The sequence below is a fragment of the Lissotriton vulgaris genome, chromosome 8 (assembly GCF_964263255.1).
Source record: "Lissotriton vulgaris chromosome 8, aLisVul1.2, whole genome shotgun sequence".
Classification (NCBI taxonomy): domain Eukaryota; kingdom Metazoa; phylum Chordata; class Amphibia; order Caudata; family Salamandridae; genus Lissotriton; species Lissotriton vulgaris.
Window position 1 is genome coordinate 164121429 of NC_141696.1, and position 72089 is coordinate 164193517.

Consider the following 72089-nt stretch of genomic DNA (forward strand, 5'->3'; position numbering starts at 1 on the left):
TAAAAAGAATTATGATTTGAGACCGGATTTTGGTTGCAAAACATTAATACATTAGCTGAAAAAAACTGTATTTGGAATGGACACCCTTTACACTCCTCTTCCAAATACAGAATATGAGGCCGATTCACAGAACTAACTTACGACAAAATCCTAAACTTACTTACTTTTGGTATTTACAGACGGCATTTAGTAGTCTTAAATTAGGATTTTGTCTTAAATTAGGATTTTGTCTTAATTTAGTATTTTGTCCTAGATTAGGATTTTGTTTTAAATTAGGATTTTGTCCTAAATTAGGATTTTGTCCTAAATTAGGATTTTGTCTTAAATTAGGATGTTGTCTTAAATTAGGAAAAATCCTAATTTAAGACAAAATCCTAATTTAAGACTACGAAATTACTTCTGTGAATACCTAAAGTAGTAAGTTTAGGATTTTGTTGTAAGTTAGTTCTGTGAATCGGGCCCTATGTATTTATACTAAAACTCAAATTGCGACTCGATAATGTTACCAAATCACAATATGGGTTTGGTATATTTTAAAAAGCCTTTTTGTGGGTTTGCTATTGATGGAGCAAGGTTTCAAGCATACAGAAACTTGCTTGGACTCAACCCTCTCGAAATAACCTGTAATTATTTAATCAACCTGTTTTGTCCACTAATATTTGCATTTCACAACATATTTAGTATCTAGGGGAAGCTTACCTATGTGCTTTTACTAACAGTAACCCGAGTGTCCTAAGATGGCAGCCGAAAGCGCTGGAACTTTTCTGCGCATGCGTCCGCCACATCTACGTGGTGTGATGTATCTGTGCTTTGGTGGGAAATTCTTGCTTCTGCGCACTAGTGCCAAGATGGCCGCTTCATGTCTCACACATTTAAGCATATGCTGCTGCTTGTACTAAACCTTGTTCGTTCTGCTTAACTATAAATGCTATAGTATAAATAAAGTAATGTGGTTAGAGTAGAGATAAGTGGTATACAGTGCATTCATTTATTTTTGTATTTTAATATGTTTCTGCGCAGACGACCTCTGAAATTTCCGAAGTCACTGTCATTGAACGGCTACTAACACCCATCTTACCCACGATGTTTCTGGGAACCTGCACATTTCACCTCAGGAGAGGAAGCAAACAAACTGTATCAAATACAATGTATTCAAATTGTATACCAATATTGCTGGGTGGAATAAAGTTGTGAGAAAAATAAATTATGGGCGGGAACTTGATCAATATAATTCAATTGAAATTACCTCATCTTAGTATGGTGTGATGACTTCTCCTTGTCTTTCCAACCAATCACTGAAGGGGAACACATAGATTTGCAACATTCAGGGGTGGTACATTGCCCTAGAAAAATGGTATTACTAAGGTAGGTTTAGTTAGAGAAATTGTCCGACTTGTCTGAGTAGCTGACCTGTCACTGACCCAACGCATGCTATAGGAGATCGAGAGCAGAGGTGCTGGCGGAGCACTCTGTCAGAAGAATTGAGGTGTCTGCAGGAAATTATCGATTACTCAGTCGGGGTACGACATTTTGCTAGAGAGGGGTATGACGCTGGCGTCGCACTTAGCGGAGGCGCCCTGTCCTGATTTGCACCTGTCCTATCCTGTGGGCACCTGATAAGTCTGGAGTCCTGTCTTTGCCCAGCCCATGGCCAGGATTGGTCCTTGCACCATCCTTGGTAAATAAAATCCATGTGGTATGTCCTTGTGCTATTTCCCTTTCTCACCCTTCCCAGGTACCAAAGTCTAAAGGTGTTACTGTGATTTCTTGCAAAGTTTATATCTTCTTAATCATTTTCTTACTTATGAAATTTATGGTCTCTGTAATTTGGATGAAGACTCACTTAAACTTGCATAGATAAAGCATTTAAGACTTCCCCCGAGTATGTGGTTATTACAGGAAAGGTCAAATTGTTTAATAGTACTTATTTATTCTAACTCCTTTTTCGATCCCTAGGACTTATAGCTAAGGTGAAAAGGATTGGTAACTCATGGTTTACAGATATAAGTCCTAAAAGGACTCAAAGTACTGATAGGCTGATAAAATAGTAAAAAACAGGACTACAAAGTGTGAATGTTTATGGGTCCAGGTGAGTATGGTAAATTGAGCTAGTGGTCCCGCGCTCCATAACTATATTTAAAAAAGCCATGCTGTGGATGCAAAGACTCAAATTTGACTGTTGCAACCGTAAACTTGCTTGATACAACAGACACTGGTTCCCTTTTAGGAAAGTCCTTAATGAGTCCTACAGCTGAATTCTTAGATCTTCGGACTTTCGGGATTTGGCTGCAGCCCTTTCAAAGCACAGGGATGCGTCATATCTACAAGGATATGAAGATATATGATGTTACAACGAAAACAATTACAATGCATGCCTTTACAACATGGTTTTTACATCGCAACTACCATTACAATGCATGATTTTACAATACATGCCATTTCAATGCATTTTTAGAAACTACCATTACAATGCAGACGATTACAACGCATACCATTACAACGCTTACCATTACAACGTATAATACTTTTGGGGCAACAGTGGGGTAAGTTAGAACGCAGCTGGAGACTCTTCTATGATCCAGAAGCAAAAAGTATCGATAAATCTGCTCTAAAAAAATTTATCAAACTAAAAAAGTCCACAATGAGAGAATTCTTTGCCTTACAAATTAAAAATGCAGAGAATTCTGCAAAAACTCTTTTTAATATTGTAAAAGACTTCGTCAAGCCTCCCGCTATGACTCCCCAGAACCTCTCTATCCAGACCCTATGCAATGGTCTGTCTGATTATTTCCAAGATAAAATTGAGAGTATCACTTCCTCTTTTCCATCTGCCTTAACTCCTGTACTATCCCCTCCTACTGCTAAGAACAAGAATTATACCTCACCATCATTGGTAGCTTTTAAGGACCTCACCACTGAGTCTGCACTTAAACTGCTCACTCAGTGTAAATCTGGTTCCCCTTTAGACCCGGTCCCCCCCAAGGTCATGGGCAGCTTAGCTCCCCTCCTGATCGAACCACTTATTTCAATCTGGAACTCCTCACTACATCTGGGCCAATTCCCAACGGCTTGGAAAGAGGCTATGCTAGTCCCCATCCTGAAGAAGGCGGATGCGGACCCGGCACAATTTTGTAACTACCGCCCCATCTCCCTCCTCCCTAAACCAGCGTAGGTCTTGGAAAAGGCCGTACAGTTACAACTTGCGGACTATTTGGAGACCAATTTTCTGCTACATGATTCCCAGTCGGGTTTCAGAACTGATTTCAGTACTGAGACGGAGCTCCTGGAGGTCTCTTAGACCATTCGAGAGTGTGTGGATAGGGGCGAGGAGGCCATGTTGGTCCTCTTCGACCTATCCGCTGCTTTCGATACGGTGTTCCATAAGATACTATTGGATTGTTTAAAGCAGATTGGATTGGATGGTCCCGCTCTGTCGTGGATCAGCTCCTTTCTTAAAGGACGAATGCAGAGGGTTCTCCTTAAACCATTTCAATCTGAGAGTAAGCCCCTTGTCTGTGGAGTTCCCCAGGGCTCTGCGCTGAGCCCATTGTTTTTTAATGTTTACTTGGCCCCGTTGGCTAAGGTGGTGGAGTCGTGGGGGGTCAGAGTGATCTCTTATGCTGATGACACACAGCTAGCGTTTTCATTTAGAGATCACTCTGACTCCAGCTTCGCCAACTTCCGCCACTGCCCTGGCGAAATATGCTCCTGGATGACTGCTAACCATCTTAGGCTCAACACCGATAAGACGGAGGTCTTGTTTTTTAATCAAAAAATCACAATACCGCCTACTTTGTGGTGGCCTACTGTGCTCAATCCCCCCCCATTCCTGTTCAAATGGTTCGCCATTTGGGCTTTCAGTTTGACGAGGCCCTTTCGTGTAAAACCCAAATAAACAAGGTTACAGCAGCCTGTTTTTGGAAACTACGCATGATGCGTAAGATTTTTCCATATCTGCCCATGGATGCCCGCAGAACGGTTACTCACGCCCTAATAACATCTCACTTGGATTATGCCAACAGTCTCTACGTGGGGGCCCCACTGTATCAGATCGAACGCCTACAGATCGTTCATAACGCGGCGGCGAGGCTGATTGGCAATATCCCCTACCGTCAGTCGGTTGCATCTTACCGTAAAGAGCTACACTGGCTCCCCATTTCCAGTCGCATCCAGTTTAAGATGCTGACTCTTGCCTTTCGGGCCCTGAATGGGTCAGGACCAGGATACTTATGAAAGAGACTTGTCCTCTCCCAATCGGTCAGATCCCTACGATCTAACAACCTACGGCTCATGATAGTCCCTAGATTCCGTCGCTCCAGAATGGGTGGTAGAGCCTTTACAGTTATGACGGCCAAACTCTGGAACAACCTCCCGCTAGACCTCAGATTCATTCCGTCTGAATCACTTTTTCGTAGCCGACTGAAGACCTGGCTATTCTCTTCTGCATAAGTATTCCTTCCTCTCTAGCCTGTAGTCTATAGCGCCGGGACACCCCCGCTGGGGGGGTAGCCGCGCGCTTTAAAAGCCTCTTAAATAAAATAAATAATAAATAAGTGTTGGATAGTGTAGGGGTGAAAATTACTATTCCCACTCCAGTGAGTGCAACAGTAGGGTAAGTGATAGATATTGTACGGAAAAAAATACTATCCCCATGTACCCCAAAACCCATACCCACCCTAAAACTAAACAATCCCCATTACTTACCTTATAATGCGTTGTAATGGCAGGCATTGTAATGATATGCGTTGTAATGGCATGTGCTGTCGTGACATGCGTTGTAATGGCATGCGTTGTAATGGCATGCTATGTAAAGGCAGTTATGTTGTAACAGCTGCGTTGTAACGGTAGTGCACTGTAATGACTGCTTTGTAATGGTTGTTTCCCAGATATGATGGATCCCTTTGCTGTCTCCTGCGCTGGCGCACAATTAGCTGCCATGCACCAAGGCAGTCACTCTTGCGCCATGATGCAAGGATGCTTGCATCAAGGGATGATTGTTTATGTGTAGTAAGGTGTCCCTTCCTGCACATAAACAACCTGAAATGGCATTTTTCAACATATATATGTGCTGCATTAGCACACATAGAACTTGCAAAACATCATTTTTTAAAATATTTGTGTATGTGCATGAAGGGAGTCACCTTCCTGCACATAAACAATCATAACAGGTGATTTCCTCGTTCTATGTGTGCTGCAGAATGCAGCACGCATAGAAATAGGGAAAAAACAAGAAATTCATAAATTTCTCCTTGTTGTGCCTTCCTATGCCTCCCCTGGGGAGCCATAGAATTCAGACGTATTTCCAGGTTTACGATTTTCCGTAAATGTGGAAACGTGTCAGGTTCCATCGGTGTTGTGTGGCAACACCCACAGCAACATCCATGGAACACCCCTTTCACGCAAAGTGCAGTGTGTAAAGGGGCCGTATTTACAAGGACAGGTAAAGCCACGCAGGGCGGCTATTTGTGTTCTTGTAAATATGGGGCAGCAAAATGTGCTGCCAGTTCATCACAAAAAGTGACGCACCAGCAGCGCAAGGAGCTTTTAAATAAGTCCCTGAGAGTCCTGCATACAAAAACTTGCAACAACCCTGGAAGGACTTTATGTTAGTGTCAACCACCAATTCATTGTGCTCCACAGAGAGTCACTGCATGAAATGTCTAGGTTTGAATAGAAGATGGATGGATAAGAAAGCTCTGGGCATTCATGGAGGCTTCTTCGCTTAAGAGAAAGCCAAATATGTTTTTTTAACTTTGTTATAAGTCAGAAAGTTGTGTTATATTCTATGGTTCGTTTAATGTAGAAGGTTTATCCTCTTTTGCTTCTCTTAGATACTTAGAATGTTTGGGGAAATTCTGTTAAGGGGATTCGAAGTTTGGCAGTTGTTGCTGAGCTTCTGGTCTAGGCTGGTGTGTGGATTTGATGCTGTGAAGAATATATAATAAAGAAGATTCCTTTTCATAATCTGTCTAAGCTGATTTATCGAAGAACCCCTATAACATTTGGCGACGATCGGGATCTTTCTTCACTTTTCTCATCTTTTCTACCCCTGGGAGATTTTAATCCTCGAAGTTGGAACTTGGATGGATTCTGCTAAAGCATTTGAGACTTCGATTTTGGTTAAAGGGAGTGCGGAAACGGAACGGTGTTGATTTCCAAAAAGGTCGTATATTTTCTTCATTATTCTGACCTTCGTCTCTAACTGCCACCTGCCGCGAGCGCTCATCCTTACCTTCACGCGCAGCAGAGAATCCTACTTTTGCAAAGTTCGACGGCCATCCTCCTCTCGTACACAGCCTCTGCCCACGTCATACGTCCTATTCACGTGATCCACATATTACGCATCACGTATTTCGGCGCAACGTGCCTCCATCTTTAAATCAGGCACTAAGTCCATGACGCTCTGCTTGGGCATTCACTGTATTTGGTATCGATGATACGCACATCTTTATTTATCATCGCGCACACGATCTCTTGAATTCATTTGCTCACGTTTATTATTTACATTACCGATGATGTGCACATCGTTATTCTTCACTGCATACAAAGTCATTGCAACTTAATCTCATCTGAACATTTTATTCGACCATTCTATGGAACTCAACTTAATTTGCTAAGTCAAGTTTATGATGTATTCATCTTTAATTGGTCTACGTGCACATGGTTTGTGTAAACTCAATGACATTTAAATGTTTTCTTACATTTTTTCATTATTTATACTTCGGTGATGTGCACACCCTAACTACTATTTCTTCTAAAGGCTTTTGTGTTTACTTAATGATTCCATTTCAATTGAAAGCTTTTGTGTACTATTCTTTAAGGAACATACTTTATGTAATTTTTGATTGTTTTTTCATATGATTAGTGTTTTTGATACTATTATTAATTTATTGCTTGTACTATTAGTCAATCTAAATTATGTTTCACAGTAAGCAATTATTTTACCATGACGCAAAATATTGCTACTCCCCCACATTTTTTACCAGATCCAGGCATTTCAAAAACTAAATGGAAACAATGGTTCACAGCTTTCGCTAGTTATATTATAGCGTTAGATGGTACAAAATGTGATCCTGTGAGGAAATTAGCGCTTCTTTACAATAGTTTGGGCGCTCAGGGTCAACGTATTTTTGATCACTTACCTTCAGCCACTCAAACTAATGAAACTGAATGGAAAGTTTATAAAGAAGCCGTATCTAGACTTGCTAATTACTTCATTGATGAGACTAGTGTTGTTGTTGAAAGACACAAATTTTACACTAGACGTCAATACGAATTTGAAACTATAGATACATTTTTGACTGAATTAAGAGTTTTAATTGCCACTTGTGAGTTTGATGGTAATATAGACTCTTATCTTAGGGATCAATTAATTGTCAATTGTTATAACAAAAAAGTTCAGGAAAGACTTCTTTGTTGTAGAGACTCTTCTTTAAAAGAAACTCTTGAACTAGTAAGAGGTATTGAAAGATCAGCAGTGTCTCAAAAAGTGTTAAATAAAAATAAATCTGACAATGCTTGCGAAACAATTAATGCTTTGAGCACTAAACCCAAAACTAATTTCAACAAAAATATTTTAAGGATTCAAAAAAACAAAACGCTTGTTTCAGATGTGGTTCTCCATCACACTTAGCTAATGCCAAGAATTGTCCTGCCCTTGGTAAGCTTTGTCTTAATTGCAAAATGTATGGTCATTTTACACGCATGTGCAATAGGAACACTATCAAAGTTAATTCCATTGAAAATGTGGAGGATTCCGTTGAAAACAATGTTTGCACAGTTAAAAGTTCAGAGAAAATTGTACTTTCCATTGATTCAGATTTAGATGATGGCGGTCCTTTATGTGATGTCACCATTGGAAATGTGAATATTCAGGAAACTGTTGATTCTGGTTCTCCAGTCACTTTTATAACTGACACGTTGTTTGACAAACATTGGGACTCTGTTCAACTTTTTCCTCCTGATATTCATACTATTTCTTTTAAAGGTCACAACATTGACATGTTAGGATTCTTTCAAGACAATATTAAATTCAAAGACAGAACTATATCCACTAAAATATATGTAGCTCAGAAAGGATATAATTTTCTAGGATGGAAAGATCAAGGGAAATTTGGCATGGTTTTGAGACCTGGTACTTCATGCCCTATTCCATTAGTAGACATTCCAGTCCCCAATCCCTCTTTGCAACAACTTTTTCAAAAGCATAATTCCTTGTTTAATGACAAATTAGGGTTGGTACACAATTTTGAACACAAAATCATGTTAAAAAGATATGCTGTTCCCATCATCCATAAAGTAAGAAATGTACCACTTTGCATTAGGGATCAACCTAAACAACATTTAGAGAAACTTTGTTTGGATAAAGTTACAGAACCTATTGATTCATCTGAATGGGTCGCTCCAATTTTTGTCACGAAGATAAAGGGTTCTAATGACATAAGGCTATTTGTTGATTTAAGATCCTTAAATACAAATATTCCTATTGACTGTTTTCCCTTACCCAAAATTCAAGATATGTTAGCCCAATTAGGAGATGCCAAGATATTCTCATGTCTTGATTTAAAGTCCACCTATCATCAGGTGGAACTCACTGAAGATTCTTGTTCATTAACCTCATTCAACACTCCATTTGGTGCTTACAGGTTTTTAAGGATGCCTTTTGGGCTTGCATCAGCCGCTACTGTTTTTCAGAAATTAATGTTTAAATTATTTGGTAACTGCACAAATGTTCTTGCGTATGAAGATGACATCCTGATATACTCAAAGAACTCTGATGAACATATCACAAAATTATCTGAGGTTTTAGAAATTCTTGAGTCAAATGGTTTCACTGTCAGAAAGGAAAAATGCAAGTTTATGGTGAATAATATTGATTATCTTGGTCATCACATTTCTGAGGCTGGTATTTCCTCAAACAAGACCTTGTTAAAGCCATTGTAGATAGTCCATGTCCTTCGAATAAAGACCAATGAAGTTATTTTCTGGGGATATGTGAGTATTACTCGAGATTTATTGACTGTTTCGCTCTTCAGACTGAACCTTTGAGAAAATTGCTCAGGAAAGGTGAACAATTTATTTGGGAGAGGTCTGAAAACAAAGCTTTCAACAATTGAAAAAAATGATTGTGAATGCACTTGCTTTACATTCCTTCAGAGATGATATTCAGTCTATTGTTACAGTTGATGCTAGTGGTGTTGGACTGGGTGCGGTACTTACACAATTAGCAGGTGGTGTTGAGCATACCGTCGGTTTTGCATCAAGATCACTATCCTTAACAGAACAAAGATACAGCAGCACTGAAATAGAGGCATTAGCCTGTCTGTGGGCCACCGGACATTTTGAAACCTTTCTATGGGGCAGAAAATGTATTTTAGTAACGGATCACAAACCATTAGTCTTTTTGTTATCAAATAAAGATCATGATAAAGTGAGTCCAAGATTCGTAAGATTACTTTTGAGGATTTTTGAGTTTAACTTCAGTATTAAACATATTCCTGGTGGGAAAAACACACAGGCAGATTTTCTGTCTAGATCAGGGGTCTCCAAACCGGTCCTGGAGGGCCGGATCCAGGCCAGATTTTTAAAATAACTACATGTATCTCAATGGGGATAACCAACAAATCTGGCGTGGATCCGGCCCTCCAGGACCGGTTTGGAGACCCCTGGTCTAGATGTCCCTTACTCGTTGAAGATAATTCTACTTTTTACAACGATGGCACTGAATGTGTTGTTGGTTTAGTTGATGGCTTAGTTGTTTCTGAAGGTACTATCAACTCTTCAGAGTGGCTAGACTGTGTTAAACATTGACAGTGTCCAGAACTTAGTTAAATCACACATCATTAATGGTTGGCCTGATGAAAGAAATTTAGATGTGGGTTTAAGCCAATTTTACAAAGTTAAGGATGAACTCACTGTTGAAAATGATTTTGTAATGAGAGGAAGTTTTTTAATCCCTCTGAGTAAACTCAAATTGCTTTTACTGAATCTGGCACATCAAGGCCATCTTGGCATGACTGGCACCAAGAAGAAGTTGAGATTGTATTATTGGTGGCCAGGGATGGATGCTGATGTAGAGAATTTTGTTGAGCGTTGCATAAGTTGTTCTGAAGCTGATAAATCTTTGAAACCTTGTAATACTCCTCTTCATCCAGTTGATTTTCCGGAAAGACCTTGGGAGAAATTAGACATAGACGTCATTGGACCTATCTATAATTTAAAGCCTAATATGAAATTTGCCTTAGTCTTTGTGGACTATTTCTCAAAATGGGTGGAGTGTAAATTTCTTTCTGAACCTTCCACTGATTCTGTAATTGATTTGTTGAATGAATTGTTTTATAGAGAAGGTTTTCCTAAGTTTATTGCTTCAGACAATGGTGTCCAATTCAAATCTCATGCCATGCGTTAATTTTTAACCAATCTTGACATTAAACACATGGCAGTGGCTTTATACAGCCCTCAAGGAAATAGAATGGTGGAGAGAGTGAATAAAATGCCAAAAGACACTATCCAATTAGCTTCCTTTCAGGGTTATTCTATTCAAAAAGCGGTTCAAGAGAGACTATGGAGTTATCATAACACTCCACACTCCACAACTGGTGTCATACCTTTTGTCTTACCTTAAAAACGTTTTGGATCGTCTAAACTTAGCTCTAATTGTGTGTTAGACCAAACAAAATGTGATGAAAAATTACCTGATATCAAACAGATTCGCAACAATGTTGTAAAGAATCAAAGTAAAATGAAAGCAATGTATGATGTTAAAATGAAAATAAAAGATCTTCAATTTAGAATTGGAGTTTTTGTAAAAGTCAAAAGACCTTTTAAGGACAAAAGTCATAAATCAAAATTTTATTCGATTACAAGGATTGTAAAATTTGCCAAACATGCTGTTTTAGTTGAAAATGGTAAATGGTGGAGTAAAAGGAATGTTGTTTTAGTAAAGAAAACTTTACAAGACAATTTTCAACCTTATTTGAATTACAAATGCTCAGATGTTTTCCTTCCAGATTGTCAAGACTCCAATTTATCTTTATGAAGTAACTCTTCTCAATGTTCTGGTGGTGGTGATGCTCAAGAGAGTTCTACATCTTCAAATTCTACATCTTCAATTCCAATGGAGAACAGTGTTGGTTCTAATGACAATATTGTTTCCAATGATGTATCAAGTTTTTCTAGGAAGAGCAAACATGTAACTCATGCTCCCTATTATCTTAAAGACTATGTACAATGAAGATGTGTTGTTTACTTTCCAGTGTGAAAAGGGGAAGATGTGTTCTATTCTATGGTTCGTTTATTATAGAAGGTTTATCTTCTTTTGCTTCTCTTTGATACTTAGAATGTTTGGAGAAATTCTGTTAAGGGGATTCGAAGTTTGGCAGTTGTTGCCCAGCTTCTGATCTAGGCTGGTGTGTGGATGTGATGCTGTGAAGAATATATAATAAAGAAGATTACCTTTCATAATCTGGCTAAGCTGATTTATCGAAGAACCCCTGTAACATCTAGTTATGCCTTTTGTTCAAAAGATTATCAGCTCAGCCTTCGAGCTGTACGGAGCCAGATTACTTTCAACCATCCATTCACTTCTCATTTTATATTTGTGTCCTTACCAAGTGTCACCTAGCTTCTGCCGTACTCTTGTCACACTTTTTCCTTGACTTCCTTGTCTCCTTTTGTCCACATCTTGATTTCTGTCTACTAATCCCATTTTGTCACTTTCACTTATCAATTTACTGCAGCAGTGTAAATGCCACCTGAACACAGCACCATGGCAACTAACATGCCCCAGTGTCACCATTGCCATCACACATTGGGTGGCTGACAACATGTGGTCAAGCAACATATGATGGCCACATTCTTACTTAATGGTTAAATATAAAAATGGTTCTGTCGGGTAGCAACACAAATGATTTGCAAATGCTATTCCATGCAATTTACCAACAGGAAAAGAAGAACCTCCCTCTGACAAAAGCAAAACGAAAAACAGGTTCTTACAATGAATGAAAAGAAGACCTGTATATGACTTGTTGTATTTTTTATACGTTTATCTAAATTCAATTCATTCAAAACAGTTTATACAATCAATACAATGACTGTCAATATATTAATAAAGGTGCAAACGAGTGACAATAGTGAATAGTGATCACGTGACAGAAGCAATATATACAATAATGATGAATTCTAATATAGACAATCTATACAATCTATACAAAGAATCCTATTTGTTTCTTTCAGTTCGCAATAACAAATAGGATTCTGGAAACTCACACTAGCGGATATTACTTTCAATAAATGTCACTCAATTCAAGGGACATTATTGTATGTACTTGGGACTGACAATATATTGCTTTTTATTATAAAGTCTTTATCATATATTTTCATGTTCCCTGATTTACACCTTTTGTTCGCTCATCTTGTGCTATGGCTTTTGGAGCCAAACCAGAACCCGGATTTGCTCTCCTCCACCCCCAAGGCTGCCCATGTACCCCCTCCCCAAATTAAAATTTAGTATTTCCAATGCCCTTGAGTTAAAAACAATATATATTTTTTTCTGGGACTCCACTCACCAGGCCATAGGGTCCCGTGGCAAACCACACTTTTGCTGGTAAAGTCGGTGTTCAGAACACCACTCTGTAGGGAGAGACTTTGGAGCTGAGAAGGCTTGTTTATTAAGGTGGGAATAATGCCCTATTGATGTGTACCGGCCAGCCCGCTAGCTACTGTTTGCAATGTGATTGTGTGCATGAGGGCACGGGAGCGTAGTTCCCCCGCCCGGTGCGAGCCACGCAGAAAAAATAAAATGGAAATGAAAAGATTTGATTGCCATTTTATTTTTTACCATTGTGCGAGCTGCGGCAGCCATCCTGCCCTGAGCCCAGTGACAGAGGGGTGTGTCCTCTGCTGCCAACAGTGGCTGACTGGATGCTCCAAAGTGTGCATGTCACTTGGCAGACTGTCTTGTGCCTGCCAAAGAGACATGCGCACTTTGAAGCTCTCCACCCAGCTGTCTTAGACAGGTGGGTGGAGACCTAGCACAGGCCTCCAAGGCCTGAAGGAGCATCCAGCCAGCCCACTCCATCCAGTCCTGGCACTGCTCTCATGCTGGTTACCAGCATGAGAGCAGGGCCAGGATTGGTTAAGGGAATTGATGAGAAGGAGCAGGACACGGAGCAAAGAGGAAGTCAGAGTCATGCAGCAATGAAAGTAAGTGGCTATTTGGCTTTTTATTTACACTCACCTTGCTTGCATGCACCCCCTTGCTTGCATGCACCCACCCACCACCCTTTTACCCGCCCCCACTCTTCCTAAATGCCAGCCACTGCTGCTTGAGTGCATTGTTGTGCACACAAGTAGAACATTTTGATCCTGTTGTTCAAGTCGCTAGGTAGAGTCTGGTGCACGTTTGTGCCACCAGGGATTCAAAAGTGAAACAAAGAAGGGGTGTTGGTACAGACATCAATTCAGAAGAATTTCAGAGGCAGTGGAAGAAACATCACAGGCTATTCGATTCTTAATGACATCAGAGGGCTGAAAGCTTGTCCTACCTTAGCCTCTTTAAGACTATATGATTCACTGCAGTAGGGGAAGGATGTGGTGTGGACAAATGAAGAACGTATTTATGGCTCAGACAGCCGCCTTTGTCTATCCTCCAAATCGATACCCTCCAGCAATTCAAGAAGAAACTGAAGATTCCCCTCTACAAAGAACACATTCTAGGAGCCCCACTATTTGTCTCTCTGTGACAACCTTGACCTTGAGTCAGAGGTGCTCCCTTGCTTTCAAGCTGGTTTGCTTCATATATATTTAAAACTGTAGTTTGTTGAAACATTCATGATTCCTAAGGCTATGGTAGCAAAGCCAGTGTAAGGGCAGCCAAAGAGTAAGGCACAGGAAACAGACGCTAGCCTTGGCTACCACAGTTCACTTCTCTAAGTGCAGTTTAAATTAACAAAATACCGGTTACAGCAAGCGCTACAATCAATCCTTCATCTTCAAAAAAGTGGGTGAGGGGCATTGAAAAAAACTGCACAGACAGAGTCCCAGGGCAAGTCAATAGTACGTTATAACTAGGCCCAGGTGACATTTTAATTACAATAGTGTAATTCATGCACTTTCGGGAATTTTATGTCACGCAAAATTCCTGAAATTACGCCTTTACATCATGTTGTGCAATTACATGGCGATTGAACCAGAATATTACAGCCAGTGCTCAGAAATGACAAAAAGAGCCAGAATGCGGGCAGAAGTTGCTCACCTTTGTTTTTGTGCTTTTTTTTATTCTTTACCAAAAATGGGTCCTAATGTCAAAAATGTACACGAGGGCACATCTAACACTAAAATATAGTGCTAAACGATTGGCTTTAATTTTTTCTAGTTACACATAATTTTGTGTAATTTTCTCCAAATTTCTTATAATTAAACGAAAACAAATTACGCGAATTTTGCACACCCTAGTAAAAAGAACCAAGGACGGTGCAGACCTCTGTTTTAACTTAATACCTGTAATAAATGTGCCATGGTTTGTAATCCATACAATGAAATGCCTGCTTCACACTATGTTTTCAATCTTTTGTTCTCCATTCTAGAGTCTGTTGTATCCGCCTGTTTACCATCTTCCCTGAGATGGGTTTGTCCTAATGGTTATCAGAAGGGCTCTTAGACCCATGTGATATAGGAAGCAGGGATGAATGTATAGAAGTAGACTGCTCAGGCCATCCATCATCGGGCGCCCTTTTGTTCTCTTTGTTTGACCAAGTCAAAGAAAACATTCCAATGCAAGGACAGAGTGACTACGGAAAGCGGGTGATGCCACATTTGTTATTGCAGGCAAGCGGGTGATGCCACATTGTTATTGCAGGCTGATAACGAGCTTTCTTCCCGTCTATGCTAATCCCACTGAGACCTCTCCTAATCACTCCGGCTCTCGAGCTGGGGTGAAGCTGCTTATCCGACTCGCCACTATCGACGTCTTGGAGTCAGCTGTTGTTTGCCCAAGCGAAGGTCAATACTGGCCAAACCCAGGCTTCCTTGTGACTGACGTACATTGGAGCCCACTGCCCAAGGGTACAATTCGTTGGCTGTTAAGCCAAGCTGCATCCAGGGATAACGTTCTAATCAAGCTCTCGCGATGTTTTGACAAGACAAATGCAAAGGATGTGCCTAAAATGAGACCTTGGAAACTTAGACACAATTCCTCTGTTAAATGACCCATTGTGTTGGAGGATTATAAATGTTCAATCTAAGCTGCATGGAGTTGCAATGCGCAACCTTTGACCTCAAATGAACCCAGAGAAGCAGACAACTGATGCTGTCACTCCTGGGGCCTCCTCCACGCTGCCTTAAGTCACAGGTAGATGTAGCATGTCACAACCTGCAGGGGAACAGATGGAAATCTGAAGTTTAAGACACATTCATATCATTGCCAGCCGTTTTTAGACACATAAGTTAGTTCTGGGGTTATGTCCTAAAATGCAAGTTGGCCTTTTGCATTCAGTATGTCACAGAGTGCTGAATCTTTGAATCCCCTTAGAATATGTAGTAAAACCTATAGATGTTTGTGTAGAGTACATTTTGTGTGGCTGATTAAAGAGTGTTTTGATTAGAGAAGCCATCTTGCAGCCGTATTGAGAAAGAACACTTTCCAAGACTACTCTGACACTTAAGTAAGGATGTGAAAGGTTCATTGACCATATTCTGGCCAAGTTCGCGATTATTTGCCTGAGGACTTTCTCACTTGTCTTACCCCAACACACTTGCATAATATTCTTACTCTTAGTTCGCTCCAGTGAGTTACATGAATTTTGTATCCAAGTACTTGGATGTTTCTTGCAAGAACTCTGAACCCCTGTTACTCTAGTAATACAAGCATTTTCCTGCAAGTGGCTTCCTTAGCTTTTTCTCGTGGGTGCTCCACACCTTGCATCACTGGCAACTAGCAACCATTTTGTATGCAAGTGCATCCTTGCTTAGCTTTCTCTCATGAATGCTATAAACTTAGTTGTGTCGGAAACTCGCAAACATTTTGTATGCAAGTGTGCACCTTGCTTAGCCGTTTGTTCTTACTTTTCTAAATCTTGTTGTGTTGGTAACTCATAAGTATTTTGTATGCGAGTGCATTCCTTGCTTAGCTTTTCCTTATTAGAGCTCTAAACTTTGCCATATCTGTTACTTGCAAGCATTTTGTACGTGAGTACCTCATAGCTTAGCTTTTTCTCATGAGCACTCTAAATCTACCCGCACCAGCAACTTGCATGCATTTTGTACCAGGGTCGGATTGGGATCACAATTTGGCCCGGGCGCTGACGAAAAAAGTGGTCCACATTCGCGGGGCATGGCCCACATTCGCGGGCGTGCCTTTCATGAAACACACAAGGAATGTAAGTGGGAGGATATTGGTCTTGGGAAGGACACAGGGCCAAGGTGACAATGTCCTACAAACTGAGCACCTGAAAAACACCCAGGCCCCTTTCTATTACCAAATTCTTCCCAGCCCTCCAGCGCAGGAGCATTTGAAAACAGCAAGGCCCACTTCTATTAAAAAATTATTCCCCAATCCTCCAGCGCAGGAGCACCTGAAAACAGCGAGGCCCATTTCTATTAAGAAATTATTCCCCAGCCCTCCAGCGCAGGAGCACCTGAAAACAGCGGGGCCTGTTTCTCTTAAAAAATATTCCCCAGCCCTCCAGCGCAGGAGCACCTGAAAACAGCGAGGCCCATTTCTATTAAGAAATGATTCCCCAGCCCTCCTGCACAGGAGAACCTGAAACACAGCGAGGGCAATTTCTATAAAAAAATTATTCCCCAGCCCTCCTATGCAGGAGCACCTGAAAAACAGCGAGGCCCCAGCTATTTGTAAATTACTTAGCCCTCCACAGCCCTTCACTGCCTCAGGCAATGGGCTGGCAGGAGAGGGGCTAAAGCAAAAACACAGCTTCTAGGCCATCCATTGGGGTGGTGGGAAGGCTAAGGTGAAGACGGTGCGAGTTACCCACATCACCTGGCCCCCATATGAGACCCATTCTTCCTCGACCACTATGCCCTGAATGAGAAGGGCTGTGAGCGAGGACTAATGCAAGCACTGTTTCTGGGCTGCATGGGCCCCAGGGGGCCCGAGGTGAAAATGGCTCATAGGCCTGAGCAACACCTGGCCCCCTGGGAGGCCGATTCTTGCACACAATCACCCCTCCCAAGCCCACCATCAGCATGATTGCTTGGCAAGGCAGGGGGTCAAGGAGAGGTCACAGCTCTCTGTGGACTGGTAAAGGGGAAAAAAAACGGCCCACAGAGTGCACTGAGACACCGGCCCTTCGGCCCATGCCTGAGTGCCCGCAGTGCCAATCCACCCCTGCCTGTGGGTACCACTCTGAGTCTCATGACAGGAAGTGACGCTGACAGCATCCGGTGGGGGCGCCAACGGTTCACACACAGGTTCCCCCCTGCAGGGAAGGGAGAAGTGTTAGGACCCAAGCAGGCTCATAGTTATAGCAGCCACAAACAACAGCTATGATGATGGTGACTTCTGTAAGAGCAGGCATGACGTCACTTCCTGTCCTGGAACAAGTGTGTTTCATCGATAGTACTGATGTTACACTATGGAACAAACTATTGCTCAAGGGACCCAGGACCTGTAACAACCCCTGGCCAATCGAACTGTTGGCGCCTTTTGAACTTAGTTCTTCTGCCTACTCCTGCAGGGTCACCACACCCTGGGGCCGTGAGCCTTGTGTGGTCATTTCACGCTGGGGCCGTGAGCCTTAAGCGGTCACCTCACGCTGGGGCCGTAAGGCCTGCGCGGTTACCTCACGCGGGGACCGTGAGTCCTGCGTGATCACCTCACGTTTGGGCCGTGAGTCATGCGCGGTCACCTCACGCTGGGGCCGTGAATCCTGCACAGTCACTTCACGCTGGGGCCGTGAGTCCTGCGCTGTCACTTCACGCTTGGGCCCTAAGAATTGCACGTCACCTCACGCTGGGGCCGTGAGCCCTGTGCGGTCATTTCATGCTGGGGCCGATAGCCTTGAAAAGTCACCTCACGCTGGGGCCGTAAGGCCTGCGCGGTTATCTCATGCTGGGGCTGTGAGACCTGCACGGTCACCTCACGCTGGGGCCGTGAGTCCTGCGCAGTCACCTCACGCTGGGGCCGTGAGCCCTGCACAGTCACCTCACGCTGGGGCCTTGAACCCTGCACAGTCACCCTCATGCTGGGGCCGTGAGTCTAGAGTGGTCACCTCACGCTGGGGCCTTGAGCCTTGAGTGGTCACCTCACGCTGGGTCTGTAACCCTTGAGCAGTCAGCTCACGCTGGGGCCGTGAGTCCCGCACTGTCACCTCATGCTGGGGCTGGTGCACAGACAAAATATCGACTCCAAAATATCGACTGGACATAATATCAAGTTTTAAATATAGACTGGACAAAATATCGACTGGACATAATATCGACTACAAAAATATCGTTTTTCAGGTAAGTGAAGTAATATCGACTGTGTAAAATATAGATAGCAAAAATATCGAATTTTTTATAATATATAATATTTTATAGTGTATTTTAATGTAATAATATGTGTGAAAAGTGTGTATTAATGTTATAAAATATTTTATTAAATGAATTTTGTTTTTTTAATAATTGCGTAATGTAATTCTGTAGCGGGTTGTAGGTTTATAGGGGAATAGGGTGGGAAGTAATTTAATAATAATTAATTAATTAATATATGTTTGTAAATATGTATAATTAATAATTAATTGATAATTAATTAATAATAATTAGTTAATTAATTTATATAATTTTGTACATATTTTGTATTAGTAATTAATTGGTAATTAATTAATTATAATTAGTTAATTACATTAATTAGAGTACATTTTAATATATATTATTTTTTGTTATTGTTAAGTAATTAATTGGGAAAAAATAATATTAATTATTAAAATAATTACAGCTAATGTGCTAATATATTTACTTTATTATTATTGTTAATTAATAATTATTTGGTAATTAAATAATATTGATACATTTTGGGTAAAGGAGTATTTTTAGGGTTCAGGGTCAGTTTTCAGTTTTTGGGTAAAGGGGCACTTTTAGGGTTCAGGGTCAGTTTTCAGTTTTTGGGTAAAGGGACATTTTAGGGTTCAGGGTCAGTTTTCAGTTTTTGGGTAAAGGGGCATTTTTAGGGTTCAGGGTCAGTTTTCAGTTTTTGGGTAAAGGGGCATTTTTAGGGTTCAGGGTCAGTTTTCAGTTTTTGGGTAAAGGGACATTTTTAGGGTTCATGGTCAGTTTTCAGTTTTTGGGTAAAGGGGCATTTTTAGGGTTCAGGGTCAGTTTTCAGTTTTTGGGTAAAGGGACATTTTTAGGGTTCAGGGTCAGTTTTCAGTTTTTGGGTAAAGGGGCATTTTTAGGGTTCAGGGTCAGTTTTCAGTTTTTGGGTAAAGGGGCATTTTTAGGGTTCAGTGTCAGTTTTTAGTTTTTGGGTAAAGGGGCATTTTTAGGGTTCAGGGTCAGTTTTCAGTTTTTGGGTAAAGGGGCATTTTTAGGGTTCAGGGTCAGTTTTTAGTTTTTGGCTAAAGGGGTATTTTTAGGGTTCAGGGTCAGTTTGGGGTTTTTGGGTAAAGGGGTATATTTTAGGGTTCAGGGTCAACAAATAAGATTGTAAAAAATTATTTTTATTATTTTCATTTATTATTTAATTATTATAATTTAATTTAAGTATTTTTAAGTATATTTTAGTAATTAAAATTTAATATTAATTTAATTTAACACTGTTTTTAATAAAGTCGATATTTTTTACATCTATATTATTGTTAACGATATTTTGTACTCGATATTTTTGTACTTACCTGTTTGTAGATACAAACTCGATATTTTGACTGTCGATATTTTGTCCACGATATTTTGGCAAGTCGATATTTTGTCCCTCGATATTATTTCAGTGATCCGCTGGGGCTGTGAGGCCTGCGTGGTCACCTCACGCTGGGGCCGTGAGCCCTGCGTGGTCACCTCACGCTAGGGTTATGAGGCCTGTGTGGTCACCTCACGCTGGGGCCGTGAGCCCTGTGCGGTCATTTCACACTGGGGCCGTGAGCCTTGAGTGGTCACCACACGCTGGGGCTGTAAGGCCTGCGCGGTCACCTCACGCTGGGGCTGTGAGACCTGCGCGGTCACCTCACGCTGGGGCCGTGAGTCCTGCGCGGTCAACTCACGCTGGAGCTGTGAGTCCTGCACAGTCACCTTACGCTGGGGGCTTGAGCCCTGCACGGTCACCTCATGCTGGGGCCATGAGCCTTGAGCGGTCACCTCACGCTGGGACCTTGAGCCTTGAGCGGTCACCTCACGCTGGGGCTGTAAGCCTTGAGCGGTCACCTCACGCTGGGGCCGTGAGTCCCGTGCGGTCACTTCATGCTGGGGCCTTGAGCCGTCATGTCACGCTGGGGCTGTGAGCCTTGAGCCGTCACCTCATGCTGGGTCCATGAGTCCTGCACGGTCACCTCATGCTGGGGCGGTGAGGCCTGCGTGGTCACCTCACGCTGGGCCCGTGAGAAGTGCATGGTCACCTCACTCTGGGGCCATGAGGCATGTGTGGTCACCTCACACTGGGGCCGTGAGTACTGCATGGTCACCTCACACTGGGGCCTTGAGTCATGCGCGGCCACTCACGCTGGGGCTGTGAGTCATGCGCGGTTACCTCATGCTAGGGCCATGAATCCTGCGCAGTCACCTCACGCTGGGGCCGTGAGTTCTGCGAGGTCACTTCGACTTGGGCTCTAAGCACTGCCGGTCAACTCATGCTGGGGCCGTGAGCCCTGTGCGGTCATTTCACGCTGGGGCCATGAGCCTTGAGTTGTCACCTCACGCTGGGGCTGTGAGTCATGCGCGGTCACCTCACGCTGGTGCTGTGAATCCTGCGCGGTCACCTCATGCTGAGGCCAGGGACCCTGCGCGGTCACCTCACGCTGGGGCTGTGAGGCCTGCGTGGTCACCTCACGCTGGGGCCGTGAGTCCTGCGTGGTCACCTCACGCTGGGGCTGTGAGTGATGCACGGTCATCTCACGCTGGGGCCGTGAGTCATGCACGGTCACCTCACGCTGGTGCTGTGAATCCTGCGCGGTCATCACATGCTGGGGCCGTGAGTCGTGAGCAGTCACCTCACGCTGGGGCTGTGAGCCCTGCACAGTCCCCTCACGCGTGAACCGTGAGCCCTACACCGTCACTTCACATTGGGGCCGTGCGTCCTGCGAGGTCACCTCACGCTGGGGCAGTGAGCCCTACATGGTCACCTCATGCTGGGGCATGAGCCCTGCGCGCTCACCTCACGCTGGGGCCGTGAGCCCTGCACGGTCACCTCACGCTGGGGCCGTAAGTCCTGTGCGGTCACCTCACCCTGGGGCCGTGAGTCCTGTGCGGTCACTTCACGCTGGGGCCCTAAGCACTGCACAGTCACCTCACCCTGTGGCCGTGAGCCCAGCGCGGTCACCTCACGCTGGGGTCGGGAGTCCAGCACAGTCACCTCACACTGGGGTCGTGAGTCCAGCACGGTCACCTCACGCTTGGGCCCTAAGCACTGCACGGTCCCCTCATGCTGGGGCCGAGAGTCTTGCGCGGTCACCTTGCGATGGTACCGTGAGCCCTGCATGGTCACCTCACACTGGGGCCGCGAGCATCCCCTCATGCTGGGGCCCTGAGCCCTGCGCTTTCACCTCACGCTGTGGCCATGAGCATCACCTCACCTTGGGGCCGTAGGCCCTCCATTAACCTCATGCTGGGGCTGTGAGACAGTGCCGTCTCTCCCGGGTTGGTCCAAGTGGAACATCTTTCTAGGGAGAGACAAAATAAGAAATGCAGTCATACAGCCTGCAGGCCTAGTGTGGAATCTGGGCAGCCATTACATGGCACACACTTGTGGAGTCCAGTGGACCATACCATTTACACACCAGACATACTGCCTCACGCTCACCCGCATACGTGTGCACACATGTATAGGCACCCTACTTATATGTCCCAGCAGTGCCTAATTTGTAAACAAATAAGTGCCAGGGAACTCATCAGGAGCAGGCCTGGGAGTAGCTCATGGAGTTTTGCTACGCGTAACTCTGCGAAGTTACAAAAAAACTCAGCGAAGTTCTGCGAGTGGCGGAGTGCAGTGCGAACTGCAGTTTGTGCTGGTATTCCTGCCGCTCGGGTAGAAATTCTACCCGAGCAGCAGCTCGCACTTGCGAACTTACCATTTGCGTTCGCAAAGTTACCATTCACGATCGTGAGTAGCTGCACATTACAAAAGGAGTTTTCTGCACTCTGCGAGCTCCACAGAGTGTGGAGAGCAGAAAACTCTGCAAACTCCGCGAACGGAGAGAAGTTCACTGCCCAGGCCTAATCAGGAGGCCACTGCAGCTTGCACCATCCATTGCCCCTGCCAGCGCTACCAGTGACAGTACCAACACAACTACTATCAAACTCCTACAAGTGTGACAATTCAGACGGTTCCAGGCTCCCAAAGCTATAGGAATGGCTTTGGTAGCAGGTATTTGTCATTTTTAACGTACATTGAATTAACAACTGATTTTGCGCTTAATTTCTTAATTAGACAGACAGCTCTGCTATGTGGCAGAGTGTCGTAAGCGCCAGTGTTGACAATTAACTGCAGCTGCTGAGCACCGAAACCACCGGCTCAAATTAAGCACTGTTCCCAATAGGGTGAGCAACTATCCGTAAATTTCACGGACCGTCCATTAATTGGATGTCACGTCCGTCCGTTGTCAGTGACGATCCCTTTTATGAGCGCCTTTTGTTCGTAATTTTGGGGGTTACAGCGTCCTGCACTGCTCACCTTTGAAATGCTTCCATTTTCTGAGAGCTCCCTGCTGGGGCCGCCTCACACTTCTCTGTGCTCAAGGGCAGCCCCTCCCCATCCTCACAGACTGTGATGGACCCACTGTCCTTCCTTCTGCTGGCTGATTGTGGCACATAGAATTCCAGTGGGACAGTCTGGGCATTAAGGCATGTGGTGGGCCTGAAGGCAAGGGGAAAAAATGTAACAAATTAGATGGAAGTAACATTGTCCAGTTCCTTTAAAGAATAAGCATATACAATCGGCCACACATTTGTACAAGTTCAAACTTTTATTTACCTAATACCTAATATAAACTTATTTTGACTTGCAATTATGTTGGTTGTCTATTTACTTATATATCATTGCACAATCTTCTGCTTTGCTTTAATCACCAAGCCACTAAGCTCTCGGCCACTTGTTTCGGCATAATGAGAATGTTAAGAAAGATCCTTCCCCTGCTCCCTTTCCAAGTGAGGAGGATTATGGTGCAAGCCCTCATACTATCCCGCTTGGACTACGGGAACGCGTTGTATCTGGGCGCCCCTCAGTCCACAATCCAGAGATTACAAGTTATGCAGAATTGTGCGGCTCACCAACTGCTCCAGATTCCTCGAAGACAATCAGCAAAACCTGCCCTGAGGAATCTTCACTGGCTACCAATTCCGTCCAGAATACACTTCAAGGCCATGTGACTGGCCCATAGAGCTATGTGGAAATCAGGCCCAGCCATAATTCCGTCCTTGGTCACCCCCGATCTACCACGCAGGAGTCTTCGTTCCAGCTCCGCTTTTCTTGCCACCCCAAGAAAAGTACGAAGATCCAGGTAGGGTGGACGCTCTTTCTCCCTGAATGCTTCCAATCTTTGAAATTCCCTTCCCCCTACTCTTCGAGGGGAACCAAACATACTGGCCTTCCGAAAACTTCTCAAAACCCATCTTTTCAGCACTTCACATTAGTATGATATAACTGTCTGTTCGCTCCACAAGCGCTAGGAGGCCTCAGGGTAGCTATGCGCTATAGAAATTCAATTTAATTCATTCATTCATTCTCCTCTGATGTGTCTTTAAAACTTGCCTTTTGTCCCAAAGTTTTGTCCTGAATTTTGACGTTTTGCCCTGAATTTTTACACTCACCGTCTTGAATTTGCACCCATGCCTGTTGGTCACCTTAGTTCCCAGACAGATGGAGGTAAAGGTCCCGGGTAATGGAGACTGGACAGTATGTTTACACCAGGAGGACAGTAGACAGGTTCCCACAAGGAAGGCCTAGCTCCTCACTACAATGGCACTAGCAGTAGCCAGGAAGGCGCTTTCTGAAATAAGGGTGCACTTTGTGTGCCTTACAGGCATGGGTGGGCACTTAAGGAGGCCGGCCTCAGAAAAGGAGTGTGTCGCTGTGAGTGACCCTCACTTTAGTGAGGTAAGGGCTCTGTCACTAGGGGGCAATAACCACAAGATACCCCCATGAAGGACGAGACAGTGTTCACCTGCCCCTGCCTCTTGCAGGCTTGCATCTGAGCTTGGGTAGGGTCCAGCGAGCTCTTAGACCCCCACAGGCCCCTGCATAAACCTCAATCTGAGCTTGGGTGCGGTCCAGCTGGCTCCCCCTCCCCCCACATACCTCTTCTCAGCTTGGGTGGGGTCCGGCGAGCTCCCCCACATACCTGTCTCTCAGCTTGGTTAAGGTCCAGAGAGCGCCCCTCCCCCCACCCACATACCTTCCCAGCTTGGGTGGGGTCATGCGAGTTCTTGGTCATCCACAGACCTCTGCATAAACCTCCATCAGAGCTTGGGTGGGGCCAGCGAGCTCCCCCCGGCCCCCACACCTCCACACAGACCTTCTCAGCTTGTGTGGGGTCCAGCGGGCTCCCCCCACATACCTCCTTCTCAGCTTGGGTGGGGCTAGCGATCTCTCTGCCCTCCACATACCCCCTCCTGCTGGAGGGTGAAGCCTTTCAAGAACAGCATCGCCGGAATTTGTACTCAAGTGCATACCTTGCTTTGCTTTCTCTCATGGGGGCTTTAAACCTTGCTGTGCTGGTAACTTGTAAGCATTTTGTATGTGAGTGCATGCCTCATGAGTGACTGAACACAGTTACAATTATATAGAAAATACTTGCAAAAAGTCAGTAATTTATCATCGTTTTTGCAAGATATACTAGACGTTTGCAAGCAATAAACTTCAAAACTTCACATAACCCTTAATTCCATGCAGGTAACTCTGTTATAATAATTGAAATGTGCCACAGTTGATTTGTGTGGAGCAGAACAAGCACTAATCTACAAATTGCAGTACTTAAAGGAATATACAGCCTTGAAGAAAAGTCATCACCAGTGATGTGTCCAGGGTGCCAGGATTCCCAATGCAAGCCAGAACAAGCATTGGCTAAACCAATAGGTCTGGCCTTGACATGCTGGTGCAGTGGTTGCTCTTTACCCAAGCATATGTCAGAGAAATAGAAAGAAAAGGAAACAGACTACCACTAAAATATGGCCACCATACGGGTGCAATAAAAATATTAAATTTAAGAAGCATTCACTAATGTGGTAGCTTCACTAGAGATGGGGTTTTTAAGAAACACTCCTTACAGCTATGGCAGGCATTTTACCATTATTTTTTATGTGACAAGAAGGATTCATCACTCAACTAAGCACTCAACCTGCAGACAGATACAACATAGCTTATACCCTTGATAAAAGCAACATTACAATAGAGTCACGAAGTAGATCACAGTCTAACCAGGCGCCATCAGTGCAGGTAAAAATAGCCACTTATAGGTCTGGGCTTTGAGACTGCTTTAGCTGTTTCACCAAATTATTGTATTTTCGAAAAACTATATATATTTATATTTTATTTCATTTTAAAGTTTTACAATCCTCACAGAGCATGATGACACACATTCAATTGGCATGGCACCGATCAGTTACGGCCATCGCTTGCATCACTTGTGTCATGCAATAAAGAAAACCAGACTTTCAGATGCTGTCAATGGGTTTACAAGGTGCAGACTGGTATACTTATATCATACAGAATAATAGCTTCAGCAACCGGTTTGGCACTTTTCCCTTGGGCTGCAGTCTTTCGGTGCCACACTCAACTAGTAGCAGTCGCCCCCCCCCCCCCTTCTCGGTGCCATATGCTTGCATAAAAATATCGCACAGCATCCAAAAATACAATTGTAGAAGTACGCAGAGTCACTGCAGAGAAAGGACCTATTTTTAAGCAGATGCAAACAATGTGCACAAGCTTTGTACTGTCACTTAAAGTGAAGGGAGTCAGTGGGTATAGTGGGGTGCTCCACTGTTCCATGCTGGTTGCTGTGAGTGATGGTTTGAAGTAAAATGTGAATGATGGTTTAACAAACAAATGAGTGAAGCCTGATGACCAAAAGCTCTTCTGTGCATGTAGTTTTTTAAACATCAGTACAGCAAGACAGCTAATGCTGACTCATAAGCAGGGCGTAAAAATGGTCTGACAAGTCATTGTGCCTAATATATGTATAAAAGTGGCATACTGTATATTCAAAAGTATGCATTCATGTTCACTGAAGACAAAAGCTATTTCACTTTGTAGGACCAGCTACATTATACATTGGGCAGGCCTAAGTATGATTATAATATTTTAATTATGCCTGGGAAAATGCAAATATAGTCCCTCAAAGTTATTTCCACCTTATTGTTCAAAATCTGATTTAATGGTGTAATCAGATGTTTGATAACCTGAATGAAAAAGTAGCTTTAGAAAAATGTGCTATATACTTATAACCATTTCTGTCATTCATCACACATCCAGAGCAGGAAGAAACCCTTGGCTGGAAGAGTTAACAACCCTGGCTCAGAAGGCAATGGCCCACCTCCAAGCAAAGGAAGGACATGGTAGTATTGGCTGCTGACTATGTAACAGGGATTAGCTATCTGGAAGTGGTAGAGTTAATTGCTGACTACTTAACAAGGATAACCTATCCGAAAGTTCGCAGGAATCGTTTGCAGAACAGAGGGTAGCCTAAGTATTCCCTCCTTTGATTTAGTGATGGCAAGGAGTGCTTCTACTGTAGATTTCCAGGATCCTCATAGATAGTAAGCCTCCAGACTCAGTAGGAGAGAGGGCCAAATTGAACCCTCTCAGGTGGGGTGAGATATTGTCTAAATAGGGGAGTGTTCAAGTGGTTGAAGGCAGACCTGACTAGTGACAAAAGTGTTCTTCCATATGGAAACAGGAGCTTCTCAGTAATTTTACAGAACGGCAAAGAAGAAGTGCTGCAAAAAGAAGTGAGAGAGTGTGAGAAATTCGTTAGAAGGGGGTGGCGAGACTCTCCAATCACTGGATAGTGCACAAAATAAATCTGGCACTTCAACCGCCACCATCTTACAATGTTCCTGGAACTGGCATAATTCCACCTAAAGAAGGATCTGCTCATGACACCTCCTGGAAGACAAAGACATTCAATGACTCAAAGACTCCTTAATCTTGCTGGGATCCAATGACTGAAACTGTCCAAATTGTTGCTATCTGGTTTGCTTCAATTAGGTCCAAGTTACTGCAGAGGACTGGGCCCTGCATGAGATCTGGGTGGAGGAGATATTTTGCCTTGAAGCCTGCCTTGATGAGCTAATGGATGCAGCACTGACAAGAAGAAATATTCCCAGCTGTTGGAGAAATGTGAAAATAAGGGCCTGATTTACAGTTCGGGGGACTGGTTACTCCGCAACAAACAACACAGATGTTCCGTCTGCCATACTACAAGCAAATTATATCCAATTGAACTTGTAATACGTCGGATAGGACATCAATGGGTGATAGATGGATGATGGAGTAACCTGCCCGCCGAACTCTAAATCAGATCCTAAGTAATTCTTTTAACCTCCAGAGACTAGTACAAGGTGCTAAAGTTTTCCTAGGAATGTCACACCCTTATTTGCCCTTGCCCAAGCTTTTTGTTGTAGTGAAAACAGATTTAGCTTGACCTCACTTTGAAGGCATGCAACCTCGATTTGCTGCTACAGCTTCCAGCCTTACCATGCTGAAGACTTTTCTCACCCCAAAAAAGTAATTGAGTCCAAAGGTAAAACCTTTCACTGTGACAAAGCAGCAAATCTTTCCAACCAGGGATGCACCCCCCGGTGACCACAAAATCCAGCATGGGCCCGCTTGAATCTTTTAGCCCCTAAACCAACTGCTTCCGTGGGAGATGATCAAAAACATATTCAAAGATGAGAGCCCTTCCCTGGTCACTCACCACCTTGGACCTTACCGTGATGGAAGACTTTTACTTCAATTTCAGAGACTTACATTTAAAGGTGAAAACTTTGGCTGGGGTGATCCGCTTGGTGTATCCAATCTCTGCTCCAATGGATTGAGCTGGAAATTAGGTCCTGGTCAACTGTGAATTGTTGTTTTTCAATGGCATCCTACATTTTTTTGCTGCTTTTTGCTATAAAACTTTGCAATTTATAATCCCTGGGTGCCTTTAACCTACTTGAATGAATTTGGCATAATTTTACTCAATGGTTTCTCAAATTTACTAAATTGCTTTGTGAATACGTCTCTTATGAATGTCTGATGCCTGTGCCATGGCTACCGGGGGCTGAGTAGAGCTTCTGTCAGAACTGTGTTATGACCCAACCAGATTGTGTTTACAAGGATGTTAGTGGTCTCTTTCTCCCAACCTAATTTCTGCCAAAATAAGAAAACAGAGGCTCCTAGACTGAGAATGCCAAGCCTATATAACTATATGAAAATGGGTTTTCTGACAGAGTACATGAACTTAGATGTATATGTTTTGAGTGATTATGCATTAAATTACATGAGAATCAATGGGAATGTGCTTATTAATGGATTCTTGTAATATAACATTAAGACCGAAAAATAAAGTTTTCTTATTGCATCCAATTCAGAAAGACATATGACACGTTCTCTCCACCTTGACAGTACAATAACATATTGGAGTACCAAAACTTCCTAATTACCAGAGGAAAGGACTCTGCAACTGAGAGAACGCAATACAGGCCATCGATTGTTAAAATAGACCAACTACTTCCCTAACTTGCCCTGTATCCATGGAAATAGTGCATCATATTATTGGAGAACTGGTCAGTACCACAAAACTACCTTATAGGAGTTGCAAACGATTTAATGACCACTGATACGAAGGCCCACATGCATCAAGCATTTTTGGAGTCGCAAACGGTGCGATTCCTTAAAATCGGCCGTTTGCGATTCCAAAAATGCTTTTTTGGATGCATCAAGCAATTTTAGAAATCGCAACATTTTTGCGATTTCTAAAATTGCGATTGCTTTTAAGAAATCGCAAATTTGCGATTTCTTAAAAGCAATGCATGATTACTTTTTAAATTGCGAATTCGCAATTAGAGGGAAACATTTACAGAGTAGTTGAACCACTCGGTAAATTTGCAAAAAGTGTAAATAACGCAGAAAATGCATTTTTAAAACATTCATGTTACGGACACACATGTCCTTAGGCCATGTGTGTGTGCAACATGATGCGAAAAATACATTTCAGGGGTGCATGGGGGGGTCATTTAGACCCCCCTCTCCACCCTTGAAATGGATTGATGAATTGCGATTTTCACATTGCGAATTCGCAATTCCCATTCATTCCTATGGGCATTTTGGCCCATAGGAATGAATGGGAATTGCGAATTCGTAATGTGAAAATCGCATTTTTTATGCGATTCGGTAAAAATAGCGATTTTTACCGAATTGCATAAAAAAGGAAAAAATAATCATGCATAGGCTTTTGCGATTTCTAAATTGCGAATCGCTATTTTTCGCAATTTAGAAATCGCAAAAGCCGATATTGATGCATGTGGGCCGAAATAATTTGAGGTTTTAGCAGAATGAGTAGTAACTGATCTAATAGTACTTCCCAAATTTCAGTTCAATATAGTATGTTTCTAATATAAAGAATTAATCTACATTCTTTTACATGTTTAATCCTCACTGGCAAGTGGACCCTTCGAAAGAGTAAATACATTCAGAAACATACACAGCACATTGCAATTACTTTACATATTTTACAGTATAATATCAGTGAAGAAAGTGTTATTGCATACCATTAAACGTGTGACAGTATGACAAATAACAAACTATAGATAGAGATAGAGGAGCGATAAGCCACTCATGATGCTATACTGTGAGTTCTTCTACATTTAGGTTTATGAGGGAAATTTAATTTAAAGAGTACATTTAAGGATTCAATTCAATGTGTGAACTATAGTCTCCAAACTTCTTGCAGTATGCAGTGATGGTAGAATAACAAAACCACTTCCAGCATCGGCGAGTTCAAATAGCATGGAAAATGACTCAGCTACACATTAGTCAGTGGTGCCCAGTCTGGGCGTAAGGACAGATTTAAACGAAATGACGGTCTATCAATCCGCTCAGTGATACACAGTCATCAAATAGCACTTTTGATGCTAGTTTTTAACCCGTTCCATGCTCGTGTCGGCCAATGGCCTTCGCAAGCACTACCTTCCTGGTGCTGCGCACGACCAATGGCCGACGCAGCCACGTCCACCTAATAAAAGACCCCCACCGCAGCGGAATTGGCGCCGCGGTTACCGGGTTAATATTAAGCAAAGCCATATCAGAACACATTAAGGGACATGGTTCCCAGTTCACATAGCGCACAGGAACACACATTAGGCTCCCAGTATCAATAGTGTGGAGAAGGCTGGAACCTCATACAGCGAAACTTCCACCACTCACCTCACTGACACACTATCCAATGGTTGTGCCAAAGGGAGTCTCTGGGTATCTTTTTTAACCAGTGGTAGAATCTCTTCCTCTACCTTCTGGCACCATGGACATGTACAACAGGGCCCAGAACCTGCTACTTATTAGTGCCCATGGGGGCCAAGAAAGGAGGAAGGAAGTGGGATGGTTCCCATTCATTTCCTGTACCCCATTAACCCGTGGAAAGTGGGGAGTCGTCCTCTCCACCTCTTGCCACATTTTTAAACTAAATGATTGCTTACCATGGTATATCCACCCCCTGTGATTTTGAGGGGACCTTGGAATTCCCTAGAGCAGAATACACATATACATGAGTCTTTTCCGTGGAAAAAAATGGCCTGAACCCAACGTTATGGGGCCCAAAGTCTGCCTGATAGATATTGTTGCTGGTCACCTAAAAAAAATCACTAATTAAATCTTCAGGCGAGGATGGAAACCTGGGTTCCTATTTTCCCACTGCAGTGCTCCATATGTACCTCAGTGAGAATTCCTGAGAATCTCATGGTTGGCCATGTGCCTTTTCTCATTGTAGTCGTTCACCAACCCCATGTTGATTGAGATGGCAATGCAGGCTCTTCCAGCACAGCTCCATCATGGACCAGTTGCCAATCAAATTAGGATGGAAATGTCACTGCTGACTGTGGCAGGAGGCAGGGGGTGTTGCCCCACAAGATTAGCTCGTCCGGGCCCCCTACTGAATAATTAATGCTTTCACTTAAACAGTTTACACAATGTATTGTAATATCCTGACCAGGTTGTAGGGTATCTCACTCAAAATGTCCTCAATATGCTAAGTTTTCACAATGCATAAGTAATATAGCCCAGTTTGCTCAATTTACAAAATACCCCAAGCTGTATTTTTCACTTCTGCCATCTAAGAGAATGACTTTAAAACCATTCCCAGGTGGCCACCCGTACATGCACACCCGTGCTTATGAGGACACATATGTAAATCGTTTTAGAATAAATGGTTTACAAAAATATTTCCTTTGCAAAAAAGAAATTGTCAAGGCCAATAGGTTTGCAGCTAACACCAGGCCTGTTGGACTTGCAAATGTTTCTTTAAAAAGCGTTGGTATGCAAAGGTTAACACGTGGTTCCTCCAGATATATTCAAATTACATGCAGTGATATGTTTACAAGAAAACGTTTATAAGATCCACTCCTCATCTGGCAGCGGGACATATCTATCCACATTCACTCGTTTATGAATTTATAAGGCATTCTCAATGAGGTGGCCTCAAGGAGTGGAACAAAAGCAGGCTTCAGTTTCCCCTACGGTACTATTAGCTGAGGGGAGGTTCTCTGCTGGAATCATTCCAACAGATATTACATCACCTGGGAGTCCCACATATGGGCAGGTCCAATAACAACATTTTCATAAATCCAGAACTTGATTTATTGCGCACAGATGTTCCTGGGTCGGTGCCTGCATCACAGTGGACTGAACAAGTTGAGCCATTGTTTCTTTAACTCACTGGCTGCCACTGTGCTATGCTAATGTTAACGAAGACTTGTGCAAATAAGTGAATTACAATAGACATTTTCACAGTCTACTGTTCTCCTGGATCCTCTGAAAGGGGTCAATAGTTTGAAATGCACATCCACCCAAAACCGCAAATAGGATCTTTGAGTAAATATTCTATAAGAAGACTTATAGCAGCTCTGCGTCCCCTCACTCAATATTCGACTTCACCAAACAAACCAGTGCAGTGAGTTCACAGAGAGGCTGCACTTGCAACTTTGTGTCAGCGTACATTGAGGTTTACAGGGAGAACCGTTTTAACCAGGGCTAACCAGTGGTCATTGAACTTTTTTATGCTGAACCCCCTTCTGTGAAGGATGTTTGCTCGAGACTAGCCATAAAGTTAACGTTTAGGACCCGATTGACAAAGATTGGTGCATGAGTTATTGTTACTTATTTCTCCTTGTGGATTTTAGTAGTAAATAGGGTACTCCTGGCTTGCTCCTAGAATTAAGGGCACTACAAGAGTAAGCCACATCAGCATGCTTGTGGATCACAGTGTTTTACGTTGAATAAGTATGATGGTAAATATTCTCCTTGTAGCCTTGCTCCTGCAGATGGGCCCCTCTCCACACGGGGAGCTCACAGACTTAAGTGCGCGTGTGAGGAAGAGCCAGAGAGTTTTATTCCCAGAACCAGGTGTAAAATTGCTCTAGGAAAGAATCCCAGGTTAAAAAGACCAATGTGAGGATGGTGGTAGGTGAACACTAGCTGTCTGTCGCAGGCACTCTACTCAAATATCTCTTTTTGGTGAGGACTCCATATCAGGAGAAGAGTTGAAAGGGACATTGATACTTATTCCAAAACCAAGGAAGGGAAAGTTCAGTTCTGCACTATTTACTTCTGGGGAATTTGTGTCCTATCTTACTATCCCTGTCCTCCCATACTGTGTTTGTCCCTGTGTCTTCTATGTTCTACTCATGATGCACACAGGAAATGATATCCGGTATCAGATGCATCTCTTTGTACTAGGATGCCAGTATCTTCTTGTCAATATGGCATTTTATTCTGTCCTTTAAAAGCCCCCTCTTTTGTTAAGGTCATCCTGTCAAGTAGCATCTAGTTATAGTTTTGGGGGCACCTACCTAGCTGCACCTAGGGGACTTGCCTAGTGTCCTTCCCATGTTAAAGCCGGGTCTGGTGGCTCAGTGAACTAATGTGTCCCCTGCAGAGGCCTGTGTTCGACCTCATGGTCACAGGTTCAAATCCTGATGGGTCCACTCATACTTCCAACCAACTGAGGTTGATAAAATGAGAACCATTGATTTGGGTAACAATAAACATCTGTTATTCAGTGCCAAGATACCCAAGGGTGAACGTGTGCTTTATAGATACATATGTTATGTTATGGTAAATGCAGACAGGCTCTCAAGTAGATGGTTCCCATTCGATGTTCACTTTTTTAATTCAATATAATGGTGACACAACTTGCCGCACACTCTAGCACTTGAGAATCATGATAAAGGGCTTTGTGAACAATACCGTTATGTATAAGTCAGGGCTACCCCAAATGTCTGCAAAGATTTATCAGCATGTAAGAATGACTTTTGCAAGATGGAGGATGAGTAATGACCACAGAGGACAACACTACCACCATTTCACCTTCCTGTCCTTCCCTTATTTTAGATAGCCTGTAGGGAGAACATTTAGCTTTCTATCAGAGAAGCCCTTGGAAAACTCTCTGTAGCCCTTGCACTTGTAAAGCAAACACAGGAGATGATGGATGGAGCACTGAAACCTTTCAGACACTCACCCCTGTCACAGATCTGTGTTGAATCCATCATCGTTCTTTAGCTCACATCATCACCCCAGTTTAGACACAGCTATATGCAAATCTGTCCTGACCCTGTGCCCCATGGGAACAATCCAGCCCGAACTGCCAAGCCAGGTCTTGACTGAACCGGAAACAAGCATCTTGGAACCGGTTTCTGGGTAAGACCCTTCATCAGCCAGGCTAGCTTGATTCCAGTGGTAAAGTGAGCAAGGGACCCACGTCTGGGCATACCCTGCCAAATTAGGGCGAACAAGCAAACACAAAGAGATGATGTACATAGCGCTGAAACTTTTCAGACACTCACCCCCAGTCACAAATCAAGTGAGATTTCCTCAGCAAGCATACTGTCTCTTTTCTCCTCTGTTCTTTTCAGTTCTCTCCCTAAAGTGGGGTTTTAGCAATTTTCACAAGGGTAAACTCAAATTTGATTGTCCAAGGTCCCTGAGTAAATCAAGCTCAAGTTGTCACCCATGTTATACTACAGTGTTACCCTGTTCCTGCCTCACAAAGGCGCCTTACTGTAAAGCAGTATTGTCGCTTTCCATTGCTAATCTCTAAAACAGTGCTTTAAGCCTTGCATAGATGCATTGTCTTTCTCTGTCAACACTCCACCCAAGCCCCGCCTCCAGACGATCAAGCAAAAGCCCCACCCCCCTTAGAAGCCTTTGACCTGGCCCATGGCAATAAAGGCTTCATTTAAGTCTGTAAGGCCCAGACGTGTGATGCAACCTACTGATTGGAAGATGTAGCTTGGCTTAAAAAATCTGAAAGCCATTGTACTAAAAATATGAAAGACACAAACTACCTGCAAGCTAAAAAAGACCCGGCTAGAGTGAAATGATTAGGGGACCTGTCAGACTGGTTAAACCTTGAAACAGGTTATGTCACAACGTTACAAAAGTCGTTTTGGCACAGTAGAGAGAAAGATCCAACAGGGCCGCTCATTGATTTGCATCCTTTTTTCCTCGCATGAGTCAGCAAAAATTGGTTGTGGACACATGAGTTCTAAGCCCATGTTAATGCGATATTTGCAAGTAGTTAAAACACATATTAATTTCATATTTACACACTAAGATGCAGCACATGATGTCCTAAAGCGCATTTTCAGCTCCTGTGCTGCAGTGTAAGATGAGATTTAAAACACAAAACGCCATTGTCGTTTTCAAACACAGGCCTCACATTTACTGACACATGGCTGTGCTTCATCGGACATTGTTGTGATGATCCAAAATGTAAATGGAGAAAGCTTTCTCGGTAGATTTAAATCTAGAATGTGACTTTTGTGCACCACAACGCATGTACTACAACAAATTTATCAAATGAATCAAATATGCAAATTAAATTGCGAGATATCTTTTTTAATTTTTAAAGGACGAGACATGTACTTGAATACCCTTTAGCAGATCTCAAATGCTCTGAGGTCAAAATACCTGTTATCCAGAGTTTACAAATTAAAACAGGAGCACACCAAAAAGATAGATTCACTGCAATCTACTTATGATTCAAACCAACTTGAAGCTCATTCTGATCTAGTTGTCAAGAGATGATGATGTAGGACATCACCATTTGGGCTTTCCTACTATCTTCCCCAACCAATATAACACCCACCTTTCTAATTTACCTTAGGACATGTGAGGTCATCACAAAAGGATAAACACAATTTAGCCTGGGCATTCATTTTCTGTTATCAGTTAGATTTACCCACTGCAATCTTTACTCATCTGCTCAGAATGGGAGCCCCCTTTTGTGGTGCCAAGATGCTCTATCTATTGCCAGACCAGTTTTCATACTCCCTCTTGTAGTGACTTTCAAATTCAGTCATATGTATACTGTGGGAAAATTTGCTCAGTGTTAATGTAAGCCGGTACCTTATGGTCTTCTTAAGACAAAGTTCTTTTAAGTCATAGAAATACCTCTTTAAAGTTCTTCCATTCCGGCCCTTCTGCTGTGTTTACAGTGAGTGAATTTGAAAAAGTGCACATGCTCCTACATTTCTGAAAGTAACTTGTTTAACCTTTTGAGATACAAGTTTAAACTAATTTTGTTCACCTTTCATTTTGTCACTTTCTTTCTTTGTTTCTTTCTTTTTACTGTTTAGTTTGACTGATTCACTAAAGATCCGAATGGATGAACCATGTTTACCAAAATTCGGAATTGCAATAAAGAAACAATTTAAGAACTGTTAGATGTGTGTGGTCATGTTTTAAAAACAGTACAAGTTTAGCTGAAGAACATGACCATTACAGGGGGAAATGATAACTAAACAAGTGGGCTTTTGCAGAATGGTATGATGATGCCATCTCGAGCCTCAGACCAGCACCTGGCCAGCACCTTCAGCGACTAGACACAGAGCATACACATACTTTGTGAAAGTCTTCTAACAATGACCTCCTACTTGGGCTGGCCAAATATTAAAGATGTGCTAGGCACATGTTCCCCAAACTAGCACAGGGCCTTCAACAGACATATTAATTCCATACATATGGCTCACCGGTTAGAGGAGGCAGACCCAGACGCAGAGGTCAGACCAGGATTCAATCCACAATGCGGCAGGGTCTTGAGCTCAAAATGTCCACGGACTCGATAATTCTCACCTCGTGCCTACTCGAATCATGGGTTCACACTCTGCAACTCTGGGCAATAGCTTGCTTAATCTCCACTACGGCCCCACCGCGATGGGATGCCTGGCTTTCACCTTGGAGATACCCAGTAGGGGTTATCTCACAGGGAAAAGCCAGGACGGGTTCCCAAAGCAAGAGCCTTGAGACCTTACGGTGAAAGGCGCTATATAAGATCGTATGATTTAGGATTTACTGCCGCAAGGTATGCTGAAATGTTCTTGCTGAAGGGAGACCTATGTGTACTAGATTATCCTCAGTTCTTAAATAGACTCATTTAGCACTCTTATTGCAAGATGTGGTCTTTGCAAGTCTTCAGTATCTCCCAAAGAAATAGCTCACACCTGACATCACACTTACGGTAACATCTCTCCCTAAGTCTAGGTAAAAGATTTTAAGGAAGTTTCCCCAATTGACCAAAAAGATGTTTATAGACAACAGTGAGATGACGAATTTGGGGAAGAGCTGTAATCTTCTTCTCCAGATATTTATATCTGTAAAAAGAAAACCAATATTCATTCTAGTACATTCTAATATACACCCTCCAAGCAAATTTTTCTATTAAATATAAATACAGTACACACATTTTGGGAAGCATGCACACATTTTTATTGTGTTCATGTATTTTCAAATTAGTGTTTCTTCCTTCTTTTGCTCCCCATAATAATTAGCGCAACCTTAATTATAAAAATCCTTCAATAATAGTTGCACAAGTATTGTTGTACTGTACACAGTATTTCTCAAGCAGTTGTTTATGTTAGGTTACTAATTAAAACAATGTTAAATACTTCTCTCACACAAGTTAGGACTGCTCTGGGGATTAGAGGGTAATGTGTAGGGAACATACTGCTTTGAAACATTTCAATGCTCTTCTACCTCTGTTCTTAGATGATTCTGAAGTTTTGTTTGTTTGTCACTTTTTAGTTGTTGCCCTACTCAGTTCAGACTTTGACCTAACACCATAAATGGTCAAATGAAGCAGAAACAAAATGGAAATATGGAAGAAATCAGGAATAGTTTTATATTTTCAGCACAGGAAAGTATTTATCTCTTGAGTCTTCCAATATACAGCAAAGTGATGCCTCTTATTGTATTGAAGGTCTAACCTACTCTACATTTATTCACATTTGGAAAATATTGGATATGTTGATTCTCTTCCAGTTTGATCGTGGGACCATAAGATATACAAGCAACAAAATATCTAAACTTTATGAATAACTTTTCCATGGAGAAAGAGTATATTTTTCTTCACCTTGCCGGAATGGGAATTTTTGTATCTCAGTTGTCGAGTATAATCATTAAATAATCCCCTCCCCCATTGGTCAATATGAACCTTTGTTAGTTGCCAAGGAGAGATGATAAGCAGCAATCATTTATAGCCAACAGCATGAATAGTGAAGTCCGAAAGGGCCTTCACAAGAATCAGTAAAGACATTTGGTGGGTGTTAAAGGGTTTTATTAGGAAATGTTGTCAAATTTATTGATTCATTTAGTAAATATTATATTTAGTAATGTTTTCTGGAATTTCAAATAGTCTATTAGTCAATACTTCAAGACAAGATATCACATTAGTAAGAATTATAAAAAGAATGGAGAAAGTGCAGCAAGTTTGTTCCATAAGGGAACATCCCTATCCAAATCCAAATTAATGGCGTTTTTAAACATAAAGGACATTTTCTTCATGAAGCAAGGTAAGGTGTTAGTTTAAGAAACCCTAATGAAGGGCTCTGGTGAGAGAATATGAATGCATATGCATGAAGCTTTAACACTAAAGTAATGAAAATTATCAAAAGCTGGAAAGAATTCACAGCACAAAGTCAACAGACATCCCTAAGGTCTACTGCACTTAAAATAATAACAGCTAAAGCACGCAACTTTATCATTGCCATTCCATTCCATGATAATTTGACGACTAGAGGCAGCCCCTCATATATTGCCATATTTAACATACCAGAACATTTCATTATATAAAGATCGTGGAGTAGTTCCATATAGATCGAATTCATAAGAGAATAGGAAATCAATTCATATTACAACTGTCCAATCATAAATCCACTATATACACAGGAAGCAGGGTAACCTGAAATACATGAAATACAAATCATCAGTCCCCCAGATGCACAGCCAGTTCCTCACTACTGTTGAAACCATACAGAGTTTTACACTGTAGATCTTTGAATCCTGTCCCCCTCCTCTTGAATTGATCGGTACCTGATCTAAACAGAAGTATGTCAATGAAATGAAATACCAGTATTTGTAAAGCACAAAGCTATCTCCGAAGTTGTGTCCCAGTGCTGGGGGCCCTCGGGAAGATTAAGCGAGCTAATGCCCAGAGTCACATGGTGCTAGGCTGACTTGCCGCCGGTGCTGGGGATCGAACCGTGATCCCCAGATTCGAGCGTCAGTCGCCCTGACTGCTGCACCTCACCTCTTCCACCAAAAGGTCTTTGTCGCGTTTATGATATTGATTAAAATGTGCGCAACAGGATAAGCTTCGTCTGCCTTTGCAATCGCCTGCAAACAGTTCTTATCATCTACCTTCTCTTGTTGAAACTTTTCTTGCTGCGGGTTACCTTCACCTGATGATTCACCCCCTGTGATTTTGGACTCTGGAGTATCACAGGGTTCCGCTGATGGCTGTGTCTTGAACAAATGATCAAAAAACACAAGGAAGAGAAGTTTGACCATGATGAGCGGGATTACAACCTGGGGAGAGTTCTGACCTTTGCCCAGAAATATGATAACTCCAGAAAGGAGTTACAACAAAAGAAGACACAGCCATCAGCGGAACCCTGTGATACTTCAGAGTCCAAAATCACAGGGGGTGAATCATCAAGTGAAGGTAACCCGCAGCAAGAAAAGTTTCAACAAGAGAAGGTAGACGATAAGAACTGTCTAACAATTATCAATTTGACACCAAAAATCTTAAATGAGACTGAAAAATCGGTTATAAAATTGGGACTTTCATTTTGTCCTCTAAGGAAGATGGAATATACACAAACGAGAAAAGACTTGTTCAAGTGTACTCACAAGTTGAAATTACACAAGTATTTCAAGTTGAAACCTATTGTAAGTAAAAGCAAACCCAAATCCACTGGAGAGACAACTATTGGCCAAACGCAACTGCTAGCAGATCTCGACATTCCACAGATTGGTGGACCTAGTCCATTTAAACCCAAGTCTGTCTTTCTTCCTCAGATGCCAACGGATGCGGTGGATGTTTTCTCTGAATCTGACATGAAGGATTTGATACGACTCCGTTGTGAGAAGAAATATCATAGAGACACTACTAATGTCTCTAAAAAGTAACAACTGGCATTGGAGAATTTGAGCAAGGACGATACATTGATTTGCAAACCCTCGGACAAAGGGGGCAATATTGTCCTACTCACCCAAGCACAATACCATTTGGAAGTCTGTCGACATTTAACTGACATTCTCTACTATGAAAAAAATAACGTAAAGGTATATAACAAGGGCATTACCGACTACCATTTGATGATATCTTCATGGTACAAGAAGAACATATTGGAATTGGAATAACACTTATTCCTTAGGTGCCTTAATCAGGTGATTCCCACCTTTTACTACCTACTAAGGTTCACAAAGACATGAGAAACTCTCCCGGTAGGCCCATTGTGGCATCCATGGGAAGTCTGACTGAACATTTATCTATATATATAGATCATTTTCTCTTACAACAAGTGATACAACTGAAATAGTATCTTAAGGACACCAAATAGTTTCTTGTACATATAGGCAAAATCAAGTGGGAGGAGGGGTTCTGCTTAATGGTGTTGGATATTGCCAGTATCTATACCTGTATAGCTCATGTAGATGGGGTGAAAGCTGTCAGTTTTTTTCTAGCGAATCATCCATTATGTTTCATTGACCACAATGCTATGCTTGTTGAATTCATACATTTTTGTTTGAATCATAACACATTTATCTATCAGACCCAACTGTATAGACAGGTGTCTGCAACGGCGATGGGCACCTGCTTCGCTCCCAGCTACGCAAATCTCTTTGTGGGCTGGTGGGAGAAGCAGGTGGCCTGGGCCGGGCCGAACAAGATTTGGACAGATATGATTGTGGCATGGCATCACTATATTGATGATCTCTTTATTGTTTTTAAGTGTTCTTTTGAGTTAGCATGTGAATACATGGAAGTCCTGAACTCCAATAACACCAATCTTAAATTTACAGGAGAAGTGAGCAAGGAATCAGTGCACTATCTAGATCTTAATGTATTCGTAGCAGATGGGGGCTGCATACGAAACTGTATCGCAAATCTACTGTAGGGAATGCTATTTTGCATGCCTCTAGCAGCCACTGAAGAAACCTATTGACAGCATCCCTTATGGGGAACTTCTCTGCATAAGGAGAGACAATACTAGAGATCTTGACTTTGAACCATAAGCCCAAGAAAGCATACATCGCTTTAGACAGAGGGGCTATAGCGAGGAGGTACTGACAAAAGCCATACAGAAAGTCAATTGTATAAACAGAAGGGATCTTCTGAATGATCAGAACTAGCCCAAGGGTGATGAGAACAAGGGCGAATTTAGGATGATCACCACATTTTCAGAGAATGCAGGTCATCTAAAGCGCATCCTAAAAAAGAATTGGCCTACTCTTCTTTCAGATAACATAATAGGAGGGTATTTGCCTTCCAATCCCTTGGTCACATTTAAGAAAGCTAGATCTCTTTGTGATACCTTGGTCCATAGCTATCAAAATACTGCAAACCCCAAATTACCATTTGAACCCCTAAATGGGTTTTATCCATGTGGTAAATGTAAGGTGTGTAAAAATAGTAAACACGTCTTATCATATAACATTCCAGGGCGCAGGGCACCTAAGAAAATAACAAAGTTTCTCACTTACACCACTCCTTGTACTGTATACTGCCTGATGTGTCCGTGTGGGCTCCGTTATATCAGTAGCACCATACATCGCATAAAGATGCGTATTCTCGAACATTTGTGGGCGATTGCAAATGCAGAATCAAAACGAAATCCTACAAAACAATATACTACTGGCCGGCAGCAAGTCATACCCGGACAATGTCGGGACGGGCTGCTAGTATATATATATATATATATATATATATATATATATATATATATATATATATATATATATATATATATATATATATATATGAAAGAAGCACCACACAAGAAGCCCACTTCAGTGCACAACAAGCCTTTAATCGAGCTTACAGCACAGCATTCCTTTCTGTCCCAACTAGTTTCGGCACCTTTTGGCCTTGATCACGGGCAGGAATCACATCTGTAGTCTCTGTGCCTACAAATTTATAACGGTCCAGGTCACCAGACTGATTATGGCATACAGCTTCCAGAAGGCACCTTTCCATTAGGGTAAGTGATGGCAAATACCTTGTAATGTCTGTCAGCAAAATACGCTGTTCAGCACCCTTGTGCATTCATGATGGTGAAAATCAATGACATCCCAGTGGTAATCAGGCAGGATTCCTTATCAAAAGCACAAATGCTGAATAAACACCTTGTTCGATTTCTTTGATGCTGTGGGCTGAACGATTGGAAAGGGAATCATCCCCAACCAAATCCCTTCCAGCGCTGCTGTCATTTTTTACCAAATTGGTTTTTCCTTCGTAGGTCTGGCGGCAGCGTGTGGGTCATGCTCCCTCATTAACATCCAGGAAAAACACCTCCGATTGGGGAGCCCCCGACCCTTCAGGGCGGCCTCTTCAAACCGGGTACGGAGAGACCCGGCAATTCCATGAAAGAAGCACCACACAAGAGGCCCACTTCCTGGATGTTAATGAGGGAGCATGACCCACACGCTGCCGCCAGACCTACGAAGGAAAAACCAATTTGGTAAAAAATGACGGCAGCGCTGGAAGGGATTTGGTTGGGGATGATTCCCTTTCCAATCGTTCAGCCCACAGCAGCAAAGAAATCGAACAAGGTGTTTATTCAGCATTTGTGCTTTTGATAAGGAATCCTGCCTGATTACCACTGGGATGTCATTGATTTTCACCATCATGAATGCACAAGGGTGCTGAACAGCGTATTTTGCTGACAGACATTACAAGGTATTTGCCATCACTTACCCTAATGGAAAGGTGCATTCTGGAAGTTGTATGCCATAATCAGTCAGGTGACCTGGACCGTTATAAATTTGTAGGCACAGAGACTACTGATGTGATTCCTGCCCGTGATCAAGGCCAAAAGGTGCCGAAACTAGTTGGGACAGAACGGAATGCTGTGCTGTAAGCTCGATTAAAGGCTTGTTGTGCACTGAAGTGGGCCTCTTGTGTGGTGCTTCTTTCATGGAATTGCCGGGTCTCTCCGTACCTGGTTTGAAGAGGCCGCCCTGAAGGGTCGGGGGCTCCCCAATCGGAGGTGTTTTTCCTGGATATATATATATATATATATATATATATGTCCAAAAGGTCGTCGTAGTACACTCTGCCTTCCGCGCAGAACAACGAAGAAAGTGAGACCACAAGATAAGTGCAGTTTCTTAGTGTAGTTTATTTTGTGCCAAAGTTAGAGCCTGCAATTCCGCCATATATATATATAAATATGAATTATACTTAAATCCGCTTCGTGGATGATAGATGAGGCGCACTCAAGGAGGGTATATTTAAAGTATTTATTCTGCAACAAAAAAAACGGGAAAAATAAATAAATATATATATATATATTGCGTCGCTCCAAAACACCAGCCTGCCGCACTCCAGAGCGGGTGCACACGTAACGGGGGTGTAACCTGTTAAATATATACTGCTCCCAACATCCCCAGGCACACAACCTGAAAAGGAACGCAGCACTCGCGGGGGTGGTTTCCACTTCGATTTTAATAGGGAAACTCTCAGCACATCAAGACGCGTTTCAGCATAGGCTTTCGTCAGTTGTTGTACAGAAACGCACGGCGGCCATTAGTATTATATACACAATGAGCTACCTATTTAATTTAGTATGTTATCCCCCGTTACGTGTGCACCCGCTCTGGAGTGCGGCAGGCTGGTGTTTTGGAGCGACGAAATTTATTTCCAGCCGCACCGTGCAAGTGAAACAAGAAGCCATAAACTTGGATTATCGGAACTGGTTGTATACGAGAAAGAAAATGAAGTAATATACAACACAAGTTCGATCCGGTAAGCTGCCTGTGGCATCAGACTTTATTGACTATATATTCACAATTTGCACAGAACGAGGGGGAATAGCACGATATCATATGAATAGCTGCGGACGCAGCTTTTAATGAAATAACCATGTTTTGTGAATCAGAACGGCGTGAGGCGGAACAAAGCATGTTTAAAAACAAAAAGAAACAAAATGATGCTCAGAATGCAGGAACTAGCAATACCAGTGGTGGTTCCCCGAATTTAAATTCCAAACTTACAACATTGGAGCGTTTATATGAACGCGAAATTAGAAAATGGTGGGAGGCAACCTCATTACAAAACTATATTGAGGTTGACTGGGTCCCAAGGGGCTTACGTATCTACACGATACCGGCATATGAAAATCCTGACCCTTTATTGCTGGACGCATGGGCAGCATACACAGCCCAATCGTGTAAGGAAAGCCTGGTAATACTGGTATGCTTTGCCTGGAGCGACCGAGAAATGGCTTTAGTGTTGATAAAAGATTTGGAAAATGACTTATCAAAGGAAGAGGACCAGATCAAATTGGAGGAAAAACAGGAACAAATGAAAAAACGACTAAAGAAATACGAACAAAAAATCCAACAGAGAAAGGAAGAGAAATTTGAGAGGGACGAACGGGATTATAGCATGGGCAGGGTACTGACATTTGCTAAAAAATATGATAATCCGAGAAAAGAACTAAGGAAGAAAGTAAGCTGCCCGGCACCCACGGTACCAGAAACCTCAGAGTCAGAGGTAACTGGAGATGAACTGTCAAGCGAAGATGGCATAACAAATCCTTCACCTTTTTACGAGGAGTTCAAGGTAATGAGGAAGCAACAATTAGAGGGAGGCAGAGGCAAGCCTCCGGAAAGAAGAGCGACAAGAGGAAGATGAGGCGAGGGGGTGGGGGCCAAAAACATTGTAGGCTCACCACCGGTAACCCGCAGCAAGAACTTCTACAAAAAGAAAAATTGATTCAGGATGACAACTTAACCATCATTAACTTGACATCTAAGATATTAACCGTGGATGAAGAGTCCATTTTAAAACTTGGCGTTTCCTTTTGTCCCAGAAAAAACCTGGAGTTTTCCCAAACAAGAATAGACCTCTACAAGTTCACTCGCAAACTCAAATTACATAAATTCTTTAAATTGAAACCACCCCCGATGAGACCCACGGCTGTGGGTATTGTGGATGAGGAAGGATTGATGTGCAGTGATCTAGAGTGATGGAAGGACTGAGATTGGAGGTGGAGGAAGGTACTGATGGAGATATAAGCTATACCCAATTACTGAGGGACATGACCATTCAACAAAAAGGAGGAGCGAGTACTTTTAAACCTGCCTCCAGTTTCATGCCGATTATGGGCATGGACCCCATAGACATGTTCTCTGATGCAGTAATAAGGGACTTGGTACGCCTTAAAAATGTGAACAAGTATACTAACAAAAAGAATAATTTCACGATTAAACAAAAACAAGCATTGCAGAAACTGTGTGATGACTCCTCTTTGGTATGTAAACCTTCAGATAAAGGGGGGAGCATTGTGTTGCTCACACTTGCACAATATGAAACTGAGGCATTGCGGCAATTAGGCGACACAACCACTTATCAAAAGATTACGGATACTACATATAATCAAAGTATCAATGACTATCAAGATATGATCCTGAAATGGTACTATGTTGATATGTTAAATTCGGATGAGTATCTGTTTTTAAGATGTTTATGTCCCATCACTCCGACCTTTTATTACCTCCCGAAGGTGCATAAGGACAGGAATAATCCACCTGGGAGGCCCATTGTCGCCTCACAAGGAAGTCTTACTGAACATCTCTCCATGTATATTGACTTTTTTCTCTTCCCACATGTTGCTACGTTAAATCTTATCTCAGGGATGCGAAACATTTCCTTAATTGTAACAATGATATTGAATGGCATGATGGTTATTGCATGATGGTCCTAGACATAACTAGCCTATACACGTGCATTGCACATAGTGATGGCCTAAAGGCAGTACAGAGTTTCTTACAAAAGCGACCTGCCCGATATTATGAACATAATAAGATGCTGTCCGAGTTCATTATGTTTTGCTTGAACAACAACATGTTCCTGTTTGGCAAACAACTATTTAAACAGATGTCTGGTGTGGCCATGGGCAACTGCTCCGCCCCCAGTTTCGCGAACCTTTTCGTGGGCTGGTGGGAGGAGCAGGTGGCCTGGGGTTATACTAACCAGGAGTGGAATGATAAGATCATAGGGTGGTATCGTTATATAGACGATCTTTTCATCATTATGGATAGCCCTATTGAATCAGCTGCCACGTATATAGACGTTCTTAACAGGAATGATGTTAACCTGAAGTTTTCAGGTGAGATAAGCAAGACCGAAGTTAATTACTTAGATCTCACAGTATACATAGAAGGAGGGCAAATACAAACTAAACTCTTTCGTTAAAAGACCGCAGGTAATTAAACTCTGTATGCAACAAGTAGCCACCCCAAAAAGTTGGTCGATAGTATCCCTTATGGGGAACTATTGCGACTTAAAAGGAATAACTCTAATGACAGGGAGTTTCAAAAGGCAGCTATATTGAGCCTTCAACGGTTCAAGAAAGAAGGTACAGTGAGGGCATTCTCACTCAAGCTTTGACTAAAGTGAATAATATCAAGAGAGAGGAGATACTGATCACGAAAAAGAAAGATAAAAAGAATAGCGAGACTTTTCGTATGACCACAACATTTTCTGAGAATGCTGGTCATTTGAAAAGGATATTACGTAAAAACTGGAATATCCTACTCACTGACACAGTTATAAAGAAAGATCTACCTACTAACCCCCTAGTCACTTTTAGAAAAGCGAGGGCACTTAAGGGCCACCTTGTGAGGAGCCATTAAGAGGGACATTCTGTGAAACCTACTTTGCAACAAATGAATGGTTTTATCCCTGTGGCCGGTGTAAGGCTTGTAAATACAGTAAGTGTACACTCACTTACAAAGTACCAGGACTAGTTACTCCCAGACGGATACAGAAATTTTTGACATGCTCGACTCCATATGCAGTATACTGCTTGATGTGTCCGTGTGGGCTTAGATATATTGGAAGCACCACTCATCAAGCAAAGATACGCATACTGGAACATATGAGAGCTATCAATAATGTGGATGAAGCCTACCCCATTGCTAGACACTTTGAGAAGGAGCATAATCGCAATAGGGATCTGTTGTCGTATTTTTGCCTAGACAGTGTCCCTGCAAGCATAAGAGGGGGTGACCGGTTACAGAAATTGAGGCGACTAGAATCGCGATACATTATAGACTTGCAGAGTAAAACCCTGAACGGTCTTAATATCCATGAAGAACTGGCTGTACATTTGGGATAAGACATGTTCCTTTATTTAATCCTCCATGCATCGAATGATATGGAGAAACCACTGTATTATATGTATGTATATAGAATATGAATTGGACTTTCCTGAGAGGAGTATTGAAAGTTATACTGCATCTGAGATCGTAATTGCATTTATAATCATGGAGAACATAAATTGGTTTGGCCCATACAGGGCATGATTTTTAACATTGAGGCATTACCTAGGACGAGGTGCATTGCAATAGCCCATACAGGGCGGTATTTTTGAAGATACCTATTTAATTTAGTATGTTATCTTCATTTGCCATTTATAGGCAGTGATTGTAGACATGCAGACATAGCTTAACTAGACTTTGAATATCGATTGTCACCTTATTTTGCATGTTGCAATATGGTTTTATACTTTGCTCTTGAATGCATACGAGTCCTATGTCATTGTCGATGATTTGTTCCATGCTCATTGTGAATATAATACTAATGGCTGCCGCGCGTTTCTGTACAACAACTGACGAAAGCCTATGCTGAAACGCGTCTTGATGTGTTGAGAGTTTTCCTATGAAAATCGAAGTGGAAACCACCCCCGCGAGTGCTGCGTTCCTTTTCAGGTTGTGTGCCTGGGGATGTTGGGAGCAGTATATATATATATATATATATATATATATATATATAATTCCAAGTTCAATAGTCCCTGCACTTCCAGCAGCCAGCTTGGCGAACAGAGACCACTACAAATCCCAAAGTTCAGGCAAAGGTGTTATTTATTCAACAAAGTTGACAGAGCTCACGGTCTGACGCATTTCGGGCAGGTGCCCTTGCTCACAGATAGTCCTGCACGCTTATGCCATTTTTTTAAATATACATGCTTAGGTGAACACCATGTGACAATGAACATGAAAGAAATACTACATGTATATCGGTAGTTAATACATTGAACAGAGGCAGTCCAATATTTCTGTCATTGAGAACATCATAAATCATATACTACGAATAAATTCATAGATTGAAATGTTCCAGATCAATGAAAAATACGCTGATTAAAACCATGATATATCAAAAAACTATATACAGGCATAAATGTGCACAACAATTGCTGCGTATAAATACAATATATCATCACAGCTCTGGATGCATGAATATTAAGACCAGTGGTGTGTATATAGTAACAGTCCTAAGAACAGTGTGGCTACGTGTGATTATTTCTCTACCTGGCTCAATGTTAAATACCACATTGGGAAACCTCTTTGGTAATAATTAGTTACCACACGAGTACTTGTGCAAATCTGTGCTAATAGGTGTAAACATTCAATATGTTCATAATACATTAATATTCCATATGATGGATGATTCTATAGTTACAAAGAGTTTTCCGATGTAGCGCCAAATTGCTAATTGCATAAAAAATGTATATGCAAATTTCTGCAATTGAGTGTAAACATATAATATGTGCAAATTCCGCCAATACTCTATATAATTAATACTTTTCCAATATAAAAATATATATCCATAGAGCGGTACGAATTACAAATGCAATTGCATATCCAATTTAAGCTATTTATAATCACTGACGAGGAGCAGACTTTAAGATATTATATCATAAAGCCATGCCATAATGAAATGCTATTCATTTTTCTGCGAATTATATTCTATGTTGTTGGACTGTTAAAGGTCGAACCTATTGCCGTGAATTAGATCTGGGACATAAAGCTGAATGACAGCACCTCTGAATGTAAACTACAACCCTTAATGCTACACTAGTATTTAATGTGACAAAGAATAATAATTTGAAAACCACAATTGAGTGAAATTATGTAAAATCGATTCTTGTTCATGAATATTTACAAACATTCATATTAATAAAATACGAAAAAAAGCAAAAAAATAGCAAATAAAAATTTGGATATATCGCTAGGGAGGCGACTAATGAACAGCTATGTCAGTTAAGTGATTGTAGCTTAATGCTGCACAAAAAACACACAAACTACCGGAATATGTCTATAAAAATTATATATGTCCTCCGTTGTGTTTAACCCGTTGCGCACTTTGCTGTCTAATTCCAGGATGGTCCTGGATTCCAGTTGTCTCAGCATCTTGTCCCTGTCTCACCCTCTGCGGGGTTTGGGGACATATTGTTTATTAGTCATTTAAACGATTAACTTCAGCACAATACATAATATAAAGCAGTCAGAAAGAAAAGTAAACGTCATATATCTACTTCAGTCATAAACATCATATTAATTACCTTTACATTTTCTATCAACCTTCCTATCTATAATGCCAAATACAGGTGATAAAGGTCTTGAGATGATGATCAAGCACCAACAATATCCCTAGTTAAAATAGGTAAAAAAAATTGCGGAACTGCCAAATATCGTTCTCCTAAATACACCTCTATAGGTGGTAAAGTGCTTGTGTGCATGTTCAATGAGCGGGAGTAGCTATTATGCTAAGTGGCTAATGGTACCTATACACAAGACTGTGCTTTATTAAAGTGCCATGTGCAACACGAAAGTGCCAGATTAAGCAAAATATTACCGTAGCATGACGGGATAGGGAACAGCCACTGTGGGGGACCCTATCAGCCCTACCTTGCAGTTTGCCTGCTCACGTAAATTTGCCAAAAAATGCCTGGGTTGTCATGGCCTAAAATCAGGTTCCAGGAGCCCCCCCCCCACCCAGTTCACTCAGTACTCGATATTGATAAGTTCAGAGATTTTTAAAAATAGCCAAAAACTGCACTACTCTAATGTTCAGCTTTATATTGATTGGGTCCAATGACTCCACAAGTGCAGTCCTACAGGATCTGATTCCCGGTCAAGAAATTCTTGCCTTAATAGGGTTCTACGTTGGTCAATCAGCATTGGACAGATACATATAATGTGGAGCAACGTCACCGTTTTCTGGTGATACAAGCGACAGGTCCGGACTTCGGATAGGCCACCCATCCTCCATTTTAGCATGAGGTCTAGTGCGGGTATCACTCCAAATGTGAGAGCCAGAAATTACTGTTTAACTTTCCGGTCGTAAGGTGCTGCCAGCAGAAGCGATTCACTTGGGACTGAATAAGATTTCAACACCAGCAACCAATGACAACATTTGGACAGCATTTCCTTATCTGCGGTCCAGCTTTGTAATCTGGTCACCTTATTTACCACTTTCTTAAAGGTTTGACTGGTTATCTAAGACTTCCAAAGGTCGCCCAACTCCAATGACCTGATACTAATATCAAGATGTTTTTATGGGTGCCATTTACCTGTTGTAAATTCATCTCAGACCAGACTAGATTTGCCAAGGTGTTATCGGCCGCTGCAGGCAGTTTATGACAAAGCTTTACAAATGCCACAGGCCTGGCAAGTGACTGTTTTTCAAGTGAAAATTCGAACCGGAGCTAAGCTGGCGAGTCTACGTAGGTAGTCTAAAGGTTTGTTTATGGGCTCTTAACTCATCACCTAGCAGTATCTCCGATCCATATGCAAGGGTTGGCATACATTTGGCTTTTCATAACTGCTCCCATGGATTTCAGATCATAAAATTTTATGGATCTAGCCAGTGTTGAAAATCCATAATTGATGGCCTGGGCTTTTGTCATAATCACCTTCTTCTGAGATGCAAAGGTGCCATTTGCATCTATTTTGACCCCTAAATATACATAGTTGGCAAATTCATACATTTTATTTCCATCAAGAGGCCATTTTCAACTTTTGTAGGGGCCCGATTGCAAGCTATCACACTAGTTTTTTTGTAGTTTACTTCCAGACCATTCTTTACTGTATAAGTACCAAGGAAATTAAGCAGACTTTGGAGGCCTATTCGAGTATTGCTAAACAGCAGTAGATCATCAGCATATAAAATGTGAGACATTGATCGTCCTGCAATGCTCGGAGCGTGAGCTATCTGCCCATCCAGTTCTGCTGAAAGATCCGCCAAATACAAATTAAAAAGAAAGGGGCATGCACGCAGCCCTGTTTTACGCCAGTTATTGTTTGTACTTTCCTTGATACATGCATGCTGTCACCAATTTTTATCTTGACTCATGTATGCGAATAAACTAGCCTGATTGCACGAAGGATGTTGGCTGGAATGGCCCATTGCTGAAGTTTAGCCCATAGCTTGTTCCGGGGCACACAATCAAAAGCTGCCTTAAAATCTACAAAACACATGTAGAGAGAGGTTCCTGTAGACTTTGCTCTTTGTGATTAGTCTCAGGGCCATGAGGTTGGTTAGAGTGCCTTGACCCCAGTTTGATTTAAGGGGAGTTTTCCTTTTTCATATGACAAAAATTCCAAATCATGTAATAGTAGCGTGAAAAAATATGTCAGTTCAACATCCATCAGTGCGATTAGACGGTAGTTGCTGGGTGAAATTGCCTGACCCTTTTTAAAAATGGGGTGAAGTATTGAACCTCTCCAGCTATTAGGGTTAATGTCATTTTCCAGGATGTAGTTGAACATTGACGCAAGAAACCCAGCCCAGTGCAATATAAAGTGCTTAAACAGTGCTTGGGGGAGCCCATTTGGGCCAGGGGCGCAATCAGCCCGAGATATTTTAATAACAGACTCACCCACGCCGATGTCATTCTCAGTGGAGCTACTTTGTCTTTTTCGGAGTTAACCACTGAATCTTCTTTTAAATGTACTTCCAGGTATTGTACTCATTCCCTCTCGCTAATGTTCACATTATTTGCAGCTGCAGGGCCTTTCTCTATTCTATTGATTATTCGCCAGAATCTTTTCGAATAATTTCCTTTGGTGGAGTGAAGTAGCTGGGCTTATAACGTTTCCTGTTTAGCTCTTTTTTTGGCGTTGTCTCTCGTTGCAGAATTGTTGCAGTCATTCTAAATCCCCTGGGTTTTGACGTAATTGTGAGACGAGTTTGCCTACTTTCATTCTTGTTTTTCGAACATGGGCAGGCATAGTTGTCGTTTTACAGTAGGCAAGTCAACATCCTTAATTGCAGCTGTTCTCTTTCTGGCTTTTGGTCATGGTATCGGAGAGTGTTTCCCGTGCCACTATTGGGTTTGGGACTGTTAGGGCTAGGTCCTGCAAGCTTGCAACTGCCTCCTCAGCTATGAGGTTGATGGAGCATGAGGTCCATTTCAGATGTTTAAGATTTTCTGTGCGAGTCTCCCCATCCAACATACAAACTGCCTTGTTTGCAGTCAACATGATTTCCTGAGGATTCATGTAAAAACATGTAAAAACAAACCTTTTAACCCTAACGTGCCCAGTCGATATTTAACATGGCATCAGTAGTCAGGCTAACTTAAGTCAATACATTATGTTAATTTATTTATTATATTTATTTATTTTTAGAGTTTTCTATAGCGCGAACCAGACCCAAGGTAGGGTATCAGAGCGCTTTACATAGTGAACAAAATATTTGATAGCACATATAGTAAACAGTGGCATACAAAAAAAACATATCATAAAGGTGGTCAACACAGCATAACTTAGTTCAGGCAAAAGGCAGAAAAGAAAGTAATTCTGAGCGATAAAAGTCAATTTGAGGCGGAGCGAGTTTTAGCTTCTAAATATCAGTAGACGGCGAGTGTAGTCAAGATTTGAGGTTGTGAGCTGGTGTGGTGATTGTGCAGATTTAAGTGAGGAATTTGCTCATCAAGAATAGTTTTGCTTCCTTTTTGAAGAGAGGTATTCGGACGATTTTTCTGATGGATGGCGGAAGCGAGTTCCAGATTCTTGGCGCCACTCCCGAAAATGATCTGTTGGAGGTTTTAGTCTTGTTGAACCACAAGGGTTTCAGGAGTAGATTGTCTGCACTCCTAGAGTGTCTGTTTCCTCCAGATAAGGTACGTTTCTGGGCTGGGTATTGGGGGGTGTTGTGGAGTAATGCCCTGTGAGTGATGCAAGCCATCTTTAAGTTAATGCGAGCTTCATAAGGTAGCCAGTTGAGTGCCTTTAGGTGTGGCGATATGTGGTCAAATTTCCTAGATCCTGTTATAAGTCTTGCTGCGGCATTGAGGCAGGCTTTTAGAGGGACGGTTGAGATTTTGGGAAGCCCGGAGAGGGTAGAACATCCGTACTCCAGCCTTGATATGACTAAGGACTGGACTGCAGTATTGAGGTCCGGATTTTGATTGAATGGCTTCATTTTTCTGAGGTGAAAGCGAGCACTTTTAGCCATCAGGTTGATGTGAGCTTGTATGTTAAGGTTCTTATCCAATGTGACTCCAAGCGATACTGTAGAGTCCACCAATGTTGGTGTACAGTTCAGAACAGTGATCATTTTGGTCCATTCCTTTGTTTCCCGGGAGTTGTTGGGGGGGGGGAGATTAGAAGAAATTCAGTTTTTTGTGAGTTTAGCTTGAGAAAGTTGGTTGCTAACCATTGGACTGTTTTTTCGAGAGCTAGATTAATTGTCTTTATCTCTTCGATGGAGGTGATCTTAATGTAAAGTTGAGTGTCATCTGCGTACATGTGGTAGGAGATGTTTGCCTGCTTTAGTAGATCAGGAAGTGGTTCGACGTATAAGTTGAATAGTGTGGGGGATAGGGTGGAGCCTTGTGGTACTCCTAGTAGGTTAGGTGAGGAGAGAGAAAGAATCTTGTTTGTCATGAACGATTGCGTTCTGTTTTCCAGAAAGGATTCGAACCATAGAAGGACTGTGCCAGATAAACCCATCCTGTTTTCTATTCTTCTTCGGAGTTAGTCATGATTGACTGTGTCGAAGGCTGATGAGAGGTCGAGCAGGACTAATAGGCAGGTTTCATTGCTGTCAAGGGCTAAGAGGGCGTCGTCTACTATATGCAGGATGGATGTTTCAGTGCTATGACCAGGTCTGAATCCTGACTAATGCCTAAATATGATTACCTACTACAAATGTTGCATTATTTGTGCGTGCATTATTCACCATTGATATTAACACTTTTTAGTTTACCATACATTTGTAAATGAGGAAACTCTATCATCCTCTACATTGAGACGGCTGAATGTTTTTTTTTTTAATTCTTGATTGGTTGGTGTTTTGTGCTGTAATAAGTTTTATTCTTTTCAGAGCTTCTGGTTTGTGTTTCTTTTCCTGTTTAAGAGGGCAGAGCTGTCCACCCATTGTGTCCACTGTGGGCCCGATTCACAGAATGAACTTAAGACTAAATCCTAAACTTACTACTATTTGGTATTCACAGAATGCACTTACTACTTTCGGGATTCTCCAAGTGAACTTACTACTTTCGGGATTCACAGAATGAATTCACTACTGTCGGTATTCACAGAATAGATTTAAGACTACTAACTTTACGTCCGCACTCGGGCCATAAATTCCGGCCCGGAGGCGGAGTTTCTGGCTTGAGGGCGGAGCTTACGGCCCGGAAGAACGTTGGAATATATTCACTATCCATCCTTGGCAAGCAATATGGCATTTCCTCACAAGCTGTAAACCTCATTGACATGGTCAGGGAGTAATAGGGTGTTATATATAGGAAGGGCTGTGTTTTTTGATGTTTTGTACTGCCTGATGTTTCACCTGTTCTGATCCATTACCTCTCTCCCTCAGAAGCTTCAGCTTTACCCACACTGTGCTAGCTGGTACTTTGACTTTTAGGCTATTGAATAAGGCTGTGGTTCCCAAAGTTTGTGCCGCGGCACCCTGGTGCGCCGTGAAGGGAAGCCAGGGGCGCCGCGCCGCTGTGCAGGATGTGGGTCTGAGAAAAAAAATATATAATTATTCTCAAAATGCAGTGAAATTGCGAGCTGACAATTTTGGAGCTGGGGAACCGGGTCATTCTGGGCAAATCACTTAATCTCCCAGCGCCTACCAAAATAGAATAAATGAATGTATCCTTGTGTAACGTGACTGGTGCTCTTCGGGTCTCCTAGTAACATGGAAATAAAAAAAAGTAATGTCAGCTTTTCTGCAAATGACTTGAGATTTTCAGCTCAGAACTCCTGCTGAGTACAACTTCACTATAATAGTTAATCATTTTCTGTAAACTCCTTTTTACCTAATTTTGTTGGTATGCTTATGTCATTCCTTAAATAGAACAAGCACTAATGTTTTCTCTAGCAGTGCGTATTTGCTACATTGTCTGGGACCGTTGCAGGTATTGTAAATAATGGTGTAAGTGTTCATGGAACCATACACAATATTACCTGATTTTATTGCTAGGCAAAATAGCCGTAAGTGTTTTCATTACAGCACTGCACTTTTTATTTTTTTGCCACATCAGAACATGAGGCAAAATTAAACCTGACGCCTTATGCTCAAAGAATGCAGTAGGAGGAACATGGGGCCATGTGTTAAGCAGTAAAATAGAATGTATTACCTTCGTATTGTTGCTGCAATAGCGTCAGTCTCCACTCCATGGTAATTCATGGTTATTCTCATCAATTCAATTATGTCTATGTGGGACCTGGGTGCTTCGTCGTACAGTACAGATTCATACTTCAGATTCTGAGTTGAGAATTATTATTTCTTTGTTATCTGATTAACTCTGTGTGGCAACTTGTTTGAAACTGGACTCTAACTAGTAAGAGACTAGTAAGTTTAGTAAGGTTATTATTGGACGTATTCCATTTTTTTTCCTGCTATGTACAGTCAACTTAATCTCTTTGGATATTTATTTTGGAGACTTGCTATTGTATTTGATGTATAGGGTGGGTGCATGGTCGGGGGGCCTGGTGGAGAGCGTTGCGTGGGTGGGTGCAGGGTCAGGTCCTGGTGGAGAGCATTGGGTGGGTGGGTGCAGGGTGAGGGTCCTGGTGGAGAGTGTTGGGTGGGTGCATGGTCAGGGGCCTCGTGGAGAGCGTTGAGTGGGTGGGTGCAGGGTCAGGTCCTGGTGGAGAGCTTTGGGTGGGTGGGTGCAGGGTCAGGGGCCTGGTGGAGAGCGTTGAGTGGATGGGTGCAGGGTCAGGTCCTGGTGGGGAGCATTGGGTGGGTGGGTGCAGGGTGAGGGGCCTGGTGGAGAGCGTTGGGTGGGTGCATGGTCAGGGGCCTGGTGGAGAGCATTGAGTGGGTGGGTGCAGGGCCAGGTCCTGGTGGAGAGCATTGGGTGGGTGGGTGCAGGGTCAGGGGCCTGGTGGAGAGCGTGGGTGGGTGGGTGCAGGGTGAGAGGCCTGGTGGGGAGCGTTGGGTGGGTGGGTGCAGGGTCAGAGGCCTGGTGGAGAGCGTTGGGTGGGTAGAGGGTCAGAGGACTGGTGGAGAGCATTGGGTGGGCACCTTATGCCCTGATGCAGCCGCACTCTGCCAGCTTCTGTCTTTGCCTCACTCCTCATTGAGGGGTCGTCACTCGTGACTGCTGCATGTTGGAGAGTGTGGTGCGTTGTCTTTCAGTTTTGTGTTCCTGCTCTGCTCCCTGGAGGAAATCTTCCTGTGAATCCCTTGTGTGGCCTCGTCGTCCTACATATATGGTCCTGGGCGAGGGCCTCAATCGGGTCTCATAAATCCCTCCCAATCTCCACTGTTTTATGTAGGCACACTGCGCACCGTGGACCACATACAGCTTCATATATAGCGCTGTATAAAGCGCCTACTGGTTATACGTCTTCAGAGGCTGTTTATGAATTTATGGTGATGTGAAAAGCCTCTTGCGTCGTTCTCTTTGTAATTTTAATATGTCATCTGATTCAATGCTCCCCAAAAGCAGCACAAGGCCCCCTACCAAGTATGTTTTTGCAGTTTTATATGGCGCAAACTCCACCCGAAGGCATCAGAACGCTTTACATTACCACCAGCAGCGTTACAGACGGACACATTCATTGTTAGGCACGGGGAGTCCATCATGCTTTTGAAATGGTGCCATTGTTCCAGGTGGCAGCCCCCTCCATTGGGTGGGAAGGATGCAAGGGGGTGGCCGAGAAGGGTGCAAGGCAGAGGGGAAAAGGGTGCAAGGCAGAGAGGAGAAGGGTGCAAGGCAGAGAGGAGATGGGTGCAAGGTAGAGAAGGGTGCAAGGAGGAGGGGAGAAGGGTGCACGGCAGAGGGGAGAAGGGTGCAATGGGAGGGGGAGAAGGGTGCAAGACAGAGGGGAGAAGGGTGCAAGGTAGAGAAGGGTGCAAGGCAGAGAGGAGAAGGGTGCAAGGCAGAGGGGAGAAGGGTGCAAGGTAGAGAAGGGTGCAAGGCAGAGAGGAGAAGGGTGCAAGGCAGAGGGCAGAAGGGTGCAAGGCAGCGGGCAGAAGGGTGCAAGGCAGAGGGGAGAAGGGTGCAAGCAGAGGGGAGAAGGGTGCAAGACAGAGGGGAGAAGGGTGCAAGGCAGAGGGGAGAAGGGTGAAAGGCAGAGGGGAGAAGGGTGCAAGGCAGAGAGGAGAAGGGTGCAAGGCAGAGAGGAGAAGGGTGAAAGGCAGAGAGGAGAAGGGTGCAAGGCAGAGGGGACAAGGGTGCAAGTCAGAGGGGAGAAGGGTGCAAGCAGAGGGGAGAAGGGTGCAAGGCAGAGGGGAGAAGGGTGCAAGGCAGAGAGGAGAAGGGTGCAAGGCAGAGAAAGGAAGGGTGCAAGGCAGGGGGGAGAATGGTGCAAGGCAGAGAGGAGAAGGGTGCATGGCTGAGGGGAGAAGGTTGCAAGGCAGAGGGGAGAAGGTTGCAAGTCAGAGAGGAGAAGGGTGCAAGGCAGAGAAAAGAAGAGTGCAAGGCAGTGGGGAGAATGGTGCAAGGCAGAGGGGAGAAGGGTGCAAGGCAGAGGGGAGAAGGGTGCAAGGCAGAGAGGAGAAGGGTGCAAGGCAGAGGGGAGAATGGTGCAAGGTAGAAAAGGGTGCAAGGCGGAGGTGGAGTAGGGTACCCGGGGGAAGGGGAGAAGGGTGTGAGGTGGAGGGGGAGAAGGGTGTAAGGTAGAGGGGAAAAGGGTGCAAGGGGGATGGTGATGAAGTTAGAAATGTGCCCCCCCCCCCAAAAAAAACATTTCTGTGCCTAGATCAGAGCCTACCTCACGTAAACTTCCTCACGTAAACTTCTTGTAACGTCACAGAGCTCCTCGAGCCTTTCTCTAGCCTGGTTACTTTTAGTGGGCCTGTAGGCCCATAGGAATGAATGGGGAGTTATTCCTTATTTGCGATTAGCAATTTGCTAATCGCAAATAAGAATGTGTAGGAATCGCATTTTAATTAGCGATTCCTACATGAATCCCGTTTTGCGAGTCTATAATAGCGATTCCTTATGAATCGCTATATAAGACTCGCAAAACAGGTCTTTGATGAATCTGGCAGTTAGTATCTAAATTAAATGGTATTAAGAGAGTCTAAATCGATGCTTAGAGGGCCCTTCACTGGTGAGCTAACAAACACTGGCCTCACACATGTCTGATTGGTTCACTGCACCCTTTGGGTTTCCTTTGTAGCATACTGTAAACACAACATGATATTATCAAGAAGTTAAGTAAACTAATGTGGACGTTTCCAAGTCCTGCAGAACTCAATTTATTGCACACAGATGTTCGTGAGCTCTAGCCAAAAATGAAAATCTAATTATTTCAATCTTTCTTTCATAAGCACATTGTCTGTTGACCATTTGTGTCCCCTGTGCTCCGAGGCTGCCACTGAAAGAGGAAAAGAGTATGTTTATTGCAAAATATTGTACTAACACAAAGCATATTGAGAGTGAGGCTTTGTTTGAAAGGAACCCCAAGCAGGAGGCCCTTCGAAGGACATTTTTTGCATAAAAAGTTTAAATCTCACAAAATATCAGACATCATCTTCAAGACAGACAAGCAATGCTTGATTTCAGGAATCTATTGTGGGGCTTGCAAAGCTGTGTGACTTGCAGCTGTGTTGCAGTGAATGTCATTTAGGGGTCGCCATGGGTCACTTCTGCGACCCCTGGCATGCCCGTTGTGACCCCTGGCACTGCCTTTGCGACCCCTGGGCTCAGCAGTGGTAATCACAGTGCCAGGAACAGAAGCAGCTCGTCCTTATGGACGTCAGTGGGGGCTTCACTCTCCTTACTTTTTGTGAATTGTTTATTATACTAATAGTGAATAATATTACATTATTTGCTATTAGTTTAAATAAAAAAATGGAGTACAAATAGCTGGCGAGTTGCCCTCCAGGCTCTAAATGTGTATGCAAGTCCCTTCAAGACATGGGGACCCAGGGGGAGCTGGGCGCGAGCCGGTCTCCCCCTGGGTTGTTTCGTGCGAGGGAGCTGGCCACCAGGTGTGGGGTGATTAGGTTTTTTAAAGAGGCTGTGGGCACGCGGGGCGAGGGAAGTTATTAATAGCGGGCTGGCGGGGCGGGAAAGGTACTGTGTCTGAGTGAGGTGGGAGGCAGAAGGCTGCATTTTTGTCACACCCACACTTCCCTCTTTTTTCATATTTCTTACGGGTCCCGGGTAGGTTAGGTTGACAGCCTTGGTTACTGCCAGAGCTGTCTGACACTATTTGCCACTATAAGACAGATCACCTTTGATGTTAGAATTGGTAGGCAGAATTTTCTGGGGGTGGGCCACCTGGAGCGGGTTTGTCCATCCTCAAAGGGGGGAGGTGGGGTGTACAGTGAAAGGAAATGAAGGGGATCTCAACAGGAGTCAGTTCCTTCTGGGTAGGGTTGGGTTAACTTTGTGAGGGTTTAGGTTTTGTAGGCTTGATAATTTAAGTTTGGGGATTTACTTTATCAGATAAATGGAAAGATGTTTTGGAGAAAATAATTACATTGCACCTGTCTTAATAAAGTGGCCTTTCTTGCTAATAAATAAGTTGTGGACAGTGAGTTATTGCGCGAAGCCTGGTTGGTCTGATCACCAAAAAAGGGATACTAAATAAGTTCTATTCATGCATTAGTGCTGCCTTTACCAACAGACCTACAATCTTCTGGCAACATTCAAGGTTGTAACATTATCTCTCAGTCTGTGATCTTCCAAGGAACACTAATGCAGGTCGTTTCAGTTCATGGCCTTTCTAAACACCAAGTGGCAACACTTTGCTCACTGAATAATTAGATGGACACCCAGGATTGAAAACAGTGCACTGCATGCACAACGAGCAGCCACATACACCCACACACTTACTTAGAAGAGAGAGCCAACTCAACACAACACCAGCAGAGGGACTGTATACACAAGCTCCAAGATGTAATGTGTGTCTCTTGTTACTGCAGTAATTCAATTACAGCCTTGGGTGACAATTCATGTACTGTGATGATCTTCTTGGAATTAAGAATGCTAAGGCTTGTGACCAAGGTTTTTTAAATACACAATGTGATGCAGTCAGCTGTTATTTGCAGTAGCATAACACTGAAGCTTTCCCATTGAGCAGATGACAATAAAATATTGCTTGGGAGGCACATTAACAGGACTGGCCTTCAGCATGTGCGAGATGGGCCAATGCCCAGGGCGCCGTCTTCTACAGTGGTGCAGGAGCTGCCTGCAGAAATCCTACTTCGACCTGGGAGAGGGCGAGGGGGAACCACGTTTGATTTGACCCAGGGCTCTACACGACCCAAGACCAGCTCTGCACACTGCACCGGGCTAATGCACCCCTCCAGTCGCTTGGCCTCTGATTCAGTATTAAGGAGGTGCCCTGTAGCTAATTAACTCAAAGCAGACAGGGCTCTAACGATGGTGGTTCGGGCAGCATTATATTATTTCATGAACATCCGCGTGTGAAGCTAGGACGAGCTTCTTAACTCTAGGACAAGTACTAGGAGCCTTCCTCACAAGAGGGAAATGACCCACTGACCTACCTTTAGGCAGTTGCTCACAGCTTCCAGAAGGCAGCCATTTTTGTTTGGGGAACACAATTAGGGAGGAAGCAGCCTAGCCCTAGTGGTATGATTAGCAGCAGTACTGCCCCGACCTGCCTCAACAAAGCAGCAACTGGGTGGAATTAACGCTTTATGTAAATGACGTGAGCAAAACGTGCACATTATTTATGGAAATGGCGTGACAAAGCATGCAAATTCTTCAAATAAATGTCATGAGGAAAACATGCAAACAAAACGTCAGGGAAATAGAGTACCCCAGAGGTAAACCGTAGGTTATTAAGTTTACTTCTAAATCACAAATATTACAATCTAATGAACTGTTCTGGTCCACCACAAGGGCTGGTTTTAATTTTTTTGATATTTTAGTTTTAATGCTGTATTATAGGAATGTCTCACAGCCACGTGTATTGGTATAGTGCTATGTAATGTATTCTGATGATTTTTTAGACCCTGTGTTTCATATTGTGCTGACTTTTGTGATTTACTCTTTTCAAATCGAAATAAAGTATAAATGAAATTAAACAATCTAATTAATTCATGAAATCATATAATGCCTCAGCAACCATATATTGTACAGCCACACAAGTCAATCTTACTGCTAATAATATTCGTGACTTCTTGTCATTTCATCTACAGCTCTTACACTCCCTATTGTGAAGCCTATCTCTGCTAGGGTGGAGTACTATTGCCTGTTGCATTGCTAGTGTAATTTTATTCAAGGCCTCATCAAATTCAAGTGGATATACCAGTTGAGGCATGGATGGGCTTATCTGAGTCAGGCCACCCCAACTAGATAAGGAACAGGTCCCACTATAGCAGTGATGTCAGAATATGAACGATCAAAGTCAGTTTTCAAAGAGGAAACAAACCTTACCTTGCAGTAATAATAACAAAATGCTTATAAGTTAGTTGTATGTCACTAACACGCAAGCCATTACAACGCAAATCATTGCAATGCAACCACTACATCTGGACTCACACTTCAGATGTACTTCTACAGCACAACTTTGCAGGTGTTATCGATTATCACTTGATTGGTGATTGAAAATCGTGCACAGGTGTAACTGAATTATTTCAAGTCCTCAGAGCATATGGCACACTGTTACAGTCATTGGATAATATAATAAGTGATGTCATCAATGATATAATATTAGCTGAAATCAGTGGTGTCATTTAACATGTCATGAGTGATGTAATATGTGAGGTCATAAGCAGTGCATGACAGAAATTCTGTAGTTATGCTGATGTCTCTCTCTTTTAATCTTTTCAGCCCTTTTAAAATACACTAGACCTCAAATTACTGAAAACCCATTCCTGCCTCCCCCATTTTTAACTCACTAGTTTCATGTCTGTATTAACATTGCATTGCTCATTTGCTTCAACCTGCTCTTCGGGATAGGTTTTAAATTCAACAGATCCTATTCGAAACAGAGTGGAGTTCTGTAGAGCCTCACTTTTTTCTTGAATACAATGTTAGTGGTCTAGTTGTTGATTGGAAATCTATGGTTACACTGCAGTTGATCAGTAGGGAGTTAACTAACAGATTGCTACTGGCGCATATTTCACTCTGCATGGCAGATTGTTTTACTAAAATGGATGAGGAAGATATTTGAGCACTCATAAAAAAAGTGTCCTCATTTTATATTTTTGGAGCACTAACTATATTTTTTATGACAAAAAGTGTTCCCTCATTTTGCTCCTTTACTGCAGTCTCCTTAAAAGGAAATGCTTCTAGGTTTCCAGCTTGATTACAATCTAGATGGCATTATAGTTTCCTAAACATTTGTAATACAAAATGTTAGTGCTCTAATTGCTCATTAGAACTATGTGGTGAAGCTGAAGTTGATCACTAGGGAGTTAACTGGCAGAATGTTGTAGGTGTTGGAAGTACGTTTCATGGGCATGCCAGAATGTTCTACTGGCGTGGATGAGGAAGATATTTGAGAACACATGTCCTCATTTGAGCTTTCTAGAGCTCTGACCATAATTTCTGAAACAAAATGACCCCCCTCATTTTGTTAATTAGTAAAGGAGATGCTTTAATTTTTTTAAAGCTTTCATTCCATAAAGATGGCGTTTAGGTGTGCCACACATTTTTCACAAGCACAGAATGTAAGCACTCTAGTTTTTATTAGAATGAAGTGGGAAGCTGCACTAGGACACTGAGGAATTGTAAGAATGTGGCTTATTAGTTGAAAAGGATGTGAGTCCTTCACAAGTAATAGGTCCACAATTGTCTTTTTACTGGGAAACAAGTATTGCATTGTAGCACTTGACTCTCTCAGGGAAACCAAGTGAACAGTCCAAAGCCTATTAAGGGGAGATGGTGTGGGCTGCTACCCTCGATTGCTAATACACAGCAAGAACACTTGATAAATTATTGTCCAGTTAGTGCTTTTTCTTTTTAGATGGAAAAGTACTTTTATTATACACATGCACTACTAAATATTACATATTAAATTACAGGACCTGTGTAAGAAAATCATGAGAAAAAAAACAGTTTTCTCTCAAAAACAGGTAATCCAATCCCAGCAGAAAGTCTGCATTTTTCACAGGGTAAAATCACTTGAGAACTCACCAGTATTCCTAACATGAGTGTAACATCATCAAGTGATTTACATTGTGACTAAAATCTGTTATCACGCTTCATGTGTGTTCCTTTTTATGACCCTTAAAAACAAGCTTTCACTAACATCCATTTCAATGGGGACCATCACCCCAAGTCATGCATTGGCTGCCACAACTATTGTCCATGCTGTGGCCAGCCAATCAAGAGGGAGTCCCCTCAGGCCCCCGCCTCTCATGCCACTGGGTGTCCTGGAAGGCTTACACTGACCCCTTATGTTTTTTTTCATCCATTTTTAGAAAGAAGGGGCCATGTCCTGCTTTCTATATTGGCTGTAACAACATATTGTAGATTATTTTTTCAGGGAACAATTTGTGCAGTTTTGACAAATAGTGGCAAAGTTATTTGCAAAACAATCTTTCTATGGAAACTCTGACTTGAATATAACTGCACAATGATGATGACCGCGGCGGTGTAATACACACACACACACATACATACATTTTGTCCCAAACTGTGCGTATTTATGGGACATGGCATAATGGTGTAATTTCAGCATAACAAGCGTAATACAAAATGACTGAAATTATACAAATTACATTGACGCAATGTAAGTTCCGCCCATGTCTAATACAAAGTAATGTTCACTCAAGGACAATTTGGTACATCAGCCTCTTAGAAGTATGCCAGACAGGATTCGCACCATGTAAAAAAAATTAGGAATGCCAGAACAGTAGTGAGGGAAAATGCTGTATGAGCCCATATTGGACAAAATAAATTATTTAAGTTAAAAGGTTGAATCAGTATTGGAGAAATTAAATTTGGACTATCTCTGCTCTATCAATTTTCTGGTAGCAGAATACAGTTCACACCTTGAATGGAACCACAAATAATTTCCCAAGTTAGATTAAAAAACCAGGATCATGAAATTCAAAGCCCAGAAATTGAGGATTTGACAAGGCGGTATTCGAAGGCAGTTGCTGTTTGGAGGTGGGAGTATTATTAGATCATGCGTTGTTTACTATCAATGTATTTTGGCTAGTAGTCTGGTGATGAGGTATGAGTGTTTTTTTTCATGTTTTGTTCAATGTAAAGAAGTAGAAAAGTTTCAGACTTGTCGTAGTCTAAGATCCCAAGGTATACATAATTGAGATAAAAGGATTTTCTTGTTTGTAGGTTATTTGAAGTAGGCTGTGAGGTACCATCACTTCTACAGAAAGAGATAGACATACTAAGGATTGTTGTGATTGTTTAACATTGATTGATGTTGGCAGAACAAAAAGGGGATGTGGCATTGATTAGAATGACTTTTCGCTTGTCGAGATTTCATTTGCATTTATAGTTTTCTTGAATGATTGAAATTCTCTTATTCCTATAGTGGAGCAAACAAGAATTGAGATGTTTATTATGTTAGTTATAAGTTTTTGGAAGTTTATGTCAGTACGGAGAAATTCTAAAGCAGGGTGAATTTCTGCGAGGCTTAAAGTCATACGTCACATGGTTTGCGCTGTGATTGGTCGGTTGGTGTGCTTTTGTGCTGAGATTGGTTGGTGATATATATGTGTTATGCTGAGGTTTGTCAAAAGTCGAGTGAATAACGTCTTGAGATTGGTTGACTGGATTTGGGAAAATAATAGCTAACACAGGATTGGGTAAAAAAGAATTTGACGTATCCAGAGTAAAATCCAAACATTAAATAAAATCTGTTTTTGTATCCTAATTTCTCGCAATTATGAATTGTTTTAGTGAATTTAACAGTTTTGTAGGAGGGGATGTTACTATTCCAGCATGGAAAGGAGAAGAGGCACCGCCTGAGGGTACGCTTGCATACACAATTACAATAGATCATGGGTTATGGTCATGTCATTGGCTTCGGCAATTGGTCAAGATCACAGAAACAGAGGCTCTTTTGAGTTTTCCTAGACATGGAACTTTTGAAATGAGAATTCTTGAAAATTTGAAAGGGAAGCTATATGAAATGAAGCCACCTCCTAGACCATCACAATTTGAGGCTTTAAAATTTACGGGAGAAAGTTGACTGAGATAAAGAGAAGGAGCGGTAACAGAAAAGGACAAGAAGAGCAGTGCGTAATTGTGCAGATGCACAATGGGATGACGGGCAGAGGAGATTGAGTAATGCTGTGATTGAGGGAACCAGGTTGTATCCGGTTATTACAATGGAAATGTCAGGAAAGGGAAATAAGAAGAAACCTGTAGAGAAGAATGAATAGGAGAAAGAAATAGAAGAGACAGATTGTGATTCAGGAGATAACATTTTGGAAGAGATGCTAGCTACAAGACCCCCACCATATGCAACATCCATTGAGCAGGGTGAATTGGATGCTAGTACAAATAGCAGAATAGCTTCTGCACCTATGCGGATACTTCAAATTGTGAGCAGTGCATCTGTAGTGCATAATGCAGTGGCCGTTCCATCAGTAAATGTACAGGTTTTACAGAGGCCAGTTCCAAATGTTCTGCAAAACATGAATTTGATGCAAGATGCTCAAGGAGCAGTAGGAGGTTCACCTGTAACAGTGGTTGCTCCAACTTCACAGCAATGCAAGCACTCATAGATCCAGGGACATTGGTCTTTACAGCTTCAATAACACTGGAGATATAAGCTATTCAGAAGGGAGCTCTTCCGATTTGGTTGAAAGAAGGTGCAGGTATTAGAAAAACAGGAGGTGCAGATGAGCGAGAAACTTTAGTTTCAGAAAAAGAAGTACTATTGGACATTTCTAGATTAAAAGTGGAATTGGAGGAGATAATAAGAGGATGCTTAGAGTAAGAGCACTTAGAACAATATCAAAAGAAGGAATTAGTTAAGTCATGAAAAACAACTACTAGATGAGCAGCTGTCATACATGATAAGCTGACAGAATTAGCTCAGAAATATGAATTTGATCTTTGTAAAAATGTATAGAAAAACTACTGAGTACAATTAAATGATGAGGCAATTGAAAATATGTGTGGAACTAGTAAAATGCATTTGAAGACAAGGTGCAACAAATACATTGTAAATTAAATGGGCAAAGGAGCATGAAAAGAAAAAGAGGGAAGTTGCAGTTCAAGTTCAAGTTCGGGCATTTGTATAGCCACAACTCACCCAGAGGGTCTCAAGGCGCTAGGGGAAGGGGTTCATTATTTGTTGAATAGCCAGGTTTTAAGTTCTTTTCTGAAGGAGATGTGGTTCTGAGTAAGGCGGAGGTGGGTGGGGAGTGAGTTCCAGGTCATGGCAGCCAGGAAGGAGAAGGATCTGCCACCCATGGTAGATTTTCGGATGCGCGGGACTGCGGCGAGGGCTTGATTGGACGATCTTAGTTGGACAGTCGAGTGTTGAGGCATTCGGGTCCTAGATTGTAGAGGGCCTTGTGTGCGTGGGTGAGAAGGCGGAAAGTAATTGGAGGTCTTTTAGATGTCCGGTGATGTGATCTTGGCGAGGGATGTCTAATATGAGTCTCGCTGACGGAGTTTTTTCTGTAATTTTGCTGCGATTCCGGCGTATAGTGTGTTGCCATAATCCAGTCGACTCGTGACCAGTGCGTGGGTGACAGTCCTTCTTGTCTCAAGGGGGATCCAGCGGAAGATCTTTTTGAGAATGCGAAGTACGTTGAAGCAGGAGGACGAGACTGCGCTGACTTGTCTGGACATCGAGAGAGAGGAGTCCAGGTTAAAGCCAAGGTTACGTGCATGATCTGTGGGTGTGGGTGCTGTGCCCAGAGCGGAAGGCCACCAAGAGTCGTCCCAAGCTTAGGGGGAAGATCCTAGGATGAGCACCTCCATTTTGTCTGAGTTGAGTTTTAGGCGGCTAAGTTTCATCCATTCGGCTACTTCTTTCATGCCTTCGTGAAGATTGGTTTTTGCGGTGTTGGGGTCTTTGGTGAGGGAAAGGATTAACTGGGTGTCGTCGGTTGAGGTTGTGTTGACGCGCGATGGAGGCGAGAGGACTTATGTAGACGTTGAAGAGGGTGGGACTGAGTGAGGATCCTTGAGGTACGCCGCAGATGACTTCGGTGGCCTCTGAGTAGAATGGGGGAAGTCGGACTCTTTGAGTTCTCCCAGCGAGGAATGAGATGATCCAGTCTAAGGCTTTTCCTTGTATGCCAATGTTATTGAGGCGCTGTATAAGGGTGCTGTGGCAGACTGTGTCGAAAGCGGCGGACAGGTCGAGTAGGATGAGGGCCACTGTTTCTCCGTTGTCCAGGAGTGTTCGGATGTCGTCGGTCGCTGCAATGAGGGTGGTTTCGGTGCTGTGTTTGGCTCGAAACCCGGATTGAGATGGATCAAGGGAGTTGTTGGATTCAAGGAAGGCGGCGAGCTGGCTGTTGACGGCTTTCTCGATGACTTTGGCCGGGAATGGGAGGAGGGATATGGGTCGGTAGTTTTTAAGTTCAGAGGGGTCTGCTGTGGGTTTCTTCAGAAGGGCGCTTAGTTTGGCGTCTTTCCAGCTTTCTGGAAAGGTGGCAGAGTTGAACGAGCAGTTGATGACATCACGGAGATGGGGTGCAATGATGGAGTCAGCTTTGTTGAAGATGTGGTGGGGGCAAGGGTCGGTAGGCGAGCCAGAGTGGATTGAGTTCATGAGGCGAATGGTGTCTTCAGTGGTGATTGGGTTCCAGGCGCTGAGGTTGTTAGTTGGCGGAGTAGAATAATAGAAGCAATAGAGAAGAAAGGTGAGGACAATGAGGAAGAAACTACAGCTGATCCCTTAAGAGAGATAGCAGGAAGGATGTATGGTATGTTCCATGGAATAGAGGTGATGTAGTATCATTCACAAATAATTTTCTAAAACTGAGAGACTAACCAGTGCAATGGTATGCACAAGTAGATCAGTTCATAAAAAGTTAAAATGTGTTATAGGCTGATTTAGATACTTTCTTTGATATTTTCGGGCCGACTGATTTGTGGGCTGAGTGTAAGACTGCTGTACAATGGCCAAAAGATGAACCAGTGAGAAATGCTAGGACTAATGCACCATATCCTGTGGTTCTGGAGAAGTATGAATGAATGAATGAAAATAAATTTCTATAGCGCTACTAAGCCCAATGGGCGTCAAGGCGCCTAACCAAATGAAAACTAGCTATTAAAGTATACTCTTATTGTGGCTGTATGAGGCTGTGACTACTTTCCTGAACGGTTGAGTGCACCCAAAAGATTTGGATTGGGTTAAGATTAATCGAAGGACCCAAGAGCCAAAAGAATCAATTCATGAGTTCTATGACAGATTGTTGCAGGTGTTTCAGCAGACAGTATCCCAAAGGAAAAGATGTCAGGATTTTTGTGTCTCAGCTTGTTTTAGTTCTGAAACCAGAGATCAGTTTGCAGATAACTCAAAGCGTGATCTGCTGACAGAATGCATTGCTTCATGAAGTTCTAAGATATGCAAAGTACTGAAGTGACGAGCTGGAGATGAAGTAGAAAAAGAGAAAGGAACAATTTATGTTGGCGAAAAAAATGTTGGCTCAGAAAGGTTTCCAGAATACCTCCTTTAATGGAAATTAAGGAAATATGCAAGTGGTTGTTGCTGCACAAGTTGGTTTTCAGGGTTATCAAGGAGGATTTAATGTGCCACAAGGTAGAGATAGAGGTGTCCCAATTAATACGAATTAGGGACAGATGATGCTGCTATGAAAAAAATGACTCCGTTTCACATGTGTCACAGGGTCGGCCATTGGAAGAGGGAGTGCAGATATTATTCTGATAATGCAAAAGGAAATGTCCAAATCCAAAGAGGAGTAGAGATGCAAAATGTGCCTGCACAGCAAATGCAAGTGCCTATGTAGGGACAAGGTCCAATTATGCCAGTCCCGCCATCTCAAATAATCCTTAAATTTACCTTTTACCTTCAACTGGCTACAAAGTTGCTTGCCCTTACGGAGGATTGCAGAAGTACCAGCGAGTCACAGCAGCGCTTAATCCAACATCTTGCGCGGGTGCCGCTTCGCTGTGTGTGGCGGGGCTGGGAACAACGCGGAGAGGAGTTCTGTTTCACCGAGGCAGACAGGCGGTTTTGGGCGTGTGGAACTAGTGGGGCTGCGAGCGTGCGGGGACTTCAATACCCAGAAGTCCCTGCAAGGCCGTTCCGGTCCGCTCTCCCTGCTGGCCCGCCCCCCGCCCCCCTGAGACTTGAAAAGGGTGTTCCAGTGGCCAAGCGAGTGGGTCACCATTACCTTTTACCTTCAACTGGCTACAAAGTTGCTTGCCCTTACGGAGGATTGCAGAAGTACCAGCGAGTCACAGCAGCGCTTAATCCAACATCTTGCCGCACCCGCTCCGCGGGTGCCGCTTCGCTGTGTGTGGCGGGGCTGGGAACAACGCGGAGAGGAGTTCTGTTTCACCGAGGCAGACAGGCGGTTTTGGGCGTGTGGAACTAGCGGGGCTGCGAGCGTGCGGGGACTTCAATACCCAGAAGTCCCTGCAAGACCGTTCCGGTCCGCTCTCCCTGCTGGCCCGCCCCCCGCCCCCCTGAGACTTGAAAAGGGTGTTCCAGTGGCCAAGCGAGTGGGTCACCATTACCTTTTACCTTCAACTGGCTACAAAGTTGCTTGCCCTTACGGAGGATTGCAGAAGTACCAGCGAGTCACAGCAGCGCTTAATCCAACATCTTGCGCGGGTGCCGCTTCGCTGTGTGTGGCGGGGCTGGGAACAACGCGGAGAGGAGTTCTGTTTCACCGAGGCAGACAGGCGGTTTTGGGTGTGTGGAACTAGCGGGGCTGCGAGCGTGCGGGGACTTCAATACCCAGAAGTCCCTGCAAGACCGTTCCGGTCCGCTCTCCCTGCTGGCCCGCCCCCCGCCCTCCACGCCCCTATTTAAATCTACCAAACTCCCGCAGCGCGGGACGCAGCCAGGGCGAAGACGGGGCAAAGACAGGGCCGTTTCAGGCCGTTACAGACCGAATAAGACCGGACCGGGCCATCCCCCTTGGTTGTGGTTCTTCCAAAACGTAGTACAAATTTCTATTTAGTTATGGCTACATCCTCAACCTCAAATATGTCTGTTCGAGCCACACGGTGTAAAATTACAAAAAATGGCAAAAAGGCTACAGGGACACTTGATGACTTTATTACAAGGACTAGCCTGTCTATTGATAACGAGATTACTAAGCTCCAGCACAGAGTCTCCTTAGAGCTGGAGTCTGCTAGGAAATTGTCAATAGAACTGGCACTGAAAAAGAAATCCTCCTTGGGTCATATTGCTACTTCCAAAACGCCGGAGCGCGTTACTGGCCCTGTTCCCATCATCACCTTGGCTGAAATACACTCTACAAATGAGGGGGCAGCTTCCTTTGATATTACAGAAGTAAGCAGCAAAGGTTTACTTGATAGTATAGTTCCAGAAAACACTCTATCCTCTGAACTCTCAATTGAGGCCAACCAGGGGGTCAAAGTGCTGGGGGGAATTGGCCCGAGTGATACTCATGAAAATGTTAAGCCACCACCCAAACGTAAACGTAAAAACCTTTCCGTCTATGCTAGAAAGAAGGCTAAGGTAGCATCAAATCAAACTTTCTTAGGGGGCCCCGAACAGCCAACCATCAGCACAACTGCTGGGACTGATCCTATTCCCTCTAATAACCAATGTAGCACAGACAATACAGGGCTGTCTAACCCGGTACAAAGCACGGATGCACTAAAAGAAGAGGATGAGAATATCTCTACATCTAGGTATTCTACACAAGGGGACAGGGAAGAATTTTTGAAAATAGTCTGGGAAACGCTTAAAGCATTGTTGAGGCCATTAGAAGTTAGGTTAGCTGGTATTGAAAATCAATTACTTGAAGTAGAGAAGAGGGTTATAACATTAGCAAGTATAAGCCTTAATGGCAATGATGGTCCCATACATGCTCAAACTCTGCCACCTGTTGTTACCCCAAATACCAACCCATTTAGTGTCCTGAAACAAAAAGAAGGGGTAGTCATAAATAAAAACTCTAATTTGAAAGCTACCACCCAAACAGCACCTACTTCCACACCCTCGAATGGGCCATCGGCAAATACAACCAAATCTCAGCATCCTGTTGCTGCTCAAAGTAAAAAATCGCAGCCAGCAAATGCCTCCACAACTAATCCTCTGGCCACTAAATCTTCCGCTTCTCAGAAGCCTGTGGAGACAACCAGATCCCACAAGAGCAACAATATCCAGGGCCCCAATAAACCCATGCTCGATAGGTCCCAAGCACATAGAATAGACTCACATAACCACCAGACAGCTTATCCCCACAATAACTTCAGGGTAGGATATATTGATCTGCCACCAGATGCCAGCCCATTTGTCATTGTCCTCACTGGTGTCCCCGAACTAAAAAATCAAAACGAAGAGAATTTTGCTTCATTAAAAAACAAGGTGATTTATTGGTTAAATTCAAATAAACCGATTCCAAATCACATGAGAAGCAAAATTCTGATGGTACGTAGGGTGCCATGGGTTGGACAAATGACAAAGTCAGTCCCGGGCGACTGTATAGTTGTCTCATTTGAGGAACCGCATAGTGCGGAACAAATCTGTGCATGGAAATCGTATGGAGACACATTCCCTATCATAGCCAGACCCCTCTCATTTTTTTACCCTCCTCCGAGAGCTCCCAAGTATGGCCCTGGTTGGAACACTCCTAATTTGTTTTATGGCTACGCACCAAACACGGCCAGACAAGCTGAGCTCAATGCGTGGTCGGGGGTTCCTACATTCAACAGGTTCAGCTGCTTAGATGCAGTGGACTGACTCGAAACCATGCCAAACTGTATTCCTATGCTTTATGACCTGTACTGCACATTGGGCGTGGGGCAGGATCCTTATAGATCAGGAATAACCACTTCACACAACCAAATCAGTTCTGAAGGCAACTCAGTATGTACTAACACGCCGAAAGAACGTCATGGTGAAATTC